At 49.6% G+C, this 51,702-nt stretch overlaps 1 protein-coding gene across 1 annotated transcript; it reads right to left on the reverse strand.

Annotated features, from left to right (window-relative positions):
* Positions 1-2,385: 2,385 nt before the first annotated feature.
* On the reverse strand, positions 2,386-39,709 carry SUSD3 (sushi domain containing 3). The gene is made up of 5 exons (XM_086619053.1): positions 39,625-39,709; positions 19,597-19,785; positions 17,977-18,124; positions 14,928-15,095; positions 2,386-2,779 (listed from the first exon to the last, which is right to left on the reverse strand). The coding sequence occupies exons 1-5, from the start codon at positions 39,707-39,709 to the stop codon at positions 2,566-2,568; spliced, it is 804 nt and encodes a 267-aa protein (XP_086475179.1). The 3' UTR covers positions 2,386-2,565.
* Between the last annotated feature and the right edge of the window lie 11,993 nt (positions 39,710-51,702).

A 51,702-nucleotide genomic window follows, 5' to 3' on the forward strand; every position in this document is an offset into this window, starting at 1 on the left:
TTTCTTCTCCCGTGTCCTACCTGGAACAAGCTGTCATTTACCATGCCAAGATCCTAGTCCTATAATTTGTCCCACAAGCACTAGTAATTCTTATTAAGTTGTACCTTTTATTATGTGAAAAGTCTTTAACTTCTTTGCATTTAATTTGAAAGTACCAGCCATACGTATAGGAGCATCTCAGATGTTTGGCTGGTTTTCCCAGCCTTTGTTCCTCTCTATGCTCCTTTCACAAGTTTTGGTTTTATTTCCATCCACCTGCAGACTTTCACCACCGATGCCAGTCAAACGGGGCCCAGGAGTGCTTTTCTCCAGTGGATGGAGCGTGGCCGTTCCCAGCTGTCCTGCCAGAAAGCCCCACGCCAGCAGTGAGGAGGAGCTGCCACTGTTGACAGCTGAAGTGCAGAGCTTTGTGCAGACATTTCACATCCTTGCATAGACTCATAGAATCACAGAATGGTTTGGGTTGGAAGGGACCTCAAAGATCATCCAGTTCCAACCCCCCTGCCACGGGCAGGGACACCCTCCACTACACCAGGTTGCCCAAAGCCTCATCCAACCTGGCCTTGAACACTTGCATCTCATTTTCCACCTCAGGGCACCCTGCCAGGGCCTCCAGCTCATCTCAAAAACTTTCTGACCTTATTGCATCCTCCCAACCATCACGAGGGACCCTACCAGCTGCCTGGTGCGGCTGCAGCTGACGGGACAGGCAACGGGGCTGGTGCCAGCCCTGCGTGAAGCCAGAAGCAAACGCTGCACGTGGGATGCAAGTGCAAGAGCACCTGTAGGTACGGAAGCTGGCAGAGCACCGAAAAAATGCAGGCAAAATGGTTCACAGCACAAATATGTCCTGATAAACATTGGCTAGCATTAATTTACTGAATGGAGAACTCGATGGGAACAAGCGCTGAGAAGTATATCCATTCTCCTTTTCCCAGGACGTGTTAAGAAACGCGCTGCAGGGGTGCAGCCTGCTCTGTAGAAGGACTGAGCTTATTAGGAACAAAAAAAAAAAAAGCTCCTTTGCTGCAACTTCCCCACAGCTGAAGTTTAAGCACGTGTTTTTGGCCAGGATGGAATGGGGCATTTCTAGGCCTGCCAGCAAGCTACAATAATCTGAATTTCAAACCTGAAACTTTGGAACAGAAGGTCTTAGGAGGATACCTGATTCATAATGAGTGGGATATCATAGAATCATAGAATCATAGAATGGTTAGGGCTGGAAGGGACCTTCAAAGGTCATCTAGTCCAACCCCCCTGCAAGGAACAGGGATATCTCCAACTAGATCAGGTTGCTCAGGGCCTCGTCCAACCTGGCCTTGAACGTCTCCAGGGATGGAGCATCCACCACCTCTCTGGGCAACCTGTGCCAGTGTTCTACAACTCTCATGGTAAAAAATTTTTTCCTAATATCCAACCTGAATCTACCTCCCTCTATTTTAAAACCATTACCCCTTGTCCTATCACAACAGGCCCTCCTGAACAGCCTCTCCCCATCTTTCTTGTAGGCCCCCTTGAGGTACTGGAAGACCGCTATAAGGTCACCCCGGAGCCTCCTCTTCTCCAGGCTGAACAGCCCCAACTCTTTCAGCCTGTCCTCATAGGAAAGGTGCTCCAGCCCTCTTATCATCTTCGTGGCCCTCCTCTGGACCCTCTCCAACTGGTCCATGTCCATACAATAAAACAATTACTGGAGCTCGCTACAAGATCATATGTCCATCATGAGAGGAATGTGACAATACCCTGCGTGACAGGAGAATAAATCAGGCTTCAACCTGAACAAAAATAACTAAGCTGTAACTGTACGATATGTGTGTGCACACAAACAGCAGAGTAAGAGCCGTACCAGTTACTTAACCACACAAAATGGACAAAACAAGAAAAAAATACCTCGTTTCCTCACGCAGGGACAGATTAATAACAGGAAAAGGCGGCAGGTTGCCAAAAAACTGCATCACTTCTTCAGGCAGAGCGCTCCGGCAGGGATGCTGCCGCCCTCCTCGGAGCCAGGCTGCTGCGGGAGGGCACCGCCGCCCGCGCCCCCGCGGGACACGCACACCGGAACGCCGAGCAGCTGAATGAAACAAAAAGGCCTTCCTGACGTGAAACAACGGGGGGTTTTAATTAAAGGCAACGTTTTATTGGAGTCCTATCACACTACTGTGTAAAAATACGGGGGATTTTTCCTGCTGGAACGCTTACAAAAAAGCACTGGTTAAAAGAAGGCTGCGATCTTAGGGACGTGGAATTGGCATCAGTGACTGCACCAGGCAAACGTACAAACTGGTGACCATCTCCCCCTAGATGGACAGAAGAATGGTAAGCTGCTTTTGCCACGGGCACAACACACAGCACACCGTAGAGAACGGCTATGGACTGCCAGCCTCAACATTCATTTTTTTTATTTGTATCAGACCTTCAAGCATTTCTGTTAAACAACCATCCTGGAATATAGAAAACTTTCAAATTCATATGAATAATTAACTTTCTCTGTTGTCTTTAAGGCACATATTTCTATCCAAATTTCATTTTGGTCCAGAGGAGCCATCGTATTTCAGACACCAGCTATCCAGGTATCTGACAGCTCGGTTTGTTATGGCTATCCTTATGTCCATAGACTTCCACGACATGGATTGAATTCACTGTCTGCACCACAGTGTTGTGACCTGGCACAGCTTGTTCCACGGGTGCACGACTGCTCTTACTGAGCTTAGGCAGATGATCGTTGTCTTTGCAACACCCAGCAGCTATGATGTCCCGAGTCCACTCCTCCTGGAACCTGTAAGCACACAGGAAAAAGTCATTTCTCTTCCATTCACTCTGGTGAGGATACAGAACTTTTTAATCCATTTTATTTGCACACCAGGCATTTTGCAAACAACTTGTGCTGTAACATATGGCCTCGCTTCTCCTAGCATTAAAACCAGTGGTGGGGCAAATAACTGTGTCTCCATAAAAGCTGATGCAGACCTTCAAAAGACTTGTGAGGTTGGTTTTATCTGGGGTTGGGGGAGATGTTAGCTGTTTGTTTTCCACCCAACGAGTCCCCAGCTTCGATTCAACGCTACGCTATCTGGAGAATATCACTAAGGACACTTGAATGCTGAGACTGGTGCAGAAGGAAAGTCCGTGCTTGGTTAGCGGAGCACTGCTGGGAGCACAAGAGCCAGTCGTGCTCAGTGGGATCTGAGGTGTTATTTGCAGAGCTGCCAGCGATGCCGACACAGCGCAGTCGCACCGTGGCTTGTGCTAGCCCCTGACTACCCAATCTGGCTACTGTCTGGCCCTCCCAGAAGGGACCGCAGGCTGGGACCTGGCATTTGCCAGCTGTGTGTGCTTGCAGTGCTGGCAGTCACCGATCCGTCCTGCACCCTCCTTTCCACACCGGGAAAGGAGGGGTTTCCCAGCCACAGGGTAAGCTGGCACAGCCTCCTGACTCTGAGCAAATGACCCAGCAGCGGATGGCATGGGCAGAGCAGCAGCAGTGGCAGAGCTGCCGAAAGGATGCTCAGGGAACTACACGCGACTCTTCCAGGACAACGCGGGCACGGGATCGGCTTGTTCTTGAGCTCTGCTGCAAGAGGCACGACGGACGGACGCAGCGGGCTTTAAGCACACGGCGCTGTGAGCCAGAAGCAGGCAGGATGGACACAGCCCATTGACTGCAGCCTGAGCGTGGGGCCTTTTGCAAAAGATCAGTTATTCCACGGCGGCTGCTTGCACGCAGGGCAGATGCTGAGGTTGCTTGCCCCACATTCGCTGCCGGTGAGCTAGCTCACGTGGCTTCTCTGGCTTCCTCTGAAGCCGTCGGTGGTGGCCACTGAACGCAGCAGCCTGCACACCCACATCCAGGACAACGTGGTCTTACGCTTTTGCACGTGAAAAGCTGCTCAGGAAACAGGAGCTGCAGTTACCAGTTGCAGAAAGCCAGCAGAAATGCTCATGCATGAAACATGCACAGATAGAAGAACCGCCGGGGAGTAACAGAAAATAAAACCAAGTAAGCAAGGTCCTGTTGTGGTACAGAGTAGTTACACCGCAGATACATCTTTCCCTTAAAGAAGAACAAATCTTGCTCTTCACTGGGAAGCTGTGCTACAAAACTACTTGGGGCACGAGCTACAGTCAGACAGTGTAAATGCATCTTAAAACATCTCTGCGTTTGATGTGAGAAGGCGCTGTCAGAACACGCTCGTCAGGAGGTGCTCAGATGAGCAGAATTTACCCACCTGTAATTTGGGCAACAACAAACTCATCTATTTCTCAAAGAAACAGCCTGATAACTTCACCTGCTTTGTATTGACCTGTACTGTTTTAACTGTGCCTGTTGATCTTGGTGTGTCAACAAGCCTTCAGGTATCTTTGTGTCGGACACCAAAACACCTATCCAAGTACCCCTGTGGCTTGCCATCAGGGAAGCTACATGGAGTAATGCTGCAGATCCCACTGCTGAAAGAAAATCATAGAATCATAGAATGGTTTAGGTTGGAAGGGACCTTCCAGATTCCAGTTCCAACCCCCCTGCCATGGGCAGGGACACCTTCTACTACACCAGGTTGCCCAATGCCTCATGCAACCTGGCCTTGAACATTTCCAGGGATGGGGCAGCCACAGCTTCTCTGGGAAACCTGTTACAGCTGATCTTGAAAATCAGAACATCTTCTGAGATACTTGCTACTCTGCATTTATTTTTTCTTTTAATAGTACAAGGAACTCAGTTCTGTCTTCTTGAGGTGGTAGTCAATAGTTACAAAATAAAAATCAAATCAAAAGAGCAGGCACAGGGAGAAGAACTGGGATAAGCTTCGGATGGGGTAGCCACAGCCTTTGCAAACAGCCCTGCCAGGATTAGAGTTCAAATCTAGGTATTCTGGTTATTGTGCAATAAATGTAGTTTACCTGGGCAGAATTCATCCCATTCCGACGTTTTCTCCTATAAAGCTCTGCATTTTAAAACTCTGCAACTACCCACAGTCCACCGCCAACTCAGAAAGCCGAACTGGCTAGAACTGTACTTGGAGGTCAACTATACTCCTGGCTAAGCAACCTTTTCCTCCCATTGTGGGACCTATTGAGCTTCCATTGACTGAAGTAAGTCTAGGATGAGGTGACAGTAGGCACCCCCCATTTGTTGCAGTACATCGAACCCTGTGGATGTCAGAGGGACAGTGAAATCAGTGGAGTTCCACCTAAGAGAAGGCTGAGAAGAGCTATCAAGAGGGCTGCAGGGTTGACCAGGGACAGATAAACGTGCACGTGGTGGGCTGTCCTCTGCACACATGGCTATCGGTCAGACGTGGCCTTTGGTTTGCACTTTCCTCTTTGGGAGCTCTCTACTTTATCCCGAACAAGTGTGGCTTTTTTTCAAGCGCTTCAACTTCCCTTAACTCCAGTTTCCAGCTGGGCTACTTCACATCATCATGGTAAGAGGATTAGAAGACCTCCCTGGACTCTTATCTGGAAACACAAACCCACCCAAAGATGCCAGGAGCTGCACAGCCCGGCTCGACGCACGACACATTTAAGGACAGACTTTATTTGACAGATAAAGCCAGAGCTCCCAGCCGGGGAGAACAGCCACCACCGCATTTGTCACTGGGTTTTAGAGGATTCACAACAATTTTGCTTTGTGTGACTTGAGAGCTGTTCCTAGCTGGAGGGGAAACCGTTGCTAACGAGCCATCGGAGCAGTGTGAGAACTCCAAGGAGCCAGGCTGCCACGGCGCTGCCGGCCGCCGCGATGCTGCCCGCTGCTGGCACCGCCTCTGAAAAGAGATTTTTATGGTGGAGGCCGGGAGGGGATTTTTTGTGTTGCTGTACGTCTGGTGGCTTTGTACAAGACCCCGGGGTACTCATGGAAGCACGATGAGAACAATAATTGCAGCTTTATCGAAAGCACATGCTGCTGCGCACACACCCTCCGCGCTCGTCGCGATGACAATGAAGACCGAAATCCCGAAACGGGCACAATTTGGCAGCCGGTTATCCTGCCCGTTGTGACGGGGCCCCCCGACGGAACCACAGCTCACGTCCCCCACCCAAGCCTCCTTGGAAGCGTGCCCATCGGCGGGCGCTGGGAGGTTTTAGTCTCTGAAAGCCAACAGTGGGAAGCACAGAGCACAGTATTCCCCACCCCGGCGATGGGGGGTCCTGCGGCCCCCGGAGCAGCCCCCGGAGCAGCCCGCCCGTGGCTCCCTGCAATCCGTGCCCTGCAGCCGGGCGGGGGGTGCAGCTGTGCCCAGGACCCCGCGCACGCCCCACGGCGCCGGGTGGTGCCAGGCTGAGCGCAGCGTGCAGAGCTCGCAGGCAGCGGGAGCGGGTCCTGGCAGCGAGGCCGATGGCAAAGGAAAACACGGGGATCTTTTGGGGAGAGCGAAGGGTCCAGCTCTCTGGTGAGACTGCTGCCCTTCAAAAGCACCCAGATAAACCAGTTTCCCCAGGACCTCTGACAGTCTGGCACTAAGTCACTGCTGTAGAAGATGTTTTGCCCCCTTAATTCTCCCACCAATGCATCTCCTGGCAGTCATTCTGGGTGTCCTGGTGTGTTTTTCTTGTTCAGCTTATGTTTTCCGTTGAGCTTCGCAGCAGCTTGTCTCTCAACATGGGTATTTCTTCAAGGGTTGTCCCCTTTCAGTGTGGCAAATCTACACCACACTGCCCTGCTGGTGGAAGGGCATCACATCCTGTTGCTCACCAGCCTGGGCTGTGGCACCAAGGACGCTGTTGCATCTTCCGCAGCCAGGAGGAAATGGCCTGCCTCTTGTAGGCAGGGTCGGTACCTTGAGTTGATTAGTAATTAGTAGTTCATTATCTTCAACTCAATCCAGCTGGCTAATAATGACTGGATGCCATAAACATCCTTCAGCTTTTTAATCTCTTCTGCTTAGGTGTTCAGAGGGGAAAAGCTGAAGGATCAAGGGGGCAGAGGGCAAGGCAGGAATGTGGCCAAGTGTCCCACCCCATCTTGTCCACACTTCTAGCAGGTCCTTTGGCTTACAGCCGTGCTCCTTGGCAAGCCTGGGCAGACAGGAAAATTTTTTAGAGCAACTCGAGTTTCTGATTTGCACCTTCCTTGCAACCCCTCACACAAGGTAGTGGAAAACTCCAACTGTTATAGCCAATAAATCAAAAAGAAAAAGAAAACACATCTCATTTTACTGTGGAGGCCAAAGCTATGAGCTAATTCCACCAACCTTGCGTATGACTCCTTGGACTGACCGAAAACGCCGAGGTGGCCTCCCCTAAGAGCATGCTGGCTTTACTTTTTTTTTGCAAAACCTTTTCACTTGGGCACCTTCGTTGTTGGATTGTCCTTATTTGCTTTTTGCCAGGTACACTGGTAATGCATCTTGTAGTCAGAAAGGGCTCCGGTACAAAAATTCCAGGTACTAAAAATATCTTCTGTGGGAGAATATACTAGCCTGTTTCTCTGCAGAAGAGATTTTTTTTCTTCTTGATAATATGCTCCAGCTGTAGTGGATATCTGAACGGAGGACTTTAAACCTACTGAGACGTGGGCTTTTCCATTTGACTTACTCCTGCAGTCAGATCAGCTACTTCATAGAGAATGTTTTATAACTTGGCCTAGAGCTGTGTAAAGTAATTCACCTCAAAACAGTCCAAATTTGGAATGCACAACTTCTTCCAAATGCTTCCACACCAGGGGAAAAAAAAAAAAATCACCAAATTTCTTTGCAGCTCTTCAGATGTATTTTTGAGCTGGACTAGTTTCTTCCTGGCTGTCGTCGTAGCCGACAGAGGATGAAAAGGAGTTAGTCCACAGCTAAGTTCAGTTCTCCCTGAGCATGGAAAATACCAGCCCATCAGTTCTCCGACGCAAAACAACTGCACATCCCTGAGTCAAGGGAATATCTATTCCAAGACAGGTTACAGGACTGTTATGCTGAAAAAGCAAAGAAAAAAGAGGATTCCCTAGGTGTGGCTATTTCTTACCTTAATTAGGAAGTTAATGCGAACTGAAACGAGCTCTCCCAGCTTTTCTTATTCCTAGCTCTCCGTATTTCTCCTGGGACAGCTAGCTTTCTGCACGTGCTGAGGTGTAAATATGCTACAGCTCAAACAATGGAGTGCCCAGGTCTTCAACGTGGTCTTCAGCACACCAAAAGGGTTTGCTGGTTGCTCTCATGATGGTGACACTAGATTGTGAGTATTTTTATGATCTCTCCTGAGGCATGCTAGCACTACTTGATGGAAAAGAGGAGGCTGCTATTTCAGTTTGCGAGTCACAAGCAAGCCGCTGGAGTTTCTTCACCTTACTCCAGGCAGGGAATCTCAAGGCCAAACTGGCCTCAACCCACCTCTACCAACCCTTCCCCTGGGGAACAGCTACAGCTGGCCTATGCAAAAGGGTGAGCCTACCTCTACATGCATGTTAGGGCAACCCCACACTTCTTTTCAACACCAGTTTATTTAATATCATCTTGCCTGGCAAGATCATGCAGCAGACCCTCCTGAAAACTATGCTAAGGCACATGGGAAAAAAAGAAAAGGTGACTGGTGACAGCCAACACGGCTTCACTAAGGGCAAATTGTATCTGACAAATTTGGTGGCCATCTACAACAAAGCTACAGCATTGGTGGAAAAGGGAAGAGCCACTGACATCATCTACCTGGAGATGTCCGAAGCATCTGACACTGTACAGCATGACATCCTTGTCTCTAAACTGGAGAGACATGGATCTGACGGATGGACCACTCGGTGGATAAGGAATTGGCTGGATGGTCGCACTCAGAGTTGTGGTCAACGGCTCGATGTCCAAGTCGAGACCAGTCATGAGTGGCATTCCTCAGGGGTCAGTGTTGGGGCTGGCCAACCTGTTGATGTTGAACATCGTTGTCGGCGACATGGACAGTGGGACTGAGCACACCCTCAGCAAGTTCACTGATGACACCAAGTGTGTGGTGTTGTGGACACGCTGGAGCGAAGGGATGCCATCCAGAGGGACCTGGACAGGCTGGAGAGGTGGGCCTGTGAGAACCTCATGAAGTTCAACAAGGCCAAGTGCAAGGTCCTGCACGTGGGTCAGGGCAATCCCAAGCACCAGTACAGACTGGGCAGAGAATGGATTGAGAACAGTCTTGAGGAGAAGCACTTGGGGGTGCTGGTGGATGAGAAGCTCAGCATGAGCCGGCACTGTGCGTTGGCAGCCCAGAAAGCCAACCGTGTCCTGGGCTTCATGAGCAGAAGCACAGCCAGCAGGTCCAGGGTGGTGATTCTGCCCCTCTACTCTGCTCTCCTGAGACCCCACCTGCAGTGCTGTATTCAGCTCTGGGGTCCCCAACATCTTGTGTTGACATGGAGCTGTTGGAGCAAGTCCAGAGGAGGCCACAAACATGATCCGATGGCTGGAGCACCTCTGCTATGGAGAAAGGCTGAGAGAGTTGGGGTTGTTCAGCCTGGAGAAGAGAAGGCTCCAAGGAGACTTTTTAGCAGCCTTCCAGTACCTAACGGGGCTACAAGAAAGCTGGAGAGGGGACTTGCAAGGGCATGTAGTGATAGGATACAGAGCAATGGACTTAAACTGAAAGAGGGCAGATTTTGATTAGATCTAAGGAAGAAATTCTTCCCTCTGAGGGTGGTGAGGCACTGGAACAGGTTGCCCAGAGAAGCTGTGGCTGCCCCATCCCTGGAAGTGTTCAAGGCCAGGTTGGATGGGGCTTTGAGCAACCTGGTGTAGTGGAAGGTGTCCCTGCCCATGGCAGGGGGGGTTGGAACTGGATGATCTTTAAGGTCCCTTCCAACCCAAAGCACTCAATGATTCTATGATTCTACGATCTCTTACTGACATTCACCTCCATCACTCAAGCACCACCAGTAGCTGGCACAGAGCAAGGACAGCTGTCATTAAGCTTCTCTTTATTGATATTTTACGCCGTGCCTGTCATGGGGCAGAGGACAACCTGCCTGCTCAGGCAGCTGACTAAGTCCAAGCTCTCCCACGTGGCTGTTTGCTGGGGATGAAAGTGAACTGTTCATCTCCAGTGGTGGTTGCCTGAGCAATTATCCCAGAGAAGGATTACTGCAGGATCAAGTACTGTTCTTCATCAGAAAACAGCTGACTCAGAAATAACATATCCTGCTCAGAGCACACCCATTTCAAAAAGCCTCTTACACCCAGGACGGCATTCCGAACGCTGCTGCGAGCAGGAAGGTCTCTCACTTCAGATGGACGAAGCCAACAGTCCTGGTTTTGTTCTCATGCAGAATCGAGAAGACTTTTAAATCTCCAAATGTTAAAGAGCGCAGACTACGATTCACTGATTTTAGGCTTTTCTCCTATTTCCTGCTGCTGCCAGGCTGTGACAGCTACTCCCAGTACCTCCCCGTGGTGACAAGCCCTGCCTCTGCCGAGCAGTCCTCCCAGGGGCTGTCCTGGAGCTTCATGCACATTGTTCTCCTCTGACTACGTGGCCCAGAGCTGCAGCCAATCTCCCTCCCATAGATGACAGACCCTTTTCTTCAGCTAATCTGCCTCGAACCCCTGCGTCACGCAGCAACCTGCTATCTCTGCTCTACGCTCGCCACTTCTGAGAAGCCACGCTGGGCCAGGCACGTCCCTCCCAGCGGCCCCATGCCTCCTAACTGGGCTGTCCCTGCACAGTGCCAGTTAGCTCTGCAAATGTTATAAAAGAGCAAATATCCTGTAAATGCTTCCAGCTCCTGCGTAAAAGACTTTCTGCTAAAAACTGATATTTTTATCCTCGTTACGACTCCTTACATCCTTACATGTAGGAAAAATGTAGGATGCCACCCCCAAAAAGGTAGTTAATGATCCCAGGTATTTGTAGACATATTTCTCAGCAATTTAAAGCAATTTGTTCAAGCAGCCAAGAAGCCAGAATGGGGCTCGTTATAATTAGAGTAGTTGCCACTAAAAGTCAACATTTCCCTGCAAAACTGTCTGGTCATCACGTTTGTTCTCAAACACAAGGGGAAAAAGATGTCATTTTGTGGCAGACAGGTCCACTGTCCAACAGCTGGGTTTCTACATTATTTATAATTTCTATACATCAGCATTCTGCCTCTGTGCCACGTCACCTTGTTACAGCCAAAATTATCTCATCAGCATACTGAAGCACCGCTTTAGCAAATGATAGTCTTTTATTCCTAAATTATCCTGTAAACCATAACAAATATTTTACCTGTCTGAAAGAACTGGCTTTTTGTTTTATTTTATATTGGCTTACCCCCCCCCCCAAAAATGGGCTTTTTGTTCTGTGTGCTCTTACAGTATTTTTGATCCTTACAGTGGTGAATCAAAGCATTCATCTCTAGTTAATCTCTAAATCTACTTCAATTAAGTCTGAAAAGCAGCATGACCTACATCCTTTTCTAGTCAAAAATAGGCTAAGATATACTCAGGAGGGTCTTCTTCAAGGGTGGAGGAGTTCTCACTCTTCCCGATACTTGAAGAAGTACATGAAGAAGCAGCAGAACAGTTTTGTTTAAGAAAAGGAAACGCTATCGTAAATATGACATAAATTGCGAAGCCTCCACCCACTCCTTTCTCAAACAAGGGCATCACTCATCTCTCAGCCTTCCTCTTCTAAGTGGGTTGCAGAGCCACTTCCCATGGCTGTGTCACAGAGAACCACACGTACTGCAGCCCTGAGAAAGGCAGGGGGAAAGCGACCAGCCTCCCGTGCTTCTTAGAAGAGTTCTTTATTAGAAAATCAAAGTGGGATTTCTGATCTGCTCAGAGGTCTAGCAATGTCTTGCACAAATTCCTCCAAACGTCTGAAACTCTAATGCAAGAACAGGATAGGGTAGGGTGGAATGGAATGGAGTGGAATGGAGTAGGATGGAACAGTATATTTCAGTTGGAAGGGACCTACAACAATCTCCTAGTCCAACTGCCTGACCAATTCAGGGCTGACCAAAACTTAAAGCACATTATTAAGAGTATTGTCCAAATGTGTCTTGGACACTGAGGCATCGACCACCTCTCCAGGAAGCCTGTTCCAGGGTTTGCTCATCATCTTGGTAGAGAAATGCTTCCTAATGTCAAGTCTGAACCTTGCTTGAGGAGCCTTGGTTAAATTAGTTTTTATCTTGTTCATGACCACAGATGCACACTTTGGTTCACATACACGCAGCAACATCCAGAAGCTTTCTTTCAGGCTTGCTTGCCCTCAGTTTTGTTGCTTTATAACTTTTTGCCAAGTTATAAAACCACCTTTATTTATTTCCTCAGATAGTCAACGCTGTGGCAGCTCCACCACTACAGCAACGCCCCCGTGGTTAGAGATTTCCTCCAAGCACAGGCTGCCAACACGTCCACGTTCAACGGAGAATGGTACTGCAGAAATCATAGAATCATAGAATCATAGAATGGTTAGGGCTGGAAGGGACCTTCAAAGGTCATCTAGTCCAACCCCCCTGCAAGGAACAGGGATATCTCCAACTAGATCAGGTTGCTCAGGGCCTCGTCCAACCTGGCCTTGAACGTCTCCAGGGATGGAGCATCCACCACCTCTCTGCGCAACCTGTTCCAGTGTTCTACAACTCTCATGGTAAAAAATTTTTTCCTAATATCCAACCTGAATCTACCTCCCTCTATTTTAAAACCATTACCCCTTGTCCTATCACAACTGGCCCTCCTGAACAGCCTCTCCCCATCTTACTTGTAGGCCCCCTTGAGGTACTGGAAGACCGCTATAAGGTCACCCCGGAGCCTCCTCTTCTCCAGGCTGAACAGCCCCAACTCTTTCAGCCTGTCAATAACCCAGGTGGTCAACGTCCTTTCCCACCGGTCTCCCCAGCATAAGCCAGCTTTGGGTTTGCACCTCCCCAGGGATTTGCCTCCATGGTCCTGCTGTTCCCAGTAAGCTGGATGTGCACAGGATGATGACACTTAGCCTCATTCGCTACGCACAAAATATAAGTCTGGCAAGCGAAACACAAAGCTGACAGGTCGTTTGTAGTTTTGAAGAGTCGGCACGAAATACATCAGCACAATTCCCACATCTCATCCTGCGCATATATCCACTTAACAGAACTAACCAGTAGAAAGTAGCATCTTTGACTAACCCTGATTAAATAGATCTTATTTGAGTGAAGAAAGGGAACGAAGTACAAATTGATAAAGGCTCACACCTGTTCCTAGAGCAATTCCAAGACAGTTTTATTCAGGGTCTGTAACAGCTTCAGTGCCATTTCCATCTCTGATTAGAAGCGGCACCTCTCCTCCACGTGAGAAAGGGAGAGACTTTTGGCTCTGGGGTGCACAGGCTAAGACACCTGCTCTCCCAGCTGAGTTTTGCTCTGGCTAGTGCTCAGCCAGGACCACATCACCTCTGCACGCTGGAAATTAAGGAGACCTTGATTAACAGCGGACCTCCTGCGCCAGGAGGTGGGTATGTGCACCAGTGTTTCACACAGCACGTGTGGTTTTCTACTTGGCAAAAAAAGCTCACGGGCTTTCCTCCTCCTGCCCGTGGCGATTCCCCACTGAAGTTTACACAGTCTCCAGTTTTCTAAAGAAATAATAAACTTGTTGATTTCTGGCCCCAGAGAAGCTGCTTATCCAGAAGAATTGTATATTCCCTGCTACTTTCAGTTAAGTGTACAGAATTTGGCAAACACAACACAGCAGCTTCTGCTCCGGTAAGATAAGAAGCCAGAAGGAGCCCGAGGCCCCGGCAGAGCACCAACCTGCTCACAGCCCTTTGTAAGTTTATCCATATTATTTCAAAAGTAGATTACACATACACAAAACATGAACATCGTAGCAGATTGAAGCTGCCCAAAATTAAAAATCGCATCCTGAGTCTTCTAAAAACTGTTTAGGTTATAATCAGCATTTAATTAGCTTTCCACATCTTTCCAAAATCACCCAAAGCGAGGAACTGATTAAGCAGCCATCAGGTTTTTGTGCAAGTGCTCCATTTGAATATAACTTCCAGCTGCGCTGTGACATGGAAGTAGCTTTATCATCTGCATAAAATTGTTTTCTGCAGGTCCCTGCTACAACTCACAGATACTGCTGTACATAAAAGCTGTACAAGTGAGCAGTGAATTAAAAGCCAACAAGGACTGTGCTATGTGTTACACCGTACACGACGACGGAGCAGAACCCAAAGGACATAAGAGACACAGTGACGTGTGTTACACGCAGTGACGAACAGTCACAGCGAAACGGCGATTAGAATTTCACGTGGATTCATTTTCCTGCTTTTCTTTTGGTGGCAACAACACAGCGTAACGCATCTGGACACTTCCAGAGGTGATTTTGAACCGCCACAGAACCACCCACCACCCACGCCCCCACAGTACGTGATGCCCTCTCTTTCAGGGTGGACGTTTCTCAGGTCTGGCCGGAGGTCAGGTTCCCACACCGTGGGCATCTGCGCTGCCGTGCGGATGGGCATCCTGTTGCGTTCCCTCCACACCCCGATAACCACACGGTGTTTCCCAGGAGAGCTCTGGCGGGCACCGAGGGATAACTGGTAACGCTGGATGCCCCCCTTGAGCCGCGCCACAGCCCCAGGCGCCCCGGCCCGCCCCGCTCCGAAGGCTCTTGGGCAAGCTGGCACCTCGATCCCACTAACCGATGCAGAGCAGGGACTTGCCTGCTGCAGTGCAGCATCAATTTAACGAAGCCAATTAAAAACCTCTCTCCAGTTAATCTGGTGCAACCTCCCCTGCAGACCAAGCGGAACCCAGCGCTGCCGGGGACGGGCGAAATCCGCCGTCCGGAGGGAGGTCACGCTCAGCGACTCTGCTGTCTCACCTTTGGGCAGCACTAATTCCCCACAAGACGGCCAAGTTCAAAGACAAGCCCTGACAACCCACTGGCATCGCGTCCTCCTCGGGGGCATCCCTTTAAAATGCATTTTCGAGGAATTCTCTTTCTAAAATTTGTTCAATAAACTCATTTAAACCCACCGTATTTGAATAGCCTTACCTGTAGAAGCCTTGGTTATCGTATGCCACGTTAGTCACATCATCAAATACGGATTTATTCCTGAGTTTCTTGTTGTTGTTGTTGTTGTTTCTTCCCTTAAAACCAAAGTAAGCAGCTTGCATGTGCTCTAGTTCTTCGGTCCTGAGCTGGTACCACAGCTGCATATCTCTGTGAGTAAGGCAAGGGGTAAAATACATCACTCTAATAAATGGCTGTATATCTGAGCTTTTATTTTTTTATTTTTCTGAGGTCAGATAAACACCACAGCCCTGGCTCACTATGGCTTCCATCTAAATTCAGGTTGAAGACAGCACTTAAACACACGCTGAACTTCAATTGTAAGCCAAACTTCCAGAGACTTAAATACCTGCTTAAACACCTTAAGGTGGGGGGTTCTTAAAAGCATAAATATTGTTCTGTAAAATAGTGTTATTTTAAGTATTATCCAGCACTCCTCAAAAACCAAGCAAATAAACAAAAAAAAAAGAGAGCAATTTTCTTATCAGCACCTGTGGATAGTTCAAAGGAACAAAAACCCAGTAATTATGTCAATTTGGCTCAGTGGATTTTGAGACTACAGGTGACAAGGAATGTCACTTGAGGCGTGATGTAGTGGCAATGTTCTCATGGACCTTCATCAGTGACACATGTCAGGCCAGATCCTGTTGCACGTGAAAAGACTACAGACCGTCCCCATTTCATGGAATAAATTATTTCAGGGGAAAAAAAAAAAAATTATTTTCTGTGAATTTTTGCAGCACTGCTGTTCCTAAGGGTTCAAAAATCACCAGGCAGGTTGAAAAGATGAATTGACTTAAAAATGGAGGAGACAGGTGATGTTGGCTCTGGTGAGAGCAAGGCTGACTAGGTTGCCTTCAGGATTTCCTTTTGGAAATGCTCAAGGCACTTTTCATGCTGCTCTCTCAAACTCAGTGGCAAAAAAAAAAAAAGAAAATCACAATTTCTTTTCTTGTTTTTTAAAAGAAGTCTAAGATCCACAATCACAGACATTCACACTAGCTGATGAGACAAAATTAAATTGTGAGGGCTGGCGATGCTGATTTGGGTGTCATTTCCATCCTCTCAGGAGGATGACGCAATGGGACAAGGTCTGCGGGGAGGCTAAATTGTATGAGGATTTTCAGCAGCCTTTGTCCTTTTTCTCTCCAAATGCAATGATAAAACCCAGGATGGCACTTTGAAGAACATCAGATACCTTATGAGACAGGTTTGTGGGCAGAGGTGATGTCTTCTAGTAGACCAACTAAAAGAGCCAAAAAAAATAAACAGGTGGACTTCAAAGCTAAAAGCAAGGTGAGAACATCCTCCCTACCCAAAGGTACAGAGCACCTTTTCTTTCAGAGACGGGCTAAAAGACTCTTATTTAACTACTCCCCTACCAAGTACTCTCATTTTGTATTAAGTTATCAAGCCTGCAGCTTCTCTTCAGCTTAATGCTCTGTGCATCCAAAAGTTGATCCATGTTTTCCAACTACGTCAACTGGCCTCACAAAAGAGATTTTCTCTACATAGAATCACAGAATGGTTTGGGTTGGAAGGGACTTTAAAGACCATCCAGTTCCAACCCCCCCTGCCACAGGCAGGGACACCTTCCCCTAGGTCAGGTTGCTCAAAGCCCCATCCAGCCTGGCCTGGCACACTTTCCTGCAGACCCTCATGCACTCACGCCCTTGGACACTGCCAGCTGCAGCAGCGCTACCACCACATCTGGCACTGCAGCCCGGGCTGTGGGTCAAGCGAGTTTCCTACAGGGATGTATTACTCTTTCTCAAATGACATGGATGGTTTCTCCATCATCTCAGCTGCTTTCTGGCAGTGGGGCTGAGCCACACAATGGCTACAGTGTCCCCAGGTTGCCCCCACCCCAGGAGTGGTGGAAGGGCCAGGTTGGAGCAGCTCCTTCAGAAGACAGTGAAGGGAGGACAGAGGACAGCAGGGAACTGAGAAGTTCCCAAAAAAGGGAATTGGTTTATGTCCTGATGACAGAACCAGGTCAAAATGTCCAGTGCAGATGGCTTTTCTTTCGTAAGGGAAAAATATCAAGCCATCAAAGTCATGTGAACAGCTAACTTGAGCAAAACTCCATTTAAATTAAATCAAAACCAAGGACTTTGCTATGAATAGTCTTATCAAAAAGAAAAGCCGTGATTCCAAAAACTGCAATCAACCCTTTCATTTCAAAAATTATTTCATGCTTTCAGTGAAAACCTAATATAATGAATGACACCAAAGACTTCCTTTTTCGCCTCACAAAATCCTTCCAAGAGAAATAGAAAAATCTGTGTTTTGGTTACAATCAGATTTCAAAATGACAGAATCTCCCCCTAAGCTGGTTCCCACGCAGCTCTAGATAAAACACAGCTCGGAGCAGAGAGACCTTCACTCCCGTCCTCCCCAGTCTCCCTCTACTCCACCACTACCCCACCTCACTCCAAACCCTTCTCTGAAAATCAACCCTCGTTACCGGATTGGCAAATCTGACATCTTCCCATGCCTGTTGATAATCCTGCCTGCTGTCTTGCGCTTCAAGCCAGAAGACAAAATCCTACATTTTGTAGGATGCCAGCGCTGTGACAGCTTTACGGATGCTTTGCAGATGGTGAGGGCCGTGAGGGTTTTGACATGGGGGTAGATTAATTTTCCCAGCAGTGTTCAAGGAGAGCAAAGGGAAAAATGAAAGAGAGAGAGAAGAAGGGAAAATGCAGCCAGTCTTAAATAATTCAAGGAGAGAAAGACTGGGCCAGCAAATAAGACTTGTATGTTCAGCTTCTCCATAATCCTGGGTAAAAGCAGATCTGCCCAGGCCCACTGAGGTCATCTGATATTACTGGACATTAGATGCCTTAATGGTCTTGAATTCCAAGTCTTTCTATACTTAAAGCCTAGGCTGTGAATTAAGGACTTTAAGTAATTAACATCACTGTGGTGGTGTGAGCATCAAGTCCTTTGAAGCTCTCTGCTGTCAAGCAATGGGGCCCATATTACGTACAGTCTTATGCAGATTTTAAAAAATCTTTCCTTGACATACCTTTGAGTCCTCCTCCTTTCACTTTTCTTCACACACTTGATAAGACAACAGGTTAAAAACGCCATGGACATCAGCAGAATGACGGCACAGCTCACGATGGAGGCGATCACCGCGACCTTAAATCCAAAAGTCTCATATTTTGATATGGCTGTAGCAAAGCAAACACAGAAACACGTTTTTAAGGTCAACCCATGAATTTCTCTTTCACATTTTCATTAAAGCATGCTGAACCCCTGCTCCACACTCCTGCTAACAATAGCTCAGTGAGGACTTTCACCTCAGTATGTGTCAAGACACCAGAGTATCTTGGCTTCAGCTTAGAGCTATGCAAGCCTCAAATTGGGCTATTTAAAAATCTCCTGTTTAAAAGCTACTAATGAATTGCTCACAAGTACTTCACCTCTGCAACTAATTAAACACAATGCCTTTGGCACTGCAGTAGCTAAAAAGCACAACTTCCTCAGCACATCAAATGCAGATGAGCCAGCAGACTCTTAGAAGCAATTGGTAACAAGGACTGGAGCTGGAAAAAAAAACCACTGACAGCGGTAAATGGGTGTAAAGAAGCCCCTTTGAGCAAGAAGAGTTTCATATAATTGCATCCTATTCGGCAGGCAGAGAACAACAGGTCCTCCTCTGATTGGGGAAGGATGCGGGACAGAAGAAGGGGCAGTACCTGCAGGGCTGAGCGATCACGGTGACCTGATGTTGGAAGTGAATTATCCAGACAAAAGGAGGAGTGGGAACGCTGTGTGGGACAGGATCTCTGCCCACTCATTTGGAGCACTAAGCATGTCTTGCTTCAAATCTTCCATCACCGCAATGACCAGCATCAGAAACGGTTTGGCTGAGCTCCACACAAAGCTTTATATTCCTGCAGCCTCTGGAGGGGAGGATTCCACTGATTTTTCTTTAACGGAATCTCTCCAACAAGAGCTAAGAATAGCTGAGTTTGTGAGAGAGCGGTAAGTGTCTAACAGACCCATCCATCTACCAGCCACGTAACATCACAGAAGGTCTGAGACACAGACTGAGGTTCTCAAAGCTCAGAGAACCATGTTTTGCTTGGGCCTACTTCTCATCAAACGCCTAACAACCTTCCAACAATCGAGGAGGAACACAGCCGGAAGGGTAGGTCACGTTGGTGCCACTCAAACGCCGTTTGTCAATACGGCAACTTCCCCACGCGGCTGCCCACAGGCAACGACCTAAAATTGTGCAAAACATATCGCTGTGTTTCTTCCACGGCAAAAACACCTTCAGAAAAGAATGTCAGGAGATTAGAGGGTTTGCAAATATGTTTGCACATTAGTTGGTCACAGCTATACATTTTCTGAAGAAGGGTACAGCTTGTAGCTACAGAGCCACGTTTATTCCGGGTGCAACACTACCGGTGTCGGTGACGCGAGATCAGGCATAAATCTGACCGAGTCTTTCCTGTGTCATGGTAATGAATGATGTCAGAACACATATGGAGCGCCATTAGTCAGTGGGGGCAACTGGGAAAGAAACTGAATTTGTCTTTTTCCTTGCACAGCTGTCTAGAATTAATCTAAAAGTTGTAGGAGACAGGCAGGGCAAAACTGGGATGGGACTGGGATGGTTTGGGAGGAACCTTACACTTGCAGGAGGGCACTCCGGCTGTCCACTGGGTACTGTTCCCTTTCCAAACGCAGGTGATGACGCCCGGTCCCTCCAGCTGATGCTCGGCAGAGCACTGGAACATTACCACCGTCCCCACGGCCGTGCCGTTGCCGTGAACGATCCGTAGCGTGCCGAGCTGGGGAGGGAAGACGCGGCTGCACTGCCCTGCAGGACAAAAACAAGGCCAGACAATGCAGCACCAGTGCCAAAAGCGAAGGTCCACTTTAGTTTTATTGTGACGAGACTGCAAATTGTTCCAAGTTAGTGGTCAGAACAACTAACAGACCGCGGGGTGGGCGATGCTGGTGGCTCTGCCAAGCACCGGCCCGCGGCCAAACCCCCTTCGGTGCCATTCAACAGCTCTGCTGCTCTGACCCCCGGCACGAAGAGGGCTTTACTCGTGTTGCAACATTATCTACTTAGACCGGTACATATTAAACATTTTTTTTTTTTTTTAAAAGAGTCATTCTGTGAGTGGCGTGGTCTCCTACGGATTCCTGCCTTGTCAGACTCCGTGTGTTTAATTAAGAACTCAGGCTGGCCTCTTCCATGCTGGGAGGATTCATAACACATCTTCCCTCATGCAGGGGTGTTAGATCCCTCCAGGATCTAACGGACTGATCACACATTTCAGTCTACTTGGTAGCATCTTTCCATGGTCCTACAGAAACCTCCTGTCCTTCTGTTGGTCTTGGCTGAAGCAAGCCAAAGCGCCTCTACAGGGAGGGGACTGGGACAGACACACACAGACAGCACAGCCACCGCCGACTCATCCCCATTTTCAAGTGACACTTGGCTTTACAGTGTTTCATTCGGTTTTAGGATGATTTTGTTCATTCCGCTTTTCTCTTTCTATTTCCGCGCCGTTCCGACAGCCGTTCTTTGAGCCGTGGAGCTCTTCTCCTCTCGGCCACCGAACGTCGCCGCTAACTTTATACATTTGGGTTTATTGCCACAACGCTCCTTGTTTCACACTCATTTTCAACACAAATTTTAGTGACTGGTCATCAAGACAACATACAATATCCAAACATACTTCAAAGATAACAACAATAAATACATTTTTCTGGTTTTGTACATGTGCACTGACAGAATCTGGAAACTGTTTTACCTAATCTTTTTTTTTTCTTTGTTTTGTAACATGCATCAAATAACAGCACTGCTTCTGCAGCAGAGTCCGAGTTCTCCATCTTTTGCTGGGTTTCCAAACGACTTCAGCAGACTCAGAGGTGACGGGGCTGCAGTTGCAAGACCAGAGTTGCAAGCACAATGATGACACACAAAAAAAATAAAAGGGGGAAAATATGCTTCCCACACTTACAAGCAAAAAGAAATGTAGAGTTTTAATAGCCTCCTTGAGAACATCTTGACAGAATCACATGTTGATAGCAAATCTAGTTTATTTTTAATACTTATAAAACCCCTTTTGCCATTAATTAATGTTAAGCTTCTGCGACGGAACCGCAGCAGACAGGCTTCCTACCTACCTTCAATTTACACTCTTAAAAACCCCAGCCCCCTGGAAAACAAACCCAAAGAAGCCTCAGCCAAAGACCAAACAAAAGCCACAGTGACCATTATGGGTCTTATTTACGAAGTAAATACCTCCTGAGGACCGGCTTTTAAAAACATGCCTTTTTTAACTCCGTGCAGGTTATTTCTGTTTGTTCTGCCACTTCTTTCAGCCTCTTCCCTCTGCCAGCAATTTGTCTCAAGGAGAGCAAATATCGTCTTGAGGGTCGTTTCCCTTCGTCTCTCGTCCTTCCCTCCCACATCCCGTTACCGAACACACGGATGCGTGCATTGGACAACCTTCCTCCTCGCTTCCGATGAGCGCTACAAGTTTTGGCTTTTCTTTCTACCTTAATCACTCAGGGACTTACTGTGAAAAACCCTTGTCCTAAGCTGCAAGATATCTACCTTTTTGCATTTTACACTTTCAAGGCTATTTTTAGATACCGGATCACACACTTAGGAGTTCACATCAGTGACGCTTCCAGCTGCACAAGATGCAGAAAGTAATTCAGAGCCAACTCTGATCAAAGCCCAGGTCCTTGGCCACTGAAGTAGCCCTCACTGGATGCTTTCAGTAGACTTGCCAGTTTACCTGGACTCGTTTTTCAGCCTCTGCTCTCCAAAGAATACATCATTTGGCACTGGATCCTTTCTTTCAAGACACATTTCATTTAATCCAGTGTCAACCGTCCTGAGCAACATGTGCAGCTGTAGCTGGTTCAGGTGCTCTTGACCCTTTCCTGCCCCATCCTTGCCCACGATGGTATACGTCGGGCGATTAAAACCTCTGAATGCCCATGTCCTTGTCAGCATTATTCCTCAGCTGTGGATTTTACAATATTTTCCTTCACTTGAGCACTACAAGGATTTCTAACAGCCAATGTCTCATGAAGCCGTGGATACTTCCTCGCTTTGGCCAGGCTGTAACAGCATTATGGCATTCCCAGGGGATCATTCCCATAGGAATGTAACCGGGGCAGGAACCCCAGAGGCTCATCTTAACAACAGCTAATGGGAGCTGAACTTCTGAAAGCTTCTATACCTGGTTTTGCACAGATGCTGAGCGGAAAGTTCATCAACTACCCTTCATGTACCTGCATTTGGCCAGAGTAGAAATACCATTTCTTCTTCTTCTTCTTCTTCTTCTTCTTCTTCTTCTTCTTCTTCTTCTTCTTCTTCTTCTTCTTCGAGCTTTTCAACACGATCATTCCCACCAAAGTCAAAACATTCAATGTGCCACTGCTTTTTGCTCTTTACAAATGCCTTTATTGAAATGCATAGATAGACTTTTGCCAGTATGACTTTGTGAATTTTATCCAAGTTCGGATTTAATATCTCTGGATAAAGTTTGCCCTAATTTTCATCAGCAATGATCTTCTAATAACTCATTTCTAAAACTTGTCCTCCAAGTTCTCGCATCCTTTGCTATTAACTATCTATGATGTTTGTGTGGTTACTTGCTGCATTCACTGATCTGCTAGGTTAATTTTACCCTTCCATCTCCAGAAAAATCATTGTTTAGTTAAGAGTCCATCCTTGTATTTATATAAGCAGATGTTCCATTTAGATTTCTCCTTTGAATACTCTTCAGGCATGTTTATCTGACTAAACCTGCTACAATCAAGAATATTTATTTTTTTTAAATATAATGTATTTATTTTTTTGTTATCAGCTGAGGCTGGTGTTTGAGGCTGCATTGCCTCCTGAAGTAAAACACAAATGCTGCATAAACATTTGTGCTGACCAGATTTACATCTTGGTTTATATTTCTTTGCTAAATATCTAGAATATATGATGTTCAGGTCTTGGCTTGCAGGAACTGCTAGCACCCAGAAGCGTAAAACTGAATAAAACCCCTAATTATTGCTCACATAGCTTTTGCAATAGCTGCATCTCAAACCCCACAGATTCATGCCTGACAGCCAGCACCTAAAGCCAGGAGGAACGCTTGAGGAATTAACAGCCTATCAGCTATTTCTATGTAGTTTAGAACAAACATCAAAATTTATGGTGTGTTGTTCAGTTTTGATTAGCTTCATGGCATCGTTCCTAGACTTGATACGTGCCTCCAGCGCCCAGTTCGCTTTGCTCTTCACTGCTGTTCTCCACTCTCAGGCTCGTGCTCTGCTTACGCTCCCAGATACCGGCTACTGCTTCCAAGCTCAAGAAGAAAACTCACTTGCTGATACATCCCTATGAAGCAAAAGCTGGAAATACTTTTATTTCTTTACTTTGATGTCCAACAGAAGTTGTGAGGACTCTCACTTGTTCATTTTACCCATTGAAAAGGATTAACGAACTGCCTTGTCCTCTCTGGGTACCACGCCAACGTACAGCATCAGCTCCGGTGAACCGAGACGACCGTCACCCATCAGCTGGCCAACTCCCTTCAGGACACAGCACCAAACACCTTCGAGTTCCTATAGCTACTTCTGCAGCTTCTTGTAAAGCAAGAGCTGATTTATACAAATGTATTTCTTAGCTTGGTTTCACACTGAAAGGATACCCAGTGTTCGAAAAGTATTCAAAACCAGAAGGCTCTGGGAGACCTGACTGCATCCTTTCAATACTTCAAGGGAGCCAGCTTATAAATGAGGACAAACCCTTTAGCAGGGCCTGTAGCGATAGGACAAGGGGTAATGGTTTTAAACTAAAAGAGAGTAGATTCAGACTAGATTATGGACAATTTTTATGCTGACGATGGTGAAAGACTGGGAACAGGTTGCCCAGAGAGGTGGTAGATGCCCCATCCCTGGAGACATTCAAGGTCAGGTTGGAGGAGGCTCTGAGCAACCTGGTGTAGTTGAAGATGTCCCTGCTCATTGCAGGGGGGGGTGGACTACATGGGTTTGATGGATGGACCACTCTGTGGATAAGGAATTGGCTCAATGGCCGCACTCAGAGAGTAGTGGTCAACGGCTCGATGTCCAAGTGGAGACCGGTCACGAGTGGCGTCCCTCAGGGGTCCGTGTTGGGCCCGGCCCTCTTCAACATCTTTGTCGGTGACGTGGACAGTGGCATGGAGTGCACCCTCAGCAAGTTCGCTGATGACACCAAGCTGTGTGGTGCCGTCGGCACGCTGGAAGGGAGGGATGCCATCCAGAGGGACCTCGACAGGCTGGAGAGGTGGGCCCGTGCCAACCTCATGAAGTTCAACCAGGCCAAGTGCAAGGTCCTACATCTGGGTCATGGCAATCCCAGGCACAAATACAGACTGGGCGGAGAATGGATCGAGAGCAGCCCTGAGGAGAAGGACTTGGGAGTACTGGTGGACGAGAAGCTCAATATGAGCCGGCAATGTGCTCTTGCGGCCCAGAAGGCCAACCGCGTCCTGGGCTGCATCAAGAGGAGCGTGGCCAGCAGGTCGAGAGAGGTGATTCTCCCCCTCTACTCTGCCCTCGTGAGACCTCACTTGGAGTATTGCGTCCAGTTCTGGAGCCCCCAACACAAGAAGGACATGGACCAGCTGGAGAGGGTCCAGAGGAGGGCCACGAAGATGATAAGAGGGCTGCAGCACCTTTCCTATGAGGACAGGCTGAAAGAGTTGGGGCTGTTCAGCCTGGAGAAGAGGAGGCTCCGGGGTGACCTTATAGCGGTCTTCCAGTACCTCAAGGGGGCCTACAAGAAAGATGGGGAGAGGCTGTTCAGGAGGGCCTGTTGTGATAGGACAAGGGGTAATGGTTTTAAAATAGAGGGAGGTAGATTCAGGTTGGATATTAGGAAAAAATTTTTACCATGAGAGTTGTAGAACACTGGCACAGGTTGCCCAGAGAGGTGGTGGATGCTCCATCCCTGGAGACGTTCAAGGCCAGGTTGGACGAGGCCCTGAGCAACCTGATCTAGTTGGAGATATCCCTGTTCCTTGCAGGGGGGTTGGACTAGATGACCTTTGAAGGTCCCTTCCAGCCCTAACCATTCTATGATTCTATGATTCTATGACCTTTGAAGGTCCCTTCCAAACTGAACAATTCTATGATTCTACAATTCTATCTGAATCTGCTGCCAACACAGAAGCAGGGCATTGGTTATTGCGAATAAACAGATTATTTCATATGATAAATAACTGTCCTGAAGGTAAAGACCTTAAAGTGTAGCATACACTATAAATTCTTAATTCACCCAAACCACTGGGTTCAGAAATAGCCACATACGTAATTTCCAGGCACTGGAAAAGAGAGAGTAATGCAAGAATTAAGACAAAATAATCCAAAATATCTCTTCACATGCACAGCCAGGATTATCTGTATTGCAAAATCAATTTGTCAGAAAGAGTTACCATATGGTTTCATTGTCAGCAAGCTGCAGATTTATGTTTTGCTGATAACAAAACAGAAACGAGAGAGCAACCTAGGCACGCTTGCCCGTTAAACATTTCCTGTGCTCCTTCCATCGTGAAACAGAGACTAAAAATCAAATACATCACATAAGTGTACACCAAAATGATCTGAACCACAGCAGTAATTACCTGAAAGCATGTTATCAAGATTGCCACTCGCTGTTTGTGCAAAAAGGGAGCAATCCATGACTTCACCTCGTTATTCCCATACATAACTCAAGCCTTTGCGTTGCTTATTGTTGACTATTTAGCGCAACTAAAACACGCTGGAATAACTAGATGCCAGAAAGAGACAGAACATTAGGTTCTATAAACCCTGCAGAAAACAAACATGCTGATATTATTTCTGCAAGTCTATTTTCCTACAGAAGCATGCCTTAGAAATTAGTGTCCCTGAAGTCACAGGCATAATGCCGAACATCCGCAGCAGCCGCACAAAGAGCTCTTGGAAGAGCTGGCTGCGTCGGAAAGCAAAAGAAAAGCAGCTAGTAGTGAAATATGAAATAAAGCAGATGCAGCAAAGCATGTTGTGTGCCCAGCCCCTGCATCGGTCCCCTCGCAACCCGCCCCTTCGCTCCTGCACAGAGCTGGCCACGCATCCGGCCAGGGCTGGGCTCTCGTGGCATGAGGTGCTGCAGCAACAAAGGGCTACCAGGAGTTTATCCTCCCACTAGAAAATTCAGACACTGGCACAGCTTTTTAAGAAATTAGTGTTAAACGTGACACCAAGCCAGTTGTAAAGGAGAGCAGAGGAGTTCCAGGCTCTTGAAGCCATAGAGCTTGAAGAAGGTGCCCAGCTGTGCAGCATGCTATGGAGACTTCCTGCTGCTTGGTGGCACCGGGTAATGATCTGCTTCAACCTTTTCTAACAAAAGCATGCATCAGCAATGGTGCCATTTGACTTTTCCTGCCTATTTCACTGGTTTCCAAGGGTCACTATAAAGCCAAGACACTGGAAAGCTGTGATAGACCTGTCTGCCTTCCAACACGCAGGCATGGCCCTGCAGAGTTACTCCCCAGGGTCGGTTTCAGAGGTCCAGGTGTGGCACAAACTGCACGCACCAAAACACAGCCCTGTGCACCACCTTTGGAGGGCAAGGCCACCTTGGCCACTGCTGCCCAGGGGAGCTTCAGGCTCAGGGTTCTGATGGAGACCTCTAAGAACTGCAACAGCAGCCACGCAGGCGGCTCTTCCCCCAGGTCATTCCCATGGAGGAACCATATGGAACACTGCAGACAGTGAAGGTACCCACAGAAGACATCTGTCGGAGCACACAGTCTGAAAAAAGAAACGTAACTTGTTAACAATACATGGGTCTTGCATCTGCCCGATTTCAGCATTCCCAAAAGAAAACATTCCCTATAACACATTCTGGGTTTCTATCGAAAAATTAATTCTAAAATTGTGAAAGAGGGAACCCAATTTCTGATCGTTCTCACAGGCCACCACTGAACACTCACAGAAATGCTTTTTCAAAAAAGCTCATGCTCCCATCGATAAGGAATTTCCATGCACTTAAGAGAGAAGGAGGGAAGGAGAGAAAAAAGATATTTGAAGCGAGTTTCTCTCTGTGTTTACACATCCATACTTAAACGAGCTCTCTGCTCACACCTATGTTATAGCAGATACCTTAGGGTCACTCCTACTGACCTCCCTCATTTCTTTTCTGTTGTCTGTTTGGTAGGTAAAACGGATTTTTCAACATACTCTTTGCAACGTAATTACCAACACGCGATAGTTCTGCCAGGCTGAGTCTCATGGGCTGAGTTTGGGGCAGCATTGCTTTCCTTCTCACCACGACCTGCCTGGGGTCAGGGTGAAGTGGGAGCCTCCAGGACCAGTGAGCACAGCTCAGCACCCTGAGTGGTTCCTCATGGGTGGCTCTTTTCCACCAGGAGCGCTTCTGCGATTGCAGCCCAGCCATGGAGAGTTTGGGCAGCAGCTGCTATGGGCCAGAGCGGGATCCTGCCCGGGTTGGAGCAGAGAAGGGTGCACGTACAGAAGAGACAAGCAAATGCCTCCACAGAAAAGAAAGAAACAGCACAGTGTCCAAGGCCAAGCAGCTCTGAAGCCCAAGGGGGGCAGGACTGCTCACCAACACGACCTTTTCAGACCTCTTCAGAGCAGAAGCACAGACACAACCGCTCCTGGATGGTGGGGACACTTCAGCAGAAAACTGATCCCCCTGAGCCTCTTCCTCCAACTAGACAAAGCCAGTGTGAAGCTGGCAAGAAGTCGTGAGTGAGGCACGAAATGACCTTCTCGACATGGCTGAGGTGGAGCAGACACTGGTGTGGCCCCTGGGCAACCCAGACTTGACGGATGGCTACACCCAGTTCACATGGGGCTGCGGTTGCTCACTCTATAGAGCTGCGATCCCTGCAGCCAGGTGGGAAAACACATTAACGTGCCACAGAATCATAGAATGGTTTGGGTTAGAAGGAACCTTGAAGATGATAAGAGGGCTGCAGCACCTTTCCTATGAGGACAGGCTGAAAGAGTTGGGGCTGTTCAGCCTGGAGAAGAGGAGGCTCCGGGGTGACCTTATAGCGGTCTTCCAGTACCTCAAGGGGGCCTACAGGAAAGATGGGGAGAGGCTGCTCAGGAGGGCCAGTTGTGATAGGACAAGGGGTAATGGTTTTAAAATAGAGGGAGGTAGATTCAGATTGGATATTAGGAAAAAATTTTTTACCATGAGAGTTGTAGAACACTGGAACAGGTTGCTCAGAGAGGTGGTGGATGCTCCATCCCTGGAGACGTTCAAGGCCAGGTTGGACAAGGCCCTGAGCAACCTGATCTAGTTGGAGATATCCCTGTTTGTTGCAGGGGGGTTGGACTAGATGACCTTTGAAGGTCCCTTCCAGCCCTAACCATTCTATGATTCTATGATTCTATGATCATCTGGTTCCAACCCCCCTGCCATGGGCAGGGACACCCTCCACTACACCAGGTTGCTCAAAGCCTCATCCAACCTGGCCTTGAACACTTCCAGGGATGGGGCAGCCACAGCTTCTCTGGGCAACCTGTTCCAGAACCTCACCACCCTCAGAGGGAAGAATTTCTTCCTTAGATCTAATCAAAATCTCCCCTCTTTCAGTTTAAAGCCATTGCCCCGTGTCCTATCACTACACGCCCTTGTCCACAGCCCCTCTCCAGCTTTCTTGCAGGTCCCTTTAGGTACTGGAAGGTGCTGGAAGGTCTCCCCGGAGCCTTCTCTTCTCCAGGCTGAACAACCCCAATAAGTTTGGTATCGACCACTGCATGGGCCTTGACAACTCAGGGTGCCCTTTGGAGGAGAAAGGATGGTAAAGCCTACTTCAAGGTCTTTTCATGCCTGCTAAGGTAGCAGATACTATCAGACAGCAGCAATTCTTGGCTTCCATCTCCGAAAGAAACCATTGCGCTACGCTGCTAAAAAAACTTACATCCAACTCTGAAGCAGACAAATTCAGTTCATCTCTCTTTACAATTCTGAGCCTTTTTCTTTTCTCTCTCCCACCATTTTTCATCTGGCTTCTGAGCCGCTTGCTGTAGCGAACAAAATGTAGCAGGATTTAGGAGTCAGCATTAAACACTTCCCCACTCTACTCTGAAACAGTAGGGGGCTGCGAGCAATTTTAATCCATGTAAAATCCAAGCTACATCTCACCCAAGTGCTAGATCAGGGTTTGATGACAACACGTGTAATCCACTCCTATTTCAAACATAAATAATGTGTAGGATTGGTGTAAATTGATTCTTATTCATGTCTTTTATGTTACTCTTTTAAGAGAGGATTTGTTCCAGCCACCATACTGCCATCTCCACCACTGACTTTTTTCTGCCAATTTACATCAAAGTCAGGTTATTCTCATCTGCAGATTTTACTCTTGGATCTAGCAACGAGGCAATACTGAATATTTCTCTTTTTATGGGAACAATTAAATGAGAAATAAGAACTAAATGAAAAATGAGGTACTTGATGAAGTCCCCAGTAAAGCAAGAACAGATGGGGTTTCTGTGCTTTATTAGTCTGTTTACCAACAGAATTGAAAAAATAGGTTATGACACTTCTCAACAGTTAATAACAGTGTAACTTTCGAGAACAGGAAGGACCCATTAAGCCTGAAGCAAATTAGAAGCGTTCATCTATTTACCTCTTCACCAGTACTTCCAGGTCTATACCTAGGTCTATATCTAGGTCTATATCTGTGTCTATCTCCACTATAGAGCACAGCAGAACTATGCCTTAATTCGAACTGTTCCCAATTAAAATTTCCTGTGGAAGTGATGCCAGCAGTTGCTTTTGTGGCTGTAGTGAATGGAGCTAACATTGCTGATGGTCTCCCCTCTTGGCCATTCTAAAGCAGATAATAAATAAATTCCATATGTGCACAGTGCAGAGTTTGTGACCCAGATTCTAAACCAAAGATCCTAAAGAGAATAAAATCAAGAGGAATAACTTGAAACGTGCTTTTCACCTGCACCTGAGCTGAGACCCCGAATGTACCAAACGCCCTGGAGCAGACGGGCAGGTGATCTCTCCAGGATGCAACCAAAATCCACCGCTCCGAAGAGCCCCACCAGGCAGCGAGGGGTCCGGCCCTTGCTGTGCTCGCTTCCAACGTCTGTAAGTGCTGCTTCTTGCATCATAAGCATTGGTATTTACAAGAAGGGGAACAGAAGTAACCGGTTACACAACACCACCGTCTTCTACAGATGGTCCTCAGCCTCCTCCGTGCATCTCTGCATCCGCAGGTTCTGGAGAGGTTCAAATCCAAAGCAAGACGTGAGTGTTACCCCAGGATCTGTCACCTCATCTTTAGGGAAAGCCAAACAGAGTCAGGGATGTGAGAAACACAAAGTGAGAGAAACGAATTCATCAGCTCTGCTCTGAATCTGAAATTTGCAGGTCAGGAATCTGTTTCTGTATCATTTTCCTCCTCTCCAGGGAATACCAAAGACCAGGAGCATCCCTGCACCTTCCCTCTGCCGCTGGGTCCCTCTCTGTCCTCAGCCAGGTTTGAGAGGCACAGCCTTGCTGCTGGAAGTGTCCTTCAGGAAACATCAGGCCAGTGAAGTCTGTAGGTTTACATTTTCAACTTTCATCACCATTTTTCCCCAGTGCTCATGAATAATCTCTCGTTCGTTAAACCTGTGCAGCCGACTGTAACGCTTCTGCAGACGGCGCGAAGCGATACGCGGGCTCCGTTAACCAGACCCTGTATGTTTTCCAATGGAAACTACGCTCACCAGAAACGTTAACCTTTTCCCATGTCCATAGTGGAGACAAGAGATAATCTTGGAGCAACGCTCGAAGCATCACAATAACGGCAAGAAAACAATCACTGCAAGCTAAATAAAGTCAAACAAACACGCTACAGAAGGCCAATGATTTTGGGAAATCTTGATTTCAGCATCCAACTCAATATTAAGCACCTTGCTAACAAGGGTCAGGTATCGAGAGGAAAAGAGACAAGTTTTACTAGCGGTCTGCCTTCGGTGAGCCCTTCGCCACTCTCCTACGGGAGCTTGACGTGAGAGAGAACCAACGACCACCTGTGAGAGCAAAACTGATTCCGCAGCCTCCCTTCACACCGAGATGCTGATGGGCATTTCTGGGGTCTGGGGAAGGCTGTGGGTGCTCACTAGTAGGACCTTGAACTGGAAAAACTGACCCTTTTGTCTGAAAGGGGATGCTCTGACCAAATCCTCTCTCTTTTGTTCCCTTTAAAACGCAGAAAGGAGAAAAATGTCAAAACCATCTTGTCCAGGCAGTTCGGATACAAACACCTTATCAGCGTTCATCCTATCCATGCGTCCAAGAAAAGAGCTCGCTGTCAGAAAAGCTTCAGCTCTGTGGCTTTTCACCTACAAAATGGTTTAGCACCTCTAAAGCAAAACCCTTTGGCTTTTTCCCTTTTAGAGCAGACAATTTTTTTTTTAACACCTCAGTGGATCAATTTTACATTTAACCTGAAAGCCAGCTGGTAATGAATCCGACATTTTCTGGCTTCCCTTAATAATTACTGAAGTTGTGTCACCAAAATTAAACATTTCAATAGATCTTTGGTAAACTGAGCAAGACTCAGATTTTACTGTTTCTTGAAGATGAGGAAAGTAAAAGAGAGAGAAACCAGCAGCAGTGGTGTCCATTAAGCTCTGGATCTACAGATTCAACGCATGAATTGCTGATGCGTATGGTGCCCCTCAGCGGGCTGCACTGATGAGCAGGAGAGCTGGGCAGGGCTAAGCTAAGAATCCCGGGATTTAAAGGGTACAGGATAGAAAATGATTATCTGAACGCACCTGATGGAAAAATGAGTCTGAATACGATGCCCTGGCACCATCGGACATCTCCTGCTCTTAGCGTGGTTTTCAACAGTCTATTTAATTTGCAACAGACAGGGTAGAAATTCAGCGCTTCCTTGGAAAGCTATGCACTGGAGAAGCCAAAAGAAAAACTCAAACCTATTTTCCCAGGGAAAAGCAGGCGTCCATCAGGAGCCAGAGCTGGAGGAAGGATGAAGGACACCATAGCGGACAGCTCGACAGGGCAGAGGCTGCTGCTCGCGCCCGCGGGAGCCCCCGGCGCTGCCGGCTGCTCGGCCGCCCCTTGGGAAGCCCCCTTGGAGCAGCCCCCTGTGAGGAGGGCACCATCCATCACCTGAAACGCTCCCACTCCTCACCACCAACGCGGGCACCGCGGTGAAGCGGAGCTCTGTCCGGCTGTGTGTGTGTTTGGCCCCTGTCCGGCCGCCGCCGCTCCGGGCTGTCTGTGCCCTCTGGTCGGGCACGGCGGTGTGCGAACACGCTCGGGGGAATGAACGGCGCTGATAAGAGCAGATGTTCCCTGACGATGTGGCCAGTGGCCTCTGGCTTCTGCGGGATGTTTGCCAGACCGGGCACAATCTCCGTGGATGGCAGAAATCCCTGCTGATGGGGAGGACCTGAGGTGGGCACTGCACCAACGCCGCCTGTGCCGAAAAACACTCAAGTGGGAAGGGTCCGGGGCTGGCCAAACACTGCTTCAGGCATTAGAAAATCCACCCCAAAATGAAATTTTAGGTGGACCAGAAATGCTTGCTACTTGATGGTTACACGCTGATTTTCGGCCAAACGCCCCAAAAGCATAAGAATTACATTTGCACAAAGCACTTATTTGTAAAGAACAGAGAAACTTTTCAACCTTTTATCTTTGAAACTACTTTGTTGTTTTAAAACAGACTATTGAATACAGGTTTGCTAGTTTTCTAGAGCAATTTCCAACCATCCTTAATGCTAGAGACCTTGCCTGCATTTGATCCCCGTGCCTGGCCTGGTTTGGATTCCGCAAGTCCTTTTTCCTTCCCAACAGCAAACTGAAGCTGTGCCTGTACTGGGTCTGCTGTGTTAAGCTGCTAAATGCACACCACAGAGCTGTGACCCGGCATTCGCAACTGTCAGCAAGAATTTCTGTGAATAATTGATTTTTTTAGACATCGGTCTGAAAGAGTTAGCAATAGCATGTAACTTATTACGGTGATAGAAATCATTCACGCACTGAGTAAGTAACAGCCAGATTTAAAAACCTGCTTTGCGGTTTTACCACTTTTTATTTTTCTTCTCTCTCTCTTCTTTCTTTCTTTTTTTTTTTCTTTTTTTGCTGCTGGGTTTGGCTTTCCTGTTCCTGGGCTTCACCCCTGACAGCAGAGCCTGGCCATGGACACAACAGCAACCTGCAACGTGTGAAAGTCACACAGCATCCTGCCAGAAACCGTTCAAGCACGGCAATGATTAACACTAACGAGTCAATAAGCACATCTGCTTTCGGCCTCCCTGGCCTTAGGAATTACAGAAAGATGGCACAAAGGTTGACGAGGATGCCAGTATGAGGACAGGGAACCAGTCCCTTGTGTTTACTTTTTCCCATTAAAAAAAGTCAATGATTGCAGGTGAGTTATATGCAGAATGACAAGCAGCTTAAGTGAGTAGACCAAAGGCCAGCAGCCCCATGCCCTTCACGTTCTTGTACTGCACATGTCTAAGAAACTAAGATCTGCATCGGATTATTCAGCTAAATCACTGGCAGCCTTTGGATGGCCAAATTATGGGGCAAGGAGAGTCTCTGACTTGTATTTAAAATGAGTGAAAAACTTCATCCCAATCTGTATTTATTAAAGATAATGGGCCAAACAGCTCAGCTCTCTCTTGCCTATGCAGGACTGCCACTGGCTTTGTGGGGCACCCCTTTTAGAGCAAAGCCAAACCTGTGTGTCCAGTCCGGGCGCCTCTTTCGACCCAACCAACCAGCAAAGGTCACAGTCTGGGAGATTCCTGCAGTTCTGAGGAGAAACTCTCTTGGGTATAATTCTGCTCTTTTACATGAAACCACAAATTTCTGCTCTTCTGAACAGGAAGAATCAAACAACAAAACTGCCCCCTCACACCTCCTTCAACCACCCCAGCCCAAAACATCCTCTCAACCCCTGTTTCCCAGCCCCCACGTGCACTCAGGTTTTTGTACATCATCTCTTCCTTCCCCTCACCCGGCTCCTGTCCCCGTTTTCACTCCTCCTCAAAATCATTTCAAATCAAAGACCCTCTGCTTCGGAGACCTGTCCATGTGAGCAGCACTGTGTCCAGCTTTTCTTCATCCCAGAAATAACAACTTCATTAACGCCTCCAACTCTGTTAGAAGAGAAGCAAGCAGTTAACCCATCCCTCTCCCCCACCAGTGCTCCCACCAATGGTCAACTGCCGTGGCCATGGCTGTGGGCGCTGGGGGCTGCTGGGCACCTGCGACAGGGCAAAAGCTTCTGCGTGACCCTGGCACCAGCTCCACCCCGTCTCCGAGACCCTCAGCAGATACAGGAATCGATTTATTTTGGTGAGCGGTTGCTCATTCTGCAACTTCTGCATTTCTTGCTGTCATCTTAGAAGAAACCGAACGTGCGAGAGGCAGGCTTCCACCCAGACTGCAAAATCGTCTCTCTGCCAATCTTTTGATCCACTGAGCTCGTCGAAACTGCTCCTCGGAACGACACGCTTGCTTATCCGGGACTGCATCGGAAAGGCGGCGCGTCAACAAAATGCCTTAAACGAAAACAAGCGGCTGCGCTGCGTGTCGGCTTGCCCCTGTCGCCTTACCGAGGGCAAGATCCTGCAGTGCCAGGCACGGAAAAGCTCGGTGGCAATCGGGACTAAATAAGTGTTCATTTCGACACAGTTAAAATTCTCTTTGCTGCAGAGCTGCAGACGTGCATTGGGAAGCCCCACTCCCTCGTGGGAGCCCAACGACCTCGGTGGAACAGCCAAACTGGCGGCGTTTTGGTGCTTCAAAACGGACCGCGCTCCTGGGCACGACAAACCCAGAGAGCGCTGGATTATCGCTGTCGTTTGGGTGGTTTCGCTTCTGTGTTTTGAGCTGACTTCCCATTTTTGAAATATCAACGTTTTGGGTTCAAAACATTCAGCTCACTTCATTCCCTAGCTGAAATTCAGAAGTCTAGACATAATTCATCTCTATAACCTGGGTAGTTTAAGAGTAGCTAGGACAAAATATCAGAGAAGACCACAGGGAACACTGCTGCACTGTGGACGACTGTGCCAGAAGACCTAATAACTCTGTGCCTTCTCTTTTTCGTACCGTTCTAGAGTTTTTATGACAAGCACAAAAATCATTCCCTCAAAGCAGTAACGATGCCTGGTGCAAACACCTAACCACCAAGATCGGCATCGTGCAGTACAGGAGATAAAACCAATTAGCTAAAATTCTGCAACTGTCACTTCTTTCACCTTATTTAACAAAAAGTTTCACTTTGATGGGAGAAAAAGGAAGGAGAAATAACCCTGAAGAAATTACGAGCCCATATATTCCGAGTTGTGTCACATTCTGCCCTGTGGAAACGGAAATTGGGGATCAATGTTTTCCTCTCCAGCCTAAAAACTGAGCTGCATCTCGGGATGGCAGGAAGCAGGCGAGACCCTCTGTGCCGCCCTTCTGCAGAGCAGCAGCGCTCTCCGCTTTGAAGAACAGCTTTGCTTTTGCTTTCCTGGAAGAGCAACTGTAAGTTCTCAGTGACACGACTTCACCGTTGCTGCGCTGGCAAGGAAACTCACTTCAGAAAAAAACACAAAAGCTGCTCATAACAAAAGAACAGACACCTCGAGTCACGCCAAAGAGACATCCAGCCTGGCACCTACGTCCCACCACGGCCACCAGCAGTCACCTAGAGCACACCTGAGCAAATACATGGTGATGCCTCTTCCAGCCTCCAGCAAACTGCAGCCTGCATCTGTCCTAAGCCAGAGATCGTCCCTCCTCCGTTAAACGATGTCTGCTAGGTAATTTCTTCCACGACTTGGTCTGGAGGTAGCATTCAGTGTCCCGCAGCACGTTCCACCTCACCTTAGGCAGCCTCTCCTCTCCCCGGGTTTGGGAAGGCAGAAGGACAAGGCAGAACCACGACTAGACAGCAGCCCAGCAGCAAGAGACCTGCTAATTGATAGCCTGGCATGACGATTGCTTCTTGTTTCTGCCCCGTTCTCCGTTTCTTTCCTACATTCCCTTTCTCTGTGGCTGCACCGAGGTGTCTGTAGATGTAACTGTATGTTTAGAGAAGTATGTGCTGCCCCAGTCTGAAAGAGCTACAGGATTGCATCGATGGGGGAATCATGGCAAAAACCCAGGTACCACCAGAGCCCCCAGCTTCAGCAACACAGAAACTAGAAACAACGATACACCTTCGTTACTCCTTCCTCATTTCCCCATTTCTCCCACAGAGCCCCCGGTATAACGTGAGCAGCTCAGTGGTAACGCAGCGGCTGGGCTGACGACAGCATCCCGCTCCGTGGCAATTCCTGCGGGGCAGGAAAGCGCGCAGGTCACCGCTGACATGAGGCTTTCAGAATTTCAGAGGCTCTTCCAGAGGACATAACGAGCCTGGCAAGAGATGGTCGATGAGTATCTGTCCACAGTAAACTACCGCAGAAAGGCAATAATGGTGTAATGCTGCTGTGACAGCAAAACAACCACAGTATGGTACGGAGCACATAAAAGCATCTGTATCATTTAAAAATGTAGGAGGCTGAACCGAACGAGGCTTCTTCCGAGCTCCGAGACATTTGCTGCACTCTTCCCCCACCCCACGCTCCCGCTCCGCACATCTGCCCTTCTGATACTCGGAATATATGAGCAACGCGCCGAAATTCCCAAGGCGCCGGGTCAGGCCCCCGCAGCTCCTTTCACAAGTGTGCTGCTGGACCTCCGCAAGCACAGGGTCCGTTAAACCATTCTCCCTGCTCAGGGTGAGACTGGCAGAGGGAGAAACCAGTCCTCAAAAAGTAGGCAAGACCAGGAAAAGTGTCGGAATTTCGCCGAGACCAGTGTCGGAATTTCGCCGCTCTCTTTCAGGAAGGTTTAAGACCCTCTGCGTGCTAGAGGCATCAAGCTGTGCCAAGGAACTTCGCTTACTTCTCTCTCGTTCACGCGTTAATCCAAATGGAAATTTTGCCACTTATTTTGCCACTAATTTCTTCACCCTCTGCAAAAGGAATGCATGAGGGAGTTTGTCCGTGCAAATCTTTATTCTCACTCAGGGCCTGAAATTTTACAAGGTGGGCACTCGATCAAAGCGGCATGAAAAACCATCACCAATAACAACACGATAAAATGAAAGATGCTGTTTAACAGTTGTCATCAGCTTTCTCTAGAGGTCACTCCTCCAGCAAACACTGCTGCATAAATAACACGGGCACATTCAAATTAAGCATCCTGAACAAGAGTTTCATTTAAAATTACACAACAAGTAGTGATAATTTCAGCTATCTAAGGCACTCAGATTTAACAGCAGCACGTCCCCCTAACTCCATACGTTCGTGGTAACAAATAGATATTCACAAAGGTGAAACCTGCACAGAGGGTGAAGGCCAAGACAAACCTCCACCAAGTAGCAGGGCAACGAGAGGGGAGAGGACGAGGGAGCGTGACACCCAGCGCAGGTCCGGCAAAGTCCTGTGTGCCGCAAACATCTCTGCTGGTCCTACAACAGATGCAGCAGCTACGTGCAGGCACAGTCATGCCCTCATCCCGCCTGCTCCCTTTTTACTCAAATTTGGCACCCTACTGAGAACTCCTGCTCCACGGTTTTGGTGTAGTTGGTCTGGAAAAAATGGCGTTTGTTGTTCTGGAGAGAGACATGGCTGGGAGAAGCCAGGTTTGTGGATATCTGAGGGATTAACCGAGGGTGGATTTCTAGTTTGAATGCCAATTTTTTTTTTTTGGTAGATCACGCATTTCTGGGAGTTTTGCCACAGAACTACCTAGGGCAAGATTATCCCAGGCAGGAACAGAAAGGCTGAGTGTAACACAGGACATGCCACTTCCAAACCCCACCTTAATCGTGGGCAAACCCAGCCCCAGAAGACAATTTGACACAGCAAATAAAAACAGCCAAATATATATGATTTTAGAAAAAAAGTCAGTAATCAGTAACATTAGCACCAAACTAGAGCACCAGGGTCTAGACTTGTGTCTGAGTTGTTAACTCTCTAAGTAGGCTTCTCAGAACTTGTTTCACGTTTTTAAAATGAACTGCTCTATTAAATTCAAATTAAATGCACAGTTAAGCACGTTCAGTGCACGCGATTTAAAGCACTGCTACACCGTTAGCCCAAACACGGTTGCTCACTTCTAGCAGCACAACAAGATCAGGTCATTGATAAAGTCTATTCGATCAGCACGAGCAAATTAGATGGCAGGGATACGTGGGGACAGGCTGCGAAGGGGAAGGAGGTCCCTGACTTTCAGGGGCACTCAGCTCTGCTTGCGCTGGAGCCAGGGAAAAGCCCTGCCTGCCCTGCCATCTGCACTACACCGAAGCAGCTCACCCGCAGCCGCCCCGAGCTCCTGCAGCTCCCTCCATCCCACCTCGCTCCCAGGTGTCTGAGCTCGCTGCGGCGGCTCTGCCTCCATCCCGCAGCCGGACCCTCGCAGGGGCTACAGCCCCCATCCAGGGCGTACATCCCACGCGCATCAGGGCCAGACCCTCGGTCAGCTCCTGTCATCCTCAAGTTAATCAGACCCATTCGACTCAAAGAGGTTTTGGAAAGACGTTACGATCTACATGAGCAAATTGAGCAACAAAACTGAGAGGGAAGAGAGAGAAAAGGAAGTAAAAAAAGCTCTGGTTGGTTTCTCATTCCACTCGTCGGTGCTCCTACTCTGCTTTTTTTACCCTACTCCATTAAAACTCCACTATCTTCATTTGCTACCCAGCCAATTTATCCTCCAGCGATTATTCCTCTTTGAGGACCACCAGTTTTCAACAGGTTGCAAGAAGATACGTGCCGTACCCCTTCCCTGTCCAAAAGCAAACTCGATTTTGCGTTCGCCCAGCCCTCACAGCCGCTCGCCACTGCAGCACCCCGCTTTCGCTCAAGTGAGCCCACTCCAAACTCCCATAAATTAACCCCAGTGCTTCCTATTTAAGAGCAACTGGAGCCCAGTGGAGGCCCGGGCAGCGAGCTGCTGCCTCGCCAGGCCCTCCAGCGCAGCACCCCCTGGGTGCACCCCAGCACCCCAAATTCCTCCCGGGGCTCCAGCAGCCACCTCCGGAGGCGCCTGGGGTGACCCGCTGGGGAGGGGGCCGCTGTACGAAGCCCCGCTCGGACACCCATCCCTGGGGGTGCCCGGGGCGGCCCTCACCCCGCCTGACCCCGCACCCCCGGGGCTGGCACGGCAGGAGCCGTCGTTCCCCGCTCGGCACCCGGGACGCCGCCGGGACCCCGACAAGCCCCATCCCGTGCCCGGGGCGGCTCTGGGCCACTCGCCCCGACGGCTTGTGTCCCCGAGAACTTCAGGGGGAGGGCGAGGAGACCCCCCCCCGCCCTCCGCGGCCGCAGGGAGCGGCCCCGGAGCCGGCACGGAGGATAACGGGGAGGGTGTCCTGCCTGAAGACGGAGAGTCCGGAGCTGAAAGTCCCGCGCCCCTTCCCGGGGAGGACGCATCTCAGCCCAAGGGGTCCCGCATCCTGCCCCGGGTACCCCGCGCCCCTACGCGAGGGGTTCCCGCACCCCGCCCGGGGGCCGGCGCTGCCCCCGCTGCCATCGCCCCCCGCTCCCGGCGCAGCGCAGGAGGGAACTTGTGCGCGACACGACGCGGGACCCCGCGGGCCCGGGGCCGCGCTCGTACCTGTGTATCCGCGGGGGCCGCCGCCGTCCCGCCCGGGCGCGGCGGCCCGCGGCACGTCCAGCCCCGGCGCCGTGGCTGCCGGCATGGCTCCGCCGAGCCCCGCCGCGCCGCGCCGCGCCGCCCCGGCAGGTGCAGCCCCCGCCCGCCTGCGCCCGCCCTCCGCCGCCGCCGGGGCCGGGCCGGAGCGGGGCGGGGGCCGCCGGCCCGCGGGAGCCGCCGCCACGGCCCCGCCAGCCCGCGCCGGGCGCCCGCCCCGCGGCCCCTCCGCCGGCAGCCGCGGAGCGGGAGGAGGAGGAGGAGGAGAGGGAGGAGGAAGGCGGGAGGCGGCGGCTGCTCGAGGCTGGCGGGAGGCGCCGCCGGAGCGGCTCCCCAGCCCGCTGCGACCCCGGGGCACCGGGCAGCGCCGTGCTGTGACACCCCCCGGGGGGCGGGCGCTGCCCCCACAGGCACCCGGGGCTCGGACGGCCTCTCCCCGCCCGCACGGCTCCCCCGGGGCGATCTGGCCGGTATGCGGCACCGCCCCGCGGCGCCGGGCAGGGGGCTGCCTGCCCTGCCTGCCCCCCGCTGCCTGCCCCCATGCCTGCTGCCCCCTGCCTGCCCCCCCCGCCTGCTGCCCCCCCGCCTGCCCTGCCTGACCCCCCCGCTGCCCGCCCCCCCCTGCCTGCTGCCCCCCGCCTGCCTTGCCTGACCCCCCCGCTGCCCGCCCCCCCTGCCTGCTGCCCCCCTGCCTGCCCTGCCTGCCCCCCGCTGCCTGCCCCCCCTGCCTGCTGCCCCCCCTGCCTGCTGCCCCCCGCCTGCCTTGCCTGACCCCCCGCTGCCTGCCCCCCCTGCCTGCTGCCCCCCTGCCTGCCCTGCCTGCCCCCCGCTGCCTGCCCCCCCTGCCTGCTGCCCCCCTGCCTGCCCTGCCTGCCCCCTGCTGCCTGCCCCCCCTGCCTGCTGCCCCCCGCCTGCCTTGCCTGACCCCCCCGCTGCCTGCCCCCCCTGCCTGCTGCCCCCCTGCCTGCCCTGCCTTCCCCCAGCTGCCTGCCCCCCCTGCCTGCTGCCCCCCGCCTGCCTTGCCTGACCCCCCCGCTGCCCGCCCCCCCTTCCTGCTGCCCCCCTGCCTGCCCTGCCTGATCCCCCAGCTGCCTGCCCTGCCTGCCTTGCCTGCTGCCCCCCTGCCTGCCCCCCCCCCGCCTTGCCTGCTGCCCCCCTGCCTGCCCCCCCCCCGCCTTGCCTGCTGCCCCCCTGCCTGCTGCCTGCCCGCCCCCTCTGCCTGCTGCCCCCGAGCTGCCTGCCCTGCCTGCCCCCCCCCGCCTGCCTTGCCTGCCCTCGGCCCCCAGTACAGCCGGGCCGGTGCTCGCAGCCTGGACAGCCTCCGGGGGGGTGGGCTGGTCTCAGGGGTCTGTTCTCCTTCCCAACATGCTGCCTCCTGCTCATTGTGCCATTGTCTGCCCGGAGCTGCATCTCTCACGTACGTGCCGCTTACCATCTTCAAAGTTGGGTTTGTTTTCACCGGGATCTGAAACTAAACTCACTGGATAGTGCCAAGATCCACCATCTTCCTACCTGGGAGCTGGAGGGCACACACCAACGGGCTATTTGGTGAAACCCAAGCGCCTTGCGCTCCGTGTGGAATACTGCGCCTGCCACGTCCCGGCCGTATCACCCACAGTCACCACCCCAACAGCGTTACCCCAAACGAGTGAGTTTGGGTCTCAGCAGGGTTTGGTGAGGGCGCTGATTTGCTGACACTGGCAGCAGCTTCAGAAAAGTACTTGGGTGGTTTGCGCTGTGTGCCCAGGAAAAGCAGGAGGAGGAACAGCAGGCTCTCCTGAAGGAGCTCTGCTTGTTGGTGCTGAGCATATGGGCTGGGGCCCACACTAAGCGCTGTGGCTATTAACACTCACTCTGCTTATTTTACCCTCTCATTATTTTTTTCACATGGAATTAGAAGAAAAAAGTCTGCAGGAGCAGATCGGAGACATGAAATTCCAAGATGCACCAAGCCCAAATAGACTAAGAAAAATCTCCTAAGGCTTTTCCGGCAATGTCAAACGGAGGAGGATGGTACCCCTGGGTAGTGGTGACACAGCTGCGCTGTGCTACTGGACATAGCACTCCTTCCTATGGGCTTATTTGGCACGGAGTCCAGAGAAATATTGCAGATATCAAGGACTGCTATTTCCATCTCTACAACTAAAACACATTTTAAAAGTAATACTTGGTCACATTATAGCAAAAGAACAGCATTTTTGAAAATGCTGCAGCTTATGATTTGTCTGCCATTTCCAGTAATGCCAAATACTCATAAATCTAATTTAAGTCAACAAGGGATTATAGCTCCTGCAATCGAGTCCTTCATGTCTGTGAAGCCAGAGGAATAGCAAAGACAGATAAGTGATTTTTTTTCCTTTAAGCCATTGTTACTGCAGCTGCTATTATACAATTAAAGTTGAACACAACTGTCTTGCAAGTAAAATCTTTTCTCACAGGCGCTTGCAGAAGCAAGTTTGGAAGCAGCACCTGAATCCCACTCACCTCATGTCAACATTTAGTTTTTCTTTGTAACAAAAGGCAGAACCCAACCGAGGTGGGTTTGCTCAGCGTGCCCTGGAGCACCACCAGCACAAAGCAGCCCTGAGTCCAGCTGTAACCTCCCAGGAGGAAACTCATCTCCCTGGCTTCAGGGCGATGCTTGTGTGGGGAAGCTGGAGGGGCTCAGTGCTTGCCACCAGTGGAAGTCTTGCTACTGATTTTAATGGAGAAGGTGGCCAGTTCCATTGACTCAGTGTCTAGAATCCTTACTTAAAATCCAGCTGTAATGGAAGGGAATTTTGCCCAAGTAAGGTGCTGTCGTCTGCCGTCACCAACAACAGTGATACGATTTTGCTCCGACAGCCACCCCCTGCCACGCAAACATGCTTTGAATTTAGTTTTAGAAATCTCATTGGAATAGTGGGAACAAAGAGAAGAAAGAAAGGTGAGAGTCAAGGAAGTGAACAGAGAGTGCATCTTAAAAATGATGAACGTTTCCATGCTGCAGCCCAGTTTTTCCAGGCTGGACCCCTGATTTCACCTCCATGGCAGGGGAAGCCGTGCAGACCCAACTAGACACTTGTTGCCTTTGTGCCGGGATTGTTTAACTGCTGGATGTCGCTAAGCTGCCCTAAGGCACTGTCTCTCCTCTAATCCCAGTTATTAGGGCTGGCTCAAGGCATGCCAAGGGCACAGGACTGCTGAAGCGACCGTCCCCATCGCCTGGCTGCCTGCTCAGCCGGCGGCCGCAGAGGCAGGACACGCTCCCCAGCCCGCCGGTGGCCGCTTTCCAGCCCTGCAGCAGCAGCGAGCTGATGGCTGGCTCTCTCCCTCCCTGCAGCCAGCCCTGCTGCCACCTCCTCCTTACCCCTCTCCTCCCTTGGAGCTGCAGAAGCTGTCTGGCTCCAGCTGAGCGTCAGCCCTTCAACCCCCAGGCAACGAAACGTGGTTTTGCCTACATGGCTCAGAAGCCTTGAGCAGGCGGCGTTGCTTGTTCAGTGACTCTTGAAATGAAGGGTGGTAGCTCTCAGCCACAGGTTTCTGTTTAACCAGGTAACACTTGCATAGGTGTTATTGCTAAAAATCCTCCTTGGGCGCAGCAATTAGATTCCTGAAAGAAAAACTTGACTCTTAGAAGTGACAGTGAAATAACCCGTTGGGTTGTAAGAGCTGTTCCTGTCCCCGGGATACTCCCGAATCTATGGGGTGCTGCTGCCCAAAGGTGGTGGAGTGGTTTCACTCTGCACCCCACCTTCTCCTCCTCCTCCTCCCAAATATAGGTTTCACCTCTGCCCTTCTCATGAAGTTCAACAAGGCCAAGTGCAAGGTCCTGCACATGGGTCGGGGCAATCGCAAGCACAAGTACAGGCTGGGCAGAGAATGGATGGAGAGCAGCCATGAGGAGAAGTACCTGGGAATGCTGGTTGGTGGGAAGCTCACCATGAGTCGGCACCGTGTGCTGGCAGCCCAGAAAACCAACCGTGCCCTGGGCTGCATCCAAAGCAGCGTGGGCAGCAGGGCAAGGGAGGGGATTCTGCCCCTCTGCTCTGCTCTCCTGAGACCCCCCTGCAGTGCTGCCTTCAGCTCTGGGGTCCCCAGCACAAGAAGGACATGGAGCTGCTGGAGCGGGTCCAGAGGAGGCCACAAAGATGATCCGAGGGCTGGAACACCTCTGCTATGGAGACAGGCTGAGAGAGTTGGGGCTGTTCTGCCTGGAGAAGAGAAGGCTCCGGGAAGACCTTCCAGCACCTTCCAGTACCTAAAGGGGCTACAAGAAAGCTGGAGAGGGACTTTGGATAAGGGCATGTAGTGACAGGACACGGGGCAATGGCTTTAAACTGAAAAAGGGGAGATTTATATTAGGTATAGGAAAGAAATTCTTCCCTCTGAGGCTGGTGAGGCACTGGAACAGGTTGCCCAGAGAAGCTGTGGCTGCCCCATCCCTGGAAGTGTTCAAGGCCAGGTTGGATGAGGCTTTGAGCAACCTGGTGTAGTGGAAGGTGTCCCTGCCCATGGCAGGGGAGTTGGAACTGGATGATCTTTGAGGTCCCTTCCAACCCAAACCATTCTGTGATTCTGCCAGCTCTGGCAGCACAGTCAGAGGGGGAAGGCAGCCCCATCCTCTTGCCTTGGCACAGGGCTGTTACCCAGAGCCAGGCTCTGTGAAACTGGAACCTGAAGCCCTCACCTTTTCTTTCACCTACAACAGTTACTGATGGCTTCAGCCCCCCTCGTGTGGCTCAGGGTCTGCCCAGGAGCTGTGTTTTCAGATACAACCAAGGACTGCTGCAAGGAGCTGCTGCTTAAGGAACCCTCCGGAGAAGAAACAACCCAGAGCGCACCATCTGCCTCAGGCTGCCACCTTCGAGCCTCTGGGTTCTGGATTGTGACATACTCCAGATCCAACCTCTTTGCAAGAGCAACAGGAGCCTGACAGTTCTCCATCATTGTACTGACCTCAGGAAGGGGAGCCAGGTAAAAGGACCTTGTTAGAAAACAGCCTCTGAGGAAGAGCCAAGAGAGTCAAATCCTCCCAGACACACCAGAGGCTGTTGGTGGCCTCTGGGCTGGAGGTGCAGGACACACCTGCTTGTTAGCAAAGACTTGAGATCAGAAAGGAAAAGCCAGCAGGATCCACCAGCAGGGAGAAAAGGTTGCTAGAAGCAAGTAGGTATCCGTTTGAAAATCTGAAGATGCACCCAAATGAGGAAAGCAGAGAATCTGGCAGATTAAATGCGAAAGGCACACGAAGCAGGCCAAAAAGCAGAAGAACGATTTGCAAAAAGCATTAAAATGAATGATAAATTTGCCTTTGGATGTCCTACAGGCAGGAAGTCCGTCTGTCACGGAACCACTGGGGTCCTCGATCAGGACCTGAAAGAAACACTCAGAGAAGATAAGGCCATAGCAGAAAGGCTAAATTAGTTCTCTGCTTACCCTGGAGGAAAGTAGAGAGGAAAGCTAGAGCCCTTCTTTGGGAGGACGCACGGGATGGTCCGTGTGTTGGTAGAGGATGCTGTGGGACATGCAGATAAAGAACAAGGGCAGGGGGCATTCAGCAAGAGTGCAAAAGGAACTCAAGATGAAGTAATTAAATTAGTTTTTAACAACTGTGCATAGTCTCTTACTTAAAATCTTCTTTGTTACCCAAAGTCTGAGAAAGAGGAAATGTGACACCATCTTTTTAAAAGTGTTTTTCTTGCAGATGAGACCTCAGAAACTACGGGTCGGTAAGCCTGAAATCTGTACCAGCCACGATAATAGAAAAAGCTTTAGCAAATAAGATCAGTGAACACATTCATACATTTATTATACTGGGGAAAAGTCAACATGGGTTTTATGAACAGAAGTAAGTTATATCTCCAAAATCCTCTGGAGATGTTTAAAGGAGTCAACAGGCCAGAAGATAGGGAAAAATGTAGTTAGTTGATGTTCTCTCCATGGGTTTTCATAAAAGGGCTTTCAGCAAAATCTCTTCTCAAAGGACCTCAGACACCTGTGGCATAACAGGAAAGGATGTTGCACAAATAAAAAAGTGGGGAAAGTGCTCTTTTCCCAGCAGAGGGGAGCGACGGTGGGAACTGCTAGGGCAGGGGAAGCCCGTCTGCTTTCGGAGTGAGGAACACTGCACACCGGGACCCGGAGAGCCGTTCCTCCCGGGGGCAAGCTGCACGCCCATCATCCCAAACTCCGTTTCAGCTCCTCCACCGACTCTCTTGGGCTGTCGACGGCGCAGAGCTCTGCCGTGCTCAGGCAGCGGCAGCTCACGGCTGATAACCAGTGACCCGCTCCCGGGCTGCCAAACAACCAGTGTATTTCCCTTTTGTCCAGTGACCCTACAACTGTCCCCTGTCTGTGTAGCCAGATGATAGGGAGGTGGTGGATTCAGCATGGAGCCATAGCTCGGGAAATATTTTCTGTATAGTGCAGTGCTACAGTATAGAAGAATACAGCAACATGCAGCTAGGTTTGTCCCATCAGAGTCTGAAAATATTAAGCTAATATTAAGCTAATTTGAAGAGGGAACAATTTTGTTCCCTTTGTAATAGAAAGGAATAAATACAGTGCGACAGGCCAAGTGGCATCAACATACATGCTGCTTTGCCAGCAGCTTAGAAAAACAAACATTCTGGGAACAGCCATTTGTGTCTTCAATAGAAGACAAAATGTTGCTGTGTACACTGGCACGCAAGCCATCTCCTCCAGCATTGTTCGCAGCTAATCAGCACGGTTACAGCTAAGCAGACATGGCCTTACAAATTCCTGTTTAGTTTGGGATTTGGTGCCTATGGTAAGCTGGCATATGTCACACTTTCTTCTCCAGCTGAATTTCTTCGCGTTATAACCGAAAGCAAATAAGGATAATTCTATTTCCCCATTTAAATGGCTTGTGCTGGTTATAGGGATAAGGAAACAAAATAAACAGTGAAAACATGAAATCCCCACATTTCAAACACGCACGCTGCGTCGCACCTCGGGGTTTGCAGCCCTTCTACAAACGGGCGACAGCGTGCTGCGAGCTGGCTCGGGCTCACCGAGCTTTCACAATCCCCATCTCAGCTCCAACACCGCCTTTTGAGCTGGCAGAGGTGGCGTTAAGGGGCAGAGTATTGGAATTAATGCACACAGAGGAATGGGAAATAAATAACAAAGAATGATGCGATGAACCGAGAAGGGAGAGACAGAAAGCAAGTGGCTCTTTTAAAAAATAAAAAATGTGCACGTGTGATACTTCCAGGCTTCCAGCAGGACAGAGAAGTCAGGGTCCATGAAAAAGTGCCTGACAGCAGGTTGCAGGGGCTGCAGCGGTGCCGCGCCGAGGGCCAAGAGAGCGGCAGGGGCTGGCGGAGGCTCACAGCCGGTGGGTTGCGCCTGTCGGGAGCTGGTGGCTCTTATCCCAGAGGAAGAGCTGCACTGCAAAGCCGAGGAGCACAATCCCTGGAGAAGAGATAGGAGCCCCCACGGACACCGAGGCCTGCGTGGAGCCAGCAAAGAGAACCTGAAGAGAAAAAGGTTAAGTTTCAGGTTCCGTCACTTCCATTCCCTGGAAGATGGACATCTCAAAGGAGAAAACTGACTGTGTTCCCAAAGGACTGGGAACACATTAGGTGTGTTCACATTAGGCCAAATTCTCATTAGGTGCCCTTGACATGACCGCCCCAAAAGGTGGGACATTCAGATATTGGGGTACTGTTCAGACTGAGACTTACTCTAGCAAACAAGATTATTTTTTTTAACCCTTATAGATAAGATCGGAGTGTGAAAACAGTTCCAAAAATCAGGAGCCACTTCCATAGAAAAGACGCTGTGAGGCACCAAGCAGCGGGATTGTACGGCGGAATACAAAAGCAGGTAAGCAGGGGCATGTTCCTCTGTGCTTAGGACCTGGAGCTCTTGGAAGGCAGATCTGCTGTGAAAATCAGAGTGCCACTGATGTTAGACAGAAGCAGCTTTCTGCAGAACGATGTCTCTTGGCATTGTCAACACGTAGCAGAATTCACCATGTGGAGGGGGGATTTGTTTCTCAGTGCAGATCATAGAATCATAGAATGGTTTGGGTTGGAAGAATTTTGTTCTTATATCTAATCTAAATCTCCCCTCTTTCAATTTAAATCCGTTGCCCCTTGTCCTTTCACTAAACACCCTTGTCCAAAGCCCCTCTCCAGCTTTCTCGTTGGCCCCTTTAGGTACTGGAAGGCTGCTGGAAGGTCTCCTTGGAGCCTTCTCTTCTCCAGGCTGAACAGCCCCAACTCTCTCAGCCTGTCTTCATAGCGGAGGTGCTCCAGCCCTTGGATCATCTTCGTGGCCTCCTCTGGACCCCCTCCAACAGCTCCATGTCCTTCTTGTGTTGAGGACTCCAGAGCTGAAGGCAGCACTGCAGGGGGGTCTCAGGAGAGCAGAGCAGAGGGGCAGAATCCCCTCCCTCGCCCTGCTGCCCACGCTGCTTTGGATGCAGCCCAGGACACAGTTGGCTCTCTGGGCTGCCAGCGCGCGGTGCCGGCTCGTGTTGAGCTTCTCATCCACCAGCACTCCCAAGTCCTTTTCCTCTGTGCTGCTCTCAATCCATGCTCCACCCAGCCTGTACTTGTGCTTGGGATTGCCCCGACCCACATGCAGGACCCTGCACTTGACCTTGTTGAACGTCATGAGATTTGCATGGGACTCCTTCCCTCCTTGGAGACTGCCAAAAGAGGCAGAAGACATCACAATGACCATGCTCAATGACGCTTTGTACTCAATATTCAGAACTGAGCTTGGGTTTCTGCATTTCCAGCCTCCGTCACCAGGAAGCTTCTTCCACAGAGCTGCAAATCCAGCCTTAGGGCTGAGATACCTGGGCAGGCGTAGGGAGTTTGAGATGGAGCAGTCACGGGACACGACACACGAGGCTGACAGGATATTGAGTCTGATGCTGCAGACAGGATTTATATAGGTTCATAATGTTATCAGTGGTAGTGAGATGGCCTGTTTTAAAGCATATAAAGAGGAGAATGCTGACAGGTTCACAAAGAACTCATGGTTCAAGTGATAATTTTGAAATTATCCCCAAGAAGATGGGCAAAGTTCATTGCGATTGCATATTAGTAAAAAATATTGAAGCCATCGTGAGCTTGGGTTCAGACTGCCACTGAACATCAGCCTGTACATCTTACCCATGCATCACATTTTCCACTAAGATGGATTCTGAGCAGAAGCCTGAAATATATTCCTGAATGTACTTATTTTGCTTAAACTGAAAATAAATGCACACTTCTATGTGCACTTTCTCTTAAAAACAAAAAGGAGCCAGGATAGACGCAATGTTCTCCTGTAAGTTCAAATTTATGCAGCAAGAACAAGCACAGCAGTCATCACCTTTGCAAAGGCTCGTTAAAGGAGTTATTTTCCCCCACGAGACTTGTCAATCTGATTTCACAGACAAGGAAAGTAATTATTAGGATATTTATGTTAATTTTATTTTCCCACCACAAACTAACCCCTGGAGTTACAGTCATCCAAAACACATTGTGTGATCTGGCAGAGCTCCAAACCCCACTGACTTCCCCCCCATAATTAGTACCTTTTACTTCATTGTATCCACTCAGCCTTTGTACCTTGAGCCTCCGTGAAACCTCAGGTGCTTATTTTTAATGAGCAATGAAGAAAATCTGTTCCTGAGAGGAGTTATGACGAGAGACATCGGCAGCTTCTGAAAGTGCAAGCTCTACATTTGCTGGTGGCTGGAGTAAGTCAGGTGGATCTACCTACTCTCCGTTTATTACTCTGCACAAAATGCAGTTATGCTTTATGCAGGCAGCTTTATGCAGGCAGTTTTCTGTAATAACCTTTTGTTGGAGCCTACACTGTAACAGCTGAACAGAAGAGCTATAGCTTAAATATTTGGCCCGAAGTGAAAACCTGTGCTATTACTGATGTGCATTGTTGTTAGAATTACCTGTATATTGAATTATATTAATAATAGCCCTTAATGAAGGGCTATTAAGTGAGATGGTCTCAAGCCCATCTGCTTCAAGCAGGAAATAACTTACCTCTCATGAAAAAGACGAGCACAACAGCAGTCTTTCTGACCCAAGTCTGCCAGGTGTGCAGTTTACAGAAAACATTTCATTCTGCAAGACACATCATGGCTTACTTGAGCTTATTGAGAATTGCTGGGCTTTGGCTACAGCCCTCCGACAACTCCATTCTCAGACAAATGTGTGGAGGCAGTGCCAGGAGATCTAACCTGTTTGTCAGGAGAAAACTCAACTTATTCACTCGTTAGCAACACTGCTAGATCTCTTGTGCATGGTCAGCCAGTTTCTTGTGACCCCCTGATCACAGCCGATGAAACAGATTCCTGCTACCCCAAAAGTGAAACGGGAACATGCTAATACCAGAGCAACACAAAGAGTGGGTCTGTAAGTGATGTCACAGGGATGAATGAAATATTAAAAGCTGAAAAAGGGAAAACAAGTCTCTGGAAAATCTTGCCCATAGCCTCCAGGAGATTGTTCTTGAGTTTCAGGGAAAACAGCTTTAGAATGCTCATCTTTATCCTGTGTGGTCTTCTTGACTGCAGTCCCATGCCAGACACCCACAGAATCTCGATGCTTCCAACCTAAACATTGGAAGGGCAGCAGCACATGAGAGAGAAAAGAGTGAAAGGAATTAGATAATACATTAAAAGAAAGTTAAGGAAGTCAAATAATAAAACGAAAACTGAACTTGTTTCCTGAACAGGTTGTCCAGAGAAGTGGTGGATGCCTCATTCCTGAAAGTGTTCAAGGCCAGGTTGGATGAGGCTTTGAGCAACCTGGTGTAGTGGAGGGTGTCCCTGCCCATGGCAGGGGAGTTGGAATGAGATGATCTTGAAGGTCCCTTCCAACTCAAGACATTCCATGGTTCTGTAACTTTTTTTCCCACCAAAGGCAGGCAGGCCATCCTGTTAAACTGGTTGGCCAGAAGGAATGACTAATTCCTCTCACTCACAACCGCTCACTCACGCCTCAGTGAAGTGGAGAGGAGAAAAATGTAATAAAGGGGCTGAGGGTCGAGACAAGAACAGAGGGAGCACCCACCGACCATGGTGGAAACAGACTCGGCTTGGGAATAAAGCAAAACAATTTATTAACAGTTACTCGAGAGGATAAAGCGAAACAAAGCCAGATCTTAAAAAAACCCAACACCTTCCCCCCCTTTCCTTTTGTTCCCAACTCTGCCTTCTCCCCCAACAGGGAATGGGGGAGTGCAGGTCAGTTCATCCATGTTGTTACTGCTGCTCCTTTCTTAAAGGAGGAGGAGTCCTTACACCATTTTCCCTTGCTCCAATGGATCCCCTACTCACGAGGAAAATCCACAAACTTCTCCACCGTGAGTCCTACCCGCAGGATACACTCCTTCCCCAACAGATTGCTCCGGTGCGGGCTTTACCACAGTCTCGGATTCTTAGGGAGCTGCTGCCACTCGCTCCAGTGTGGGTAATTCCACGGACTCTGGATGCGTCTCTGCCTTGTCGTGCCCATGCTTCACGACCGTCCTCAGGCTCAGGCATCTCCTCTCCGACGTGGCTTCTCCACAGGCTGCGAGTGGGTCTCTGCTCCACCGAGTCCGTCCTGGCTGCAGGGGGGCCGCCTGCCGTCTCGCCACCGGTTGTAGGGGAAACTCTGCCCCTCTGCTCTGCTCTCGTGAGACCCCACCTGGAATACTGTATTCATCTCCGGAGTTCCCAACACCAGAAGGACATGGAGCTGTTGGAGCGAGTCCAGAGGAGGGCCACAAAGGTGATCCAAGGGTGAGAGCACCTCTGCTATGAAGACAGGCTGAAAGAGTTGGAGTTGTTCAGTCTGGAGAAGACCTTCTAGCAGCCTTCCAGTAATGGCTTTAAGCTGAAAGAAGAGAGATTTAGATTAGATCTAAGGAAGAAATCTTCACTCTGAGGGTGGTGAGACACTGGCACAGGTTGCCGAGAGAAGTTGTGGCTGCCCCATCCCTGGAAGTGTTCAAGGCCAGGTTGGATGAGGCTTTGAGCAACCTGGTGTAGTGGAAGGTGTCCCTGCCCATGGCAGGAGGGCTGGAACT

This window comes from Tauraco erythrolophus, chromosome 12, assembly GCF_009769465.1.
Source record: "Tauraco erythrolophus isolate bTauEry1 chromosome 12, bTauEry1.pri, whole genome shotgun sequence".
Classification (NCBI taxonomy): Eukaryota; Metazoa; Chordata; class Aves; order Musophagiformes; family Musophagidae; genus Tauraco; species Tauraco erythrolophus.

Excerpts from the sequence above, each read along its gene's own strand:
- SUSD3 (XM_086619053.1), bottom strand. The coding sequence starts at position 39,709 with ATGCCGGCAGCCACGGCGCCGGGGCTGGACGTGCCGCGGGCCGCCGCG. Across the intron at positions 15,096-17,976 it reads GAAAGGAGGAGGACTCAAAG|AGATATGCAGCTGTGGTACC; the intron begins GTATGTCAAGGA and ends CCTTACTCACAG. Across the intron at positions 2,780-14,927 it reads GATAACCAAGGCTTCTACAG|GTTCCAGGAGGAGTGGACTC; the intron begins GTAAGGCTATTC and ends GTGTGCTTACAG.